This window comes from Kryptolebias marmoratus, linkage group LG14 (assembly GCF_001649575.2).
Source record: "Kryptolebias marmoratus isolate JLee-2015 linkage group LG14, ASM164957v2, whole genome shotgun sequence".
NCBI lineage: Eukaryota > Metazoa > Chordata > Actinopteri > Cyprinodontiformes > Rivulidae > Kryptolebias > Kryptolebias marmoratus.
This window is the reverse complement of record NC_051443.1, coordinates 19536724-19608812: the sequence shown is the minus strand read 5'-3', so window position 1 is coordinate 19608812 and position 72089 is coordinate 19536724. Positions and strand designations below refer to the sequence as shown.

General features: G+C 37.3%; 2 protein-coding genes across 10 annotated transcripts in view; both read right to left on the bottom strand.

Annotated features, from left to right (window-relative positions):
• Nucleotides 1–13276: 13276 nt before the first annotated feature.
• Nucleotides 13277–45159, bottom strand: si:dkey-1d7.3 (transmembrane protein 132D). The gene is made up of 10 exons (XM_017410441.3): nucleotides 44769–45159; nucleotides 40240–41167; nucleotides 34625–34771; nucleotides 29732–29903; nucleotides 25940–26083; nucleotides 22656–22864; nucleotides 19513–19693; nucleotides 18622–18735; nucleotides 18351–18542; nucleotides 13277–15602 (listed from the first exon to the last, which is right to left on the bottom strand). Exons 1-10 carry the CDS (start codon nucleotides 44857–44859, stop codon nucleotides 14121–14123), a joined length of 3660 nt encoding a protein of 1219 aa, XP_017265930.1. The 5' UTR covers nucleotides 44860–45159; the 3' UTR covers nucleotides 13277–14120.
• An 11276-nt stretch (nucleotides 45160–56435) lies between these two features.
• Nucleotides 56436–72089, bottom strand: part of LOC108232683 (RIMS-binding protein 2) — a 67321-nt gene continuing 51667 nt past the window's right edge. For 6 of the 9 annotated variants that reach the window (XM_025004709.2, XM_037979495.1, XM_037979501.1 and 3 more), the window contains 12 exons: nucleotides 71683–71834; nucleotides 69514–70269; nucleotides 69095–69250; nucleotides 68712–68861; nucleotides 66566–66659; nucleotides 66089–66217; nucleotides 64142–64311; nucleotides 63886–64054; nucleotides 63685–63785; nucleotides 63317–63388; nucleotides 61947–62111; nucleotides 56436–59137 (listed from right to left, as the gene is read on the bottom strand). In XM_025004709.2, coding sequence (XP_024860477.1) covers nucleotides 58916–59137; nucleotides 61947–62111; nucleotides 63317–63388; nucleotides 63685–63785; nucleotides 63886–64054; nucleotides 64142–64311; nucleotides 66089–66217; nucleotides 66566–66659; nucleotides 68712–68861; nucleotides 69095–69250; nucleotides 69514–70269; nucleotides 71683–71834 — 2336 coding nt within the window. In that variant the 3' untranslated portion in view covers nucleotides 56436–58915. The remainder of the gene's footprint in view (nucleotides 59138–61946; nucleotides 62112–63316; nucleotides 63389–63684; nucleotides 63786–63885; nucleotides 64055–64141; nucleotides 64312–66088; nucleotides 66218–66565; nucleotides 66660–68711; nucleotides 68862–69094; nucleotides 69251–69513; nucleotides 70270–71682; nucleotides 71835–72089) is intronic. The other 3 variants (XM_037979497.1, XM_037979499.1, XM_037979500.1) reach the window with 3 other exon arrangements.

The window sequence follows — 72089 nt, the reverse complement described above, 5'->3', positions numbered from 1 at the left end:
TGATTTTATCGCCATAATTTTCTGGGTTTGTGTGTGTGTGTGTGTGTGTCTGTGTTTTATCTGATCTTTCTCTCCTTTTATATGCTTGGCTAAAAGCAAACTAAGGGGAGTTTAGAGCCCTAGACGTGCTGGTGGGAGATCTCGGCAGGATGCTTAGCGGCTCAGATGGAGGATGATGCTCGCTTGATTCAGACCATGGGGCCTGCGTGCATGAAGGCAAACCCTGCAGAGACACAGGGGGGCTGCCTATTTGATTTCAGTTTGGGATTTTTCTTGATCGGAGGATTTTATTGTTTCCAACATAAAGCTTGTAGCTCCGAGGGCCTGTGCTGATTGTCTGGATGCATCTAGACTAAAAATGAAAACCAAAAGCAAACAACCAAAGCACATATTTGATTGACTTAAAATAAATATATTGGTGTAACATAAATACGTTAAGTTTTGGATTGTTAAAATATTGGTTCTTGTTAGTGGTATCTAAATCTGATATTTAATAAAATACCTTGTTGAAAAGCATAAAAAATACATTTAATAATTTACTACACATTCGTACTTTATTTGTTTGTTTGTTTTTTTTAATTTAGCATTTATATTGTTTCAGAGTACATCATTTCAGTCTGGTCAACATAATCTTTAAGGCCTGACTGTGATTTGTTCTTCACTTGGATAAAGGCTAGTTGAACGTATTTTAAATTATGTGTTGAATGAACCAATAAATCTTCTGCCAGGTTTTTATTAATGTCAGTTTTGCAGTCTTTAATTTGTTTTTATTAATTCTAGAATAATGGCACAAGTAACACAAAGTACTTATTTGAGCAAAATATATATATTTTTTTTTTTACTGAAATGTCTCAGAAAGGGAATCCATGTAAACCTTTAAAAAAAACATTAAAAATGACTGAATCACTCATTAAATTTAATCAAACTAATGAGCCCTTACAAATAATATTGCCTAAATTAAAATTGTGTGGATTTTTCCTCATATGTTTTATGTTCATTTGACTTTGTTTTTCCTTTTATTGTCTCTTTTTTACGTTCGGGAGAAGCAACTTTGAAGGGTGATTTACCATAGATGAGTCTCTCATGTGTTGCTGTGCAAAGACCTACTATAGGGAACAATTTTCTGTCTCATTACACAAATAAAAGAAAAACAAAGAAAACACAAACTTATTGCTCCAACTGCTGTGTTGCATTTTTCATGTTAAAAATGAGTCTGATCATGCCAAATTAGCTGAAGTATCCTGAAATATTTTGGTCTACTTGAGAAAGAAGTTTTGTTTTGAGACAGGTCAAGTTGACCTTTTCTCTGGTTAAGATGAGTGTTAGGAACTAAATGAAGTCAGGACATGAGTGAGAAACATGTCAATCATGCAAAGTCTGTGAATGCCCACACACTGCTGAGAAAGGCAAGAATAAGACAAAATAACAAAAAGAGTGTGGGTGTGCAGCAGGTGTATTGGGATTTATGTAACTACTGGAAAAGTAATGCAATCTAACAGAAAAGAGAGATTATTAGTCAAACTCCTGTGAGAAATGTGTCACAGCATGTCAGTTGTGTGTTAATGTTTTAATGGACTTTTCTTGGGATCATGTTTGGTCTACTTTGTTTTCACTTTTGTATATACTAGATGGTGAATACACGGTGAATGTTATTCAAGGTCTTATGTAAAAAACACTGAACTCTTTCTTAAGATAAAAGTGTAATTTCACTTCCATAATATGCTCATTTGATCAACATAAAACTCAAAAGGACCGAAACTGACAGTAATAGTATTCAACTAAAAAAAAAGTTGGATATTTTTCAATTGTATGATAGAATTTATTGTTAATTCTTAGTGGTAATTGCGAAAAAAATATTCAAAATCTACCATTCATTGTCTGTTAACACAGATTCACAGCAGATTCACAAACTAAACCATGATAAAAAAAAAAACACAGTGATCAAAAACAATAAGTTTAAAACAAGAGCGGTTGCTTCATTTAATTTGTTTTCTATTATAAATGGAGAGCTTGTAAATGTGAGGATGCTTAGATAACATAGGTGCAGACATTTAGAAAAGTTAAAAAAAGTATTTTTATTTTAATAGGGCTGTCAGCAGAATAGTAAAATCATTATTACACATAATCCAGTGTAATTTTATTCAAGAATGTGCAAAAACTACATTGATTTTTAACTTTCACGATGGACAGAAACTTTTGTAAGGATGTAAATGATGATTATCAGGATCAAGACTGGGCTGCAAGAGCAAAAAGACTAAAATATTTATCAACTACTTTACATACAGTTTATTAAAGCTTGCTAAGTACTTCCTTTAACAACGAATGGACACATTTTTGAATATTTTCTTTTCAGCAGATTTCAAAATAGGCTTCTAATGCCACCACTCCTTCAGTTGCCATTTGATTGACCACCAGAGTAATGTTTTCCCAGTCTAAGCCTGTTTTCTGTTGCACCTAACAAGCTTCCAAATTAGACCGCTGAGAAATCAGACACATTACTGACTTCTACATCCTTAACTCACCCTTTAGTGTGGTTGGGTGAGTGTGCGTGTGTGTGTTTGTGTGTACAAGAAGAACACAAGTGGTCAGTTATTCAGTTCAAGACAACAAAAGAGATAGAAGAATCCACACCAATGAGTAAAGGGTAAAATTAGTCTGACAAATTTATCGTCCACAGCCAAAATAAAGCTAAAACAACAGCAAACATTAGAAATTATTCAGGAGCAATTAAGCAACTATACAAGCCTGAGGCGAGCATTACAAACAACTTAACCGAGCAGTAAGCATTAGAGATGGAGACTCATGAATAAATGATTCTCAGATCTCCAATTTGACATCAAAAAGATACGGACCAAGCCCACCATCAAAGGCCCTTCATCTTTGCCAGTGAGTTGTCTGTGGAAAGGTAATAACTTTTTATATCTCGCTCTGCTCCTATGCCCCCCCTTTTCAGTCTCTTTTATTTTATTTTTCATGCAACACAATGTAATTACATCTCCCTGCTGCTGAAAGTTACACAAACACCCGACGCACAGACCTCCTCCTGTGGGTGTCAAGACATCAGACAGCAGTGGAAGTCGACCACCTGCTGGGTGCACCCCCGCGCATTGTTGCCTGATCAGCGAAAAACCAATCCCACGAATATTCAGACACAAACTAATGCTGACAAACAGTCTTGCGTCTTGAAATGACGTGTCATCTTTGTGATCTAGAAGCTGTCACGGGCAGCGCTCTCGTCTGCTCCACTGACAAGTTCACTGATGCAGATCTTACCAGATGGGATCCTTAGGTGAACAGCTTTTAAATAAACTCTTCATCTGAAGGGTTTTCTTTGGTATTTGTTTAATCAGAACCACCCTGTTTACAGATTTAGATAGGATTCTGATAGGATTTAATGTGAGGCAGCTTATTGGAAAAGTAAACTGTCCTTTTTTCACTTTAATTAGTGTTGGATTTCTGAAAATTTTTTCTTGACAAATTACTTTTTTAATGTGTAATTTATTCCATTGTACAATTGCTAGATTAGCATAGTCTTTTTTTGGGATTGTGTTCATATTAACCGTATGAATCTTTGAAATTTTGCTTGTTTTCCAACTTTAATCTCATCTGTTGCATCTCGTTTTCTTTGAAGATATTTTAAAAAAGACAAACACAAGATGCCTTTAAATTTTTTACACTCAAAAACACCTTGTTAAATGAACAAGAAATGTTGGGAAACAACTCACATAAATGTATGGTTTTGTCTTAAGTCGCAGCATTTAGGTACGTTATTGTTGTTATTTACAGCATATTAGGCAGGGCCATTCAACTTCAGTTGTAAGTGGCTCATAAATAAAAAACAGGGGATTGAGGGCCACAGACACTAATTATTTAAACTTTTTCATCAACCAGAACTTCATCAAGGACAGCAGGCATGCAGTCTCATACAGTTTCAGCCTAGAAAATGTCACATTTGTTTGGTTATTGTCCAAGCTACTGACTGAAATGCAATAATAATCCTTGTCTGGTGCAAAAGCCGCTCATGGCCACTAGACTCTGGCAAAAGAAAAAAAATGAGAGCAGCCCATATGCACTTTTCTTTCTGTGTTTTCATGTTGTATTCTTTAATTACAACAATGCTTTTGCTGCACAGTAAACATTGGTTTACTACTTGCTGATGTTGGGAGCACTTCTCAGTTAATTTGCTCCAGCATTGTCCATTTTTTGGGCTTTAAAAATACATCTTGAGACATGTAGTCTGTAGCAAATCATCTAATGCAAATTTTGCTGTTGTCTTCTTTCCAAAGTGCAGCCTTACCATCTTTTGCACAGGTAAAATGGACGGGTCAATCAGCCTACTGCTTACAGGCACATGTTTACACATCCCACCCCACCCCTCTCCATGTCATGGTTTACCAAAGATTATCTGTTTGACAGATGCAGACTTTGACTACCTTAATATTAGGCTTAAGGTATAAAAGCAGCCTAGCTCTAATATGTATTGCATACTTTTAGCATCATATACATACAAACTGATTTGAGTTTCTGCTATTTTTGTTGGGGCCCTTTTTTTTTTAAAGGGACATATCCAGCTCTTCATGAATAGGCTTGATATATGGGTTTGTTTGAAAATCTTTTAGGGCTGATTGATTTCTTTTATAACAGCTGAGTCAGATTCACATTGATCGGATCATCACTTGTCCTACACAAAATACCTAATATAAACTGAAATGCTAGCACTCACAGTGTTTTTGCCCCTAAGATCTCTACCACAACTTCAATAGTCTAAAATGAATCATAACTGCTGGTGTAAACATTCTACTTCTAAATTAATGCTGTCTTCAATAGAGCAGCCCTTTTTTCTCAACCTGGATAGAACAGGTTTAATGCCACAGCACAATATAATGACCTCCAGCTGGATGTGGTAAAAATAAGAGGCTGAGATAAAGCAGGAGATAAATAAAGATACAGAGAGGCATTAAACCAACAGATCAATGTTAGGAAACCATGCTTACTGGTTATACTTATACTTGAATAAAATTCAGTCATTTATTTAATACTGCAGCAAAACTATTCATTTCAGTTAATCAACCTGTAAAATAAGTGCAATCATTGTGAATCTATAGCCTTTGCAGTTTTACTCACAAAACCTTTAATAGTTCAGCACAAGCTTTCGCCAACTTAAGTTCTTTAAACCAATTATCATCTTCACTCAACTCAAACCTCAGACCACAAGGGCAGCATATATCCCTGTGGTATGGGTAAAAGCTGAGAAAATCTGAGCCTGTAGAATAAAATGTTGCATTTCTCGTGAAATTATTGTTACAGGGAAACAATTTGTCAGTGGATTTTAGAAAAAGGCATTTAATATGAAAAGCCAAAATGTCTGCCATGTAGAAGGTCTTTAGGGCGTTCTGGTTCACTGTCATGCTCAGCCTGCTTTCTGTGTCAAGCATTAAGTTCATAATTATCCTTACTCCCTGAAGTTAAGTGATAATATGAATATACCACTGACCCATTTGGAGTGAACTACAAACAGAAAAGTAATACTTGAAGTTTCTCTAAAATAAAAGACTTTTATCTTTTGTTGGATGACCATTTAAGAAGGTATCAAGGAAGATTCCTCCAGACATTACTGTTCCAGTAATTGTGATTTAACACTGAGAAATAAGGGTTTCATTTCTATACCCAAGGTTCTCAGAAAAATATCCAATAAGGTCCAGAAATAGGTCCTTCAGATAAATACTGTAAATTGTTGTGCAACTGTAAAAGTACAAAATCTGACTACTGAAGATACATAATTGTACTTTTAATAATATTAAGCAGTAGGATATGCATGTCTCTGCATACAGATGTTTGTGCTTTCTGGTGGGGCGGCAGTTTGCAAGAAGCTTTCAAATTTAAATCTAAATTTTGCTGGGCCTTTCTGAGGCAAGACTGCATGTTTTCAATGTTTCTCAGGTTTTTATTTTTATTGTTTGGCACACCAGTCTTCTCTCCACATTTCAAGAACTGCAGGAAAATAGATGATTCTAAGTTGTGTGAGCATGACTTGTTTGACTCAAGGCTGCCAAAACTGTTCTTTCAGAAGCACAGACAAGAGGATGAATAAACATGCCAACTAAGGCGAGCAGGGGTGCAGAGAGTGCATCAGTACCCCCCTGATGGTTGCCGGGGGGCATGCATATCTAAATGCACAGATGAATAATGACTCCAATTTTAGAGATATTGTCTGTCCAAATTATACAACATGTTTTAATGCCTACATTCAGATGAGACAGCATGCACTTAGTGTGTATTTCACAGCATAGATTTAATATTTGGGATGTTTAGGGTCATACAAATTGACAAAAGCTCACTCCCAACTGAAACATGTTCTTAAAGCTATGTGTCAACGTCAGGGGAGAAGAAGGCAAAACCCAGAGTGCAGGCTCATTTTAAAGAAAACTAATTTATTAAATAAAAACAAACAAAAACAAAAAGGCTGACGTGACAGCAAAAACTGGAACTAAGTACAAACATAAAATTGGCGAAGCTTGGATGATTAACCACGGACAACAGCCAACAAGCATGAACTAAAAGCAATGAACCAGCGGAGAGTGGAGGAGAAGACCGGACTTATAAAACACAGAGGATAATCAGTAAGTGGGCACAGGTGTGTGAAACTCATTACTGACAGGTGGAGATGGGTGTGACAGCAAACCGAGTGAAGACTGAGAATGAATGGAAAAACACTGGAGACAGAGGCAGTACAAAAAGGAAAACAAGATAACTAACAAAACCCAAGAAAGACACAAAGAAAAAACCCAAAACCTCACACTATGTGGCCAACTTATAGTGTATGTACTCTTATAAGGTACAGTTGAAACATCAAAACAGTGTGCTTTTAAAGAACCTTTACTATACCTTCATTTCTTAGAGTGAAAGCGAAAGCAGCAAAAATGGCAATTTTATCATCAGGCCAGTCAGTGCAACCTATGGCCGTCTTTGAACCAGTGGGTTTGAGCTTTGAAGTTCCGAGCATAAAACCTTTTGGCATTTTTATTGAGGGGGATGCTGTGAGTTTTGCCGCTAAACCTTCTCACATACTTTGCTGTAAATATCACCCATCCGGCTCTAGAAAAGTCTCATTAGTGGGACACACTACAGTTTATAGGAGGAGTTTAAAAAGAGATAATTTATCATCCCTTTATAAATAGATGTAGTGTCCAACAGAGCAGTAAAAGTTCTTAAACTTGTGTAGCATATCTAACTACATATCATACCAAAAAGGAAAAAATAGTCAAAACTTAAATGTAATTGTACTTCACAGTGAGTAAAACAACTATGTAAAACATCTGAAGTTTAACTGAAGCCGTCTGAACTTTTCGTCTCTTAAGTTCTGCAGAATTGTTTGCATGTTTTAACATCTTTAAATAATTAAATTCACAACTTTTCTGTATCAAAAGATAAAGTTGATAAATTTTCTAGCTACATTTCCCTTTAATGTATCATATTTGAATACATCTTCAGTCTTGTAGTTTCACCTTGTTTTTGACAAGCAAATCTTTCAAAGACAAAAGAAAATGAAGTATCAGCAAATAAAAAAGAAGAAAGAAAGAAGAGGGGAAACAAATATCAAAAGAAATCTGTAAAAAAAAATGGCAGATGAGAGGGAATGGAAGATAGAGAGAAAATAGCAGCACAGTCAGTCTTTGTCTAAAGGCAACAGGAAAGATGAATGCACCATGTGCATGAAGTGTGAAGAAACAAGTGGAAAATCAAGAGGAGGCAGAATCACAGGAGGGAATATAATAGTTGTCAAAGATTAAACGGTGTTAGGACTGTTTACTATGTTAAGGAATCAAAGACAAATTCTGCAATTTGAAAATGTTTTATTAACTAAATAAAAGCCTTACTTTAGGTTTTGTTTTTCATACCAACCCTGGGACTTTTAAGTTTTATTAATTTCTATCTGACAGTCAGGCTCTTTTCTCTTTACCTTTAGCCTACTGATGCATATGCAATCACAGCAAAACTCAAACTCACTTCATATGTGGAAATATATTTCACTACACAAAACTGTTTTTCAGATCTGAAATGAGGTGGAAACATAACTACGAGCGAGACTGGTGCCTGCAGCTATCTCACAGATGAATACAACAGTTTCATTACAAACACCTTTAATGTTTCCATGGTACGTCTGACTTGCCGTGCTCTCCCCTATGTTTTGTTTTGTGCTTTGTTTTTTTCACTTGAGGGTGAGAACACTATTATATCAGGCTGCAACTTTGCAGCAACTCACATAAAGGAAGAGACTGCAAATAGCTAATTTTTATTCCAAATGAAACAGCATTAAAAAGTCTTTCATGGATTTGCCAGGCTGAGTTCAGTTGTGTGCAACACATTAGCAGCGTTAGAAAAGAAGTTCAGATTGCAGAAGCAAAGTGCTGCAAGTGGAGGAAACCAGGTCTGTGATGAGCGAAAGGTGCAAGACATCTGTTTGATGCCAGGATTTCTATATCTTTCAAATCCCTCATTCCTAAAGACTTAGTAGTGTCATTTAAATCTAATATTGAGTTATTACGGTTTTATGAAATGCAAGTCTCACATGTCAAACTTTAGTTTCTATAAATTAGGTACTTATAATTATTTTTTTTAAATATAAATATAATGTCAAAGTGTAATTATTTTTAGTTATTTAGTACAAAAGCTTGAAACTTGTGCCATGAATGAGCTCAATATTACATGACTTTGCTTTGTCAAAACTAATTGCATTTAAGTTCATTGTCAGGATTTGGGGGTTATTGATATTCTTCATGTTTAAGGTTGGGTTTATTTGTGTCTTGTACTTTGTTATTTAGTTTCCTTAGTTCTGTTTTTGTTCCTTTTTTTTGGTTTCGTGTTATCATTCACTTCTCCTCAGTCAATCTCTTGTTTTCCTGCCTCATCCATCTTCACCTGATCCTAGTTGTAATCACTCACCTGTGCCCACTTCCCCTAATTACCCTCTGTTTTAAATCCTGGTCATTTCCTCCACTGCTGGTTCGTTGTCGCTTCATGTGCTGTCTGGTTTTCTTGTCTTGCCTCTCGAGTTTACTCATGTTTGGTTTTGCTGCCACGTCAGCCTTTGTTTTGTTCTTTTATTCTTAAAAAAATAAGTTTCCCTTAAGTTCTCGCCATGAGTCTGCACTCTGGGTTCACCTCCTTCTCCACCCAACCTGACATTCATACTATACAAACAAAAAGCTTTTGAGCCTCTTGTCGTTAATGTAACATTAGTTGGGATGAAGCACCTGCTAAAATAACACTACAATCGTCAAGCATAACCTGAATTTTTTTGTCTGCTTTCCTAACAAAAATTAGGACAAAATCAAGCAGTATATTTTAGATGACCAAGTTAATGCTGTCACTTGAACTACAGAAAAACTCCTGGCTTATTAGACTTTATCTTAATGTTGTACAAATTCACAAATGTCACAAAAACATGTGCTCACTCTCCTACATTTATAGACTCTAACAAAAAGAGGTCGGTCTTTTAATCTCATGACAATGGCTTGAAAAAATCTGGTTTGTGAAACTGTTTGGAATCACAAAGTTTAAGCCTGAGTTTACTAGAAATAAATTTTAAAAAATCATAGTTGAAGGATTATTTAAAATTGTACCGTTTTCAAAGGAACAGGTAGTTAGACGTTTTACCATCCTGTTTTTCTTTGTCTCAGTTTGCTTCTTGAGTCTTTTTTTTAACCTTGTCCCATTTTGCAGTTACACCATATTTGAGACTTGAATATTAACTTTCTGTTATATGTGTTGAATAAACTCCTCTGCTTAAATAAACAACAAAATGATCTATTTTGACCCAACTCATTTATCTGTTGTTTGCTTATAGCTTCATCTAGTCACAGTTCCTCTTTTGTACCTTCTTTCAATCCAACAAAGTCCTTTTCTACAATCTGTCTCATTAACAAAAAGAACTACTCTTTTCCCTTTAGTTCCCTTCTTTGTGAGACTGGTGACATTATCTGGCAATGCACACTGAGCGCTGACACTTTGCTGACAAGCACTGACAGCAATGAGTGTAGCGAGGAAGCACAAGGTACTCTGTCTTAATGAGCTGCCATACAGTTTGAGTTCTTCTCCACCTGTGATATGAGTTATCTCTCTCATGTCTTTATTCTTTCTAGGACGGATGCCTGCATGTGGATGTCATCTTTTGTCTAAAGTATCTTTGTCTTCCTTTTTGCTTTTGCTCTCTTTACAAAAAAAATCATCTAGTGCTTTTATATAGATTTAATCAGAACACAGATTATGTTTTGAATATCAGATACACTAATATCTTTTAAGATGGTTCCATTTTGGAACAGAATTTTCTCTCCACCTTGGTTAATATAATTTGAATGCATAGTTCAAAGTCAACTTAGTAGGGTGAAAACGGATCATGTCTAGGTTATTTTTTTATTTTTTTTCTCTCCTTCACTTGTGCAGCTTCGAAAATTTGCAAGATAGGATTATGAGCGTGTGTTGAAATTTGTTTAGCAAATAAATTCCAAACACCGCTGTTTTTGTGCCATTTGTTTGATTGGACTTGGCTTGTTTGAGATGTAAAACACTGTAAAATTTGCTGTAAATTTATGCAGCAGTGACCAAGTTTGGAGACCTGAATCCTGAATATTTTGCTGAAAATGTAACATTCATGCAATAACTTCATTATTTAAAACTATAGCATGCATTGTACCGTTTTGTTCACTTTTTTACTTAAAATATTTTATTTGTTGAATAATCTGCTTTTAAAAGGAAAAATAAAAAAAACTGTTATCTACTAATAGAGCAAATTTGAAAGGTGCAAAGTTCAAGGGTACTCAAGGTGATTCATATTTAAGCATGTGTGCCTATAATTGTATATTAACTTTTCTGTTCAGATTTTATTTTATTTTTATTTATTTGTTTATTTATTTTATGGAGTTCTGTAGCCTTATCTGTAGTCAGTATAGTGCCTGCACTAAACAGTAGTCTGAGTGATCTAAGTTTGGAGAATCAGTGAGACATTTTATGTGAAAAATTCAAGTTAACAGTCAGACAGGTCCAATTCGAAAGCAGAGTTTTCCATTCTAAAACAACTCAAACCTCAAGAGTAGTTTATGCAAATAGTACTTTATTTACCTTTTGCACTCTGTCACTTTTGCATCCGACAGTTATTTGAGGAGAAGTCCTTAGGTATTTAAACGGAAGCCTGTGCTGTTGATTAAAAGAATGTTCTCTGTGAAATGTGTGTTGAAAACAAAATTTGGGTGTACTCAAAAAGAGCTATTTAATGCAAACAAAATGCAGTGGAAAAATTAATAAAACAGTGTTTGCACGAACCAGTATAAAACTTTAAAGGTATGAGTTGTTTTAAATTGCAAAAAGTTCACTCTGGAACTGGCCCCAGTCTGCCTGTGGCTGTTAGTTTGACTCTTACATAAAAACTCCTCTGTCAATTACGCCAACTACTGCAGGTAAGTCAGACTGCTAATAACAACTCCCCAGAACCACTTAAAATTTTGAACCAACCCTTTTATAATTGTTTTTGTTTTATTTAATTCCAATAACAATTTACCTATGACTCATTCCCAAGTATGTATGAGGTTCGTCCGTATTCTTTAAACCAGAAAGCACAGAGGTTTTTGTAAATGTCTTCTTCTTCTTTATCCTGAACTGAGGGAAGTCAGCCAAAATGCTGATGATGTTTCAACAAGTTTTTACTGAGTGATGTTATGCATTCATTTAAATATGACCTCTAGTGACAAAACACAAACTAGTAACTATAGTTTATTATATTACATGAATGTAATAAAATAAAAACCTGTGTGTGTGTGTGTGTGTGTGTGTGGCGGAGGGAGGGGGGGATAGAATTTGTTTATCACCTTATATTCAATTGCTATGTTCTCATGAGTGAGCCCTTCCATTTGCACCTGCATTTTCCCTCTGCCACATGTCTATCTGGTGAAAACAGACTTCAGAAATAAGTGACCTTGTCTCTTCTGGCCCACATTATAAGGACTGTGCTGCTGAGACACTCCACTAATGCACACTAATCCTCCAACACAATGACCTCAATCCTTTAAATCTGTCAACAGGGAAGCTGATGCTCCAGATTAAAGATCCAGCTGCAATGATACCAAGGGACCCTGCTCCTTTCTTGTCTGAAAACTCACACATTATTTACAGTTTAAATTTTTTATCATATGCAAAGTATTCCAAGCAGCTGTCACTGGATTTAGGCACATTACTGTCAAATATAACCGGATTGTTTACCTGTAATTTTACTTTATAATTCAACACGCAAGGCGATCTGTTCTTATGACTGAAAATCTTCTCAAAGTGACAGACAGAATGTGGTAAAATGTTTTTTGTGATGGAGGCTAAAAGATTAATTTTATAACAAAAAGACATCAAACTGCTGCAGCATTTCAGTGGAAAACATGTTTTAGACATGTTTTAATATTGCATTGCTGCTTTACAATTGTACAGGATTCATTAAATCAGTCAGTATCTGAATTTTATTTCTAGAATTTCTTCTTGTACAGCAGTGTCACAGTGAAAGATTTTGTACAATAATGCTCCACGGAGACCGTTGTGAATCACTGCCTATAACCAGGAGTTTGTTTACCTTTTTCCTACCACTGCCAGAAAGATAAACTGACTCAAAAATAGGAAGTTTATAAATGGCTTGTAAAGATTTTGGGGAAAAGTTATTAAAATCAATTTTTATCAACATTCTGAATCATTGTGAAGCTGTTTGGAAAGAGTGACAACATGTACCTCCATGTCCGCAGCAGCAGATTCCCGTTGTGCAAGGCATCAGATAATCTGGGCTTCTTTAAGCTGCAGAAAGTGTTTATTTATCACAGCTCATAAAATGTATATAAAGCTGTGCTCACCTCAGAGAAAGTGAAAGAAAAATGAGCCACGACTTATCATATCCAAGGCTCAGTCTTTCATAAAGATACTTGTAATTCTTTAGAGACTGAATCAAGGAAAACCAAATGAATGGCACTTTCTGTCTATTGAGCTTTCTTTCACTCAATCAGAATTTTTTTTTCTGTGCAACAGCACAGAATATTGGCAGGCACATCAAATACAGTGCTCTCAAAATAGCACTTAGCAGAATGATGACATCAGCCTTAAATCACATTCAAGAGTGATTACATAAAATCAAACCTTGCTGATTCATAGCAAAGCTTTAGCCCTGTAATCCAAAAATTTCAGTATTTTTTTTTTCTTTCTGGGAGCATTTGAACTATTATAAAAATGAGTGATTAAAACTTAACTTCAATTATTACAGTTTATATTTCCTTTATTGATAAAAGCTCTTGGGAGATACACATCACATTTTAGTTGAAAAAGAAGAGAACATGGCTTCAGAAGGCATTTTTGTTTTTTTGCTTGAATATTTCACAGTTGAATGTGTAATGCACTATGTTAAGACATTACAAATTTTGTAAATTGTAGAAATTGTAGTAGCCTGCACCCCAGACTAACTTAGTTTCAACTGATCAGAAACACTGTCCATTTCAAACTCGGCACAGGCTGTAACAACATGATCTAAATAAGTATCTGGTGAAACTGTGTCAAGAGTTTGCTCAGAATACCATGATGAATGTTGTATCCTTTTAAAAGAAATTACAAAACCCTTGGGTATTTTAAGAAAAACTGAAAGTACTTAAATCCTTTTTATACTTTAATGATCTGACATCTAAAAAAAAAAAAATCTAGAACCATTACTACAGAAGCTAGAGACTTGTAAAAAAGTAAAAGGAAATGAAAATTAAATTAAATGTTTTCTTGTTTACATAGAAATGCATAATAAGTAAATAGCATAACATATTTTTATATTTACACAACAGATTTTGTATATCTTGATTATATAAATACAAGAATTCCCTCAAAATTAACAACATTTTAACTTTTTTTGTGCGTACACCAGTACAAACTGTGCCTACATATTTGCAATTAGCACACCCCTCTTTAAATAAAGAACAGTCTGTATATAATCTCATTAAACAAGTGATTTATCTTGTATCAAAAATTAAAGCCATACTTGTTTATTTTCTATAATGTTCTATGTCAGAATGTGCATCTTGTGTAGACCTCAATCTCATTACTTATGCAAACATCAAACTTCATTGGGCCTCCCCTACAGGTTTGACCACAGGCCATGGCATGTCAGGTAAAGGTATTTGCGGCTCAGCAGGGGTTTGTTGCTGCTGTGCTTGCTGATTGGCCCAGGTTAAGTCCACACCGTTCCTCTTCAGTGCAGACAAGTGTTTGACGTCCAGCGTGGTGAAGGTGGTGAACTGGACTTGATTTCTCTTGCTGGTGGGAGAATGCAAAGGCTCGCTGCGGTGAGGCCTTGCCAGCAAGGTGGCTGAACGGTTTGCCATGGGGTCAACTGCCTTCCCTTGAAATTGGAGTTGCTGGGAGCTGGTTCTGCTGCGGCCCAGAGTGGCAGTCCTCTCGGGGACTGGGGGGGCACTCACGGTGGGCAAAGAGCCACTGCAGTGGCCCATAGAATCGATGGAGTGATGGGACTCCAGAGGGCGGTGGGGTTCGCGTTTTAGCGTGGATGCTTGAACAGGGGCAACTGGAGCTGCTGGTGCAGGAGTGCTGTGATTGCCGTTCCCGAGCCACACCCAGTCATGTTTGTGATCCTTTGGGTCCATATTCGGTGCTGGGCCTGCCTGTATGGGGGTCTTCTGATTTCGAAAACATAGTTTATATGAAGCACAGTTGAGTAAAAATGCCAAAATGGCTATACAGGAGACCCCCACCAAAGCATACATGCCGATTTCCAAGTCTGACATGGCTCTGAAGGTCCTGATGAGGTCACTCTCAATTATTTTGGGCATTTTAGATTTAGGAAGCTCCTTCTTGGGTGTTTCTGCTTCAGGAATGTTGATATTCAAAGACGAATTAGAGTTATCAAGCATATTTCCATAAGTTTTCTTCATCCCTTCTCCTTTACTGTAGACACCCACTGTAGGTTTGGCTGTGTTCAGTTCTGTTTTCAGACCTGGTTTGTTCATAGTTGTAGGGGTGGCCATGTTAATGACACTAGAGGTAGTTCCTCCAGTTGCTTTAGTTGTTCCAGTCCACACAACATGTGTTTGTACATATTTGTTAGAAACAGTTGTTGAGGTGGTACGATCAGCCAGATTTAATTGTTTTTGAGGTATTGTGCCTCTGATCAGTCTTCTATCCAGCACTCTGTCAACATTTTGTGATGATGCTGTTGCTTTAGGATCATCTATCACTTCTGGTGTACTGCCACCTTCATTTTTATTTCTATTACCACCTCCTCCTCCCCCTGTGACAGCTCTGCTGCTCTGAAAGTTGGTCTTGAGAACTCCTGCACCCACCGCCAGTTTACTCTTTCTCTTAGACTTCTGGCATTCCTCACAGATCCTCAGCTCTACCCTCACTAGCCTCGCCCGGCCCTCACCTTCACCTTGCGCAACTGCAAACATGGACTGCGGGGTGCGGCGTATTGTGGCCACCCTTTCGTCTTGGGTGGAGACTGTGAGAGAGTAGACGCTGCGGTCAAACAGCTCCAGTGGAGCAACTGCCCCATCGCTGAACTGGACCCAGCAGTTTACCAACGCTTCCTGTGAGAAAAGAAGAGAAAAAATAAAAGAACAAGTATTGCAAAGTTTATCAGCTGAAAAGCAAGTCCGACAATATGGAGCAAATCAATTTTCCCATCTCTCCATCACTAAGAGCTTTAATTTCCTTGATTGTTAATAAAACTGCCTTTAATAATCTTTTCATTAAACACTGTGCAGAGCCAAACTTTCTTGTTGTGTTTTAAAGTGGTTTTGATTAATAGTCCCTCAGGCTTTCTGAAGGTCTTTCAAAGATTTTCCTGGGACTTTCTTTGCTTTTCCAATCTTGCTCTCCAGTCCTTGCACCTGACCATGACAGCATATTGTGCAGTGTGTGTAAAAATGAGAAAAGTGGACAAATGGAGGACGAAAGATGTGCCAGGTCTAAAACACTACCTACAAAAGATCAACAGTATCTGAAAGTCATGTCTTTAACAAATAAAAGGGAAACATCCAACAAAGACCTGACACAGCACTCAAGAGATCCAGTAAAATAGACATATCTACTGTATGTCTATTTTTCATCTAATAGCTCTTTAGGAATCATCTTGTTGGTACCAAAATACTAATTCAAATTCTGTCTTTGTGACGGGCTGCTAGTAATAACAAGTTTAAAGGTCCAATTTAAAACGGGGTTTTTGACAAGTTATCTGTTTTGTATCAGCATAACTCTTTTTCATTCATTGAGTTTATGAGCCTTTTTATGAGTGAATGATTCATAGGTCAGAGTCAAATGACTTAACAAAACAGGTTCCCCTAAAAATGATCAGGTACAAGAAATTGAAAATAACTGAAAGAACAGCTACAGTCCAAAGTAAAATTTTAAAAGACTTCAGAAAGTCAAAGGAAATATCGATTAAGACCAGTTTGGAGGATTACAATTAAAGCTGGACCCTTCCAAGTAAAATATAAAGAAATAAGGGATGATTCCAGGCTTTTGCACGGTACTGTATAAGTATAAAGTAATCTATCCATATCAGTGCTATTTCATTTAATTGCAGCTTATTAAACAGAAATAATACCACCTTTTAAAAAGTATAATAACTGTTTTTAAGCACAAAAAGGGATCAAGGGGCACATCAGGAACAGAATTAGCCAATCAAATCACATTAATTCACAATGACCCAATTCCAGTGGCTAATGTGAGCCATTGGGTCACCACAAGCCTAACCCATATTTTGAAATTGAATACACTATGATTTGTTGTAACAGAAACAACTGGCTGGTCATCTGCGCAGGCATGTTTTTTTTTTATTGACAGGGGCAGACCAGCAGTGAGAGTAAACTGGATGCAAAGTGAGCAGTCGTTCCAGCAGCTAACCGCTAGTTCAAGCAGGTCGCTAGTTTACACCTGGCAAGCTGCCAAAGCTAAATGTGTGAGTGAGCTTTTAAAATGATCATCTGTGCACTCTGTCTGCCTCATCTTGCTCTCTCACACAGCGTTGCAAATGTCAATGATGGTCCAGGCTGAGAACACATTTACATTCATTGAAGCAAAGAGAAAGCACTAATATTTCTACACTCTGCCGTCGTATAAATCTGTTCTGCAAGTGGTGATCAATTTTCAGTTCTTTTACATTTCTTGTGTTGCATGCATTGCTGCTGCTCTTTATACGAGATGACTGAACTCTTTCTTACTGATTTTGTGTTTTATTGTTATTTACTTTACTTCATTTTGTTCTTGAGGAACACCAAACCCTATAATGCTCTCAGTGTGACTGGAGTGTAAATGTGTGTATACAAAAAAAACACTGTGTTGTGTAAAAGAGACTATTTGAGTACTCAAAAACAATAAAAAAAGCACAATATAAAAGACTAGTCTAAATTGGTTTTTATGTTGAAAACCATAACAACATATTAGACAATAACTTTTAGTATATTGAATAATCTTTTCAAAAAACATTGCAGATGAATGTAAAATTTAGCAATGCAAGAACTAATAAGTTTATGGGCAGCCATCCAAAAGATAACATACATATGGAGTTAGTCTGTGGCATTCACTATAACATTTTTCTATTATGCAAACAGAACAAGAATTTTACATTTACATTTCAGGTGTGTGAAGATTAGAACATTATATGTTCTGTTACTTTATGAACTCAAAGGAGTGTTTCATGACAGATTTAACCTGTTAGAGGCATCTCTTAAGTAATATACTCTTTCCTTTTACTGGGGATATTTGCAACCTTTGAAAACCTCAAAAACAGAATATTAGACAAAACAAACAGAATCAAAACCATCCCCTGTTAAAGTTCATGTTTAAAATATGAAAGCACATTGACAAAATTATATTTGAAGTCTTTGCACATAAACTATATGAATACCAAAAACAGATAAAACTAATTGTGACTTATCACAAATAATATTTAATCCCAATCTGAAGCCTGTATGTATGTTTGTACTCTTAGATAAGTTTATTTACAAAGCTTTGTTTATGAGAAATATGATGACAAATTTTACCATTGCATCTAAGTTAAAAAAATAAACCAGAAACATTGTGCTTGTAGGAAACTGAATGCTGTTTAGCGTGTTTCCATCGAGCAAACATTACAGTATATACAGGCTGAGACATCTCATGAATATATTAACTACTTCATTGAACTCACAATAAACCATTAAATCTGACGTTTGAGTTAACGTGAAATTCAACATTCAACATATTTTACTAAAAATGTGGTTTGGCATGTAAATAAGAGCACTGTTGTGCCCCCCACTTTTTTGTCTTCTGTTTTCAGTTTCTCCTTTGCTTACCTGTTTGAGTTGTGTGACTGTTTCCCTTGTGGTTGTTGTGGCAACAATGGCTCTGTTGCTTCCTGGACTGAGTTGAAGAGACAGGGAGAGTCCAGAAACCAACTGCACCCCCAGTTCTGTCACACTCACTTTATCATCCTGCACCCTGATGCTCCTCTCGGCCAGGACTGATGATGTCAGAGGGGACAGCACCTGCAAACAAAACGTGGATATACATTTAGACACACACACACACACATGCACCCACACACACATGGCACTCATAATCCACCTGCACAGTTGTAGTCCCCACAGCTCGTCCTTGTAGGACCATCCCATCCTGCACTCTAACGACATTCGGATCTGCTGCTTGTAGAGAATAGCGCACAAGATTGGTAACATCCACCTATCAACAAAAAATGGTAAATTAAGAAAAAGATTTTGCAAAACCACATACTGAAATATTATCAAAGCACAATGCTGATAGTGTCCCTGTAAATAAAACTACATCAAATATTCAAATATTAATTACTAATTAAAAGGATAATTCAGATATTTCAAAATGAGGCTTCATGGATAGGTTTAGAACAATTACTATTTTGTACATTGCTCATGAAGGGCTCCAGTTTGGAAAAATACAGTTTAATTTTGACGAGAATGATGAGCTAAAGGCTAATCTGAGCAAGGCCAAGACAAAAGTGGTCTCCTACCATCCTAAAAATTTCATAACCATTCATGCAAAACACTTTTATAAACCTTTGTATTACCATCACTTTAAAATGGCACAACTTTACATAGAATTTTGGGCTTATTCACAAGCACAAAAAGCAGGAGCGAGCTGTAGCACTTCAGTTGTAGCCTGGGGTATTTAATACCATAACATTTCTGATGGAATTACCATGTAATGTGAATTTGATTATAGTGTAAAGATTTTTAAAGTAATGTTTGTGGAAGCCGTTATGAAATCTTTGACATTTGAGTTGTTTTAAGACAGCAATAATCCACTTTGGTCTTGGCCCTGCTTGTCAGAATTCAACTTTTTTTTCCAAACTATCTATTTAGAACAGAAGAACCCCATTTTAAAAAATCTAAATCATACCTTTAACGGAAATCTCAAACGGTCTAAAGCCAGCAGGTTGTAGTGGCATATTGGCTCAATTGGGAACACTTAAAATGTTTTTACCTGCCAATCAGAGCCTAGGAAATATTCAATAGGCTCCTCTCCACTCAGAGGGTCTGACGGCATCTCTGCATCAGGCTGGGCTACAAAAGATGTGAGCACCCTCACTGCAGAGAGCTGGTACTGCAACATGCAACCCCTGCCCTTCCTCATCTCCTCATCTTCCTCGCTGTCCCATGTAGTCCTGCCATACACAGGCAAAAAGACACAACTGATCTAATACTTACGGCTAAAGTTTCATTACAAAGACTGTTTTAATTTATGCATACACTCTTCATTGTTTTTGACTGCAGTTAATTTAGGGAATATTCCAGCCCATGACTAAAGTTTTTTACAGTTTAGAACAGAGCCAGATTAGCTTCCAGCATTTTCTAAAACCCAACCCAAAAACATGCAGCTTATTTGTGAACTTCTAAAATAAAAACAGTTAAAGCCCAGAAGCATTGTTATTGCTGCTATGTGGAAGCACAGCACATGTGGAGTGACCTTTTCTTCAAAATCAATTTAACTTAAATTAACCAAGATCCCACGGCTGAGTGGTTTGTTTGTGCGGGATGGAGGTTAAGCTGTGAACCTCTCAGCTATGATCATATAATTATCATACACACAGCTGGTCTGCCACACGGTGCACCTCAGGTGTGCTGTCGGGATGGTGGAAATGTTTTTAAGCTCCCGTCAAGACTTACAGTCCAAATAAACATCATTATTATATAGCCTAAGGTCCAAGCTTAACATGTGATGGGATTGCTGCTTGAATTAAATCAGTGTGACTCAACAACAAACATAAAAGTAACTCTTGGTTAAATCTTCTTGTCCAACTCTTAAATGTTATCGATTCGACACCACTTTTCACCTGCACACAGTAAACAATGCTAGTTTGAGTTCTATTTTTTTCGTTAGTTTTAAATTAAATTTTTATTTAAAATCACAACAATTATTAACAGAACTTCTGTTCAATTTTCCTTTGTACGTACAACAGCTAAGATTTCTATTTTTTAATGCAACTTTTACTCCACCTTGATGCATTTGCTTTACCTTTTTAAGGTTCCTAATCAGAGTACTATTCCTACGAGTATTAATTAGCTAAATAAACATTTATTTCAACCCACTTGAAAACCATTTGAGATAAACCTTTCTGGAAATGTGCTAATTAACATTTGGTTTACCTAACTGCCCATAATAATGTGAACAAGAGAGGCATGTACATGAATCTTTACACAGTTTTATGCAGGCTTTAAACCAAAATATGTTTGTTTCTGTAACACATTTGTTCACATGCAGTTTAACAACAAATATAAAATTCAGCACTCCTTGCCAAGCAAAATTACAGTTTAAATGTGAGATTTCTGACCTACTATCTGTTCGTAACTGGAGCTGGGTATTGAATTTGTGGGTCATTATCAATTAGTATTGAGTGGGGGGAAAGAATGGCCTTACTGTACATATTGATTGAAGCCCTACTAACCTTTATTTTCTAGGACAACTGTGCTGTCTTTGTTCTCGCCACTAATACATCAAACAGAGATGTGCGGTTATAGCTTACTACAAACAATCGTATCAAAAAGTCAAAAAGCCATTTTTCATTTCCTCTGGTTATGCTCAGGATTTATTGTCCTAATAAAAGTTCAACTTCAGCTACGAAGTGACCTCATCTCATGTTTTTGAGAAATCTGTCCTATGATGTAGAACTGATAGTTCAATTACTGACTGCGGGATGCCCGGTCCCTAAAAAAAGCAAAGCAACTTCAAACCGTAACACTTCCAGCTGTATTGCTCACGTCTTGCATGAGACTCTTCTCCTGAAACATGTTTACTTCTACTTGGACCAGACAGCTTTGATTAATCTGCCTTGAGCAGATTATTTCAAAAGACCTGGGCTTTGACTTTATGTTCACAGAGATACAAGACGTGACTTTGGGCTGGATAATCTTTCATTATATAAAGGACTGGACTCTTTTTTTATCCTAACAATCAACATGTATTTATGTATAATGTTAACTCTCATTTTAATTGGGCTGAACACATTTTTTTTAAAGTCACTTAAAAAAAAACTGTTCACTTATTCCAGTATAGTTAAAGTGCCAACCAGAGAAGGACTTGCATCATAACCCATCACGACCAAATTCAGAAACACACCAGTCTGTATAATGTGATAAAGTGTAACCACCACAGACTACAATGTTACAGATTATAAGTCCTACAAATGTTGTGGCAAAAATGTTTGACAGTCTGAAGGAAGGACAACTAAAGAAAATCTGGAAAATCAAAATTTCAAAATAGTGACTAAAAATTGACAAAAACAATGTTATTTTTATAGACAATTTATTCCACACTGACTCTAAGTCAGTGTTAACAAAACGCTGATTATTATAAAGAATAAATAGAATTCTTGTGCAGTTACTTTTAGCTTTTGATTCTGCTAAATACCTTAAATGACAAATAATAATGCTATTTGGTCAGCCTAATCGAGAAGTACAGTTGCTAACTTTTGGCAAAAGGTAGAAAATAGTACTAAAAAGGTAATCTGATGCTGTCATTAAATGGTGCACTGTTAGACACCAAGGAGCAGGATGCAGATTCGGTGTCAAAACTTGAGTTTTAATAATAGAACAGGCAGAAATCTATAGAGAACCTAACATGACAGGAAGATGAGTAGAAACAAACAGGAATCAGCAGGAGAATATGACAATGAACTGTAGAAAACAAGGAGTATATAGGTTGATGGGTAAGTGGGAAACAGGTGTGCTGATTACTAATGAAAGTTGGGTGGTGTGCAGGGAACTGGAACCAGGGACATCAGGAGGATCAGACTATAAAACCAGAAAAGCACACAGACTCAACTGAATAACCAAATAGCCTAGACTGCAAATGAAAATCAAAAACCCAAAGTGTACCATAAAACCAAACTAAAAACCCAAACTAAGACCAGGCATCCTTGCTGTTCAGTAAAGACTTCTGTTTCAGAACAAATAATAAAGCTTGAGGAGTTGACAAAACTCCATAGCTAAGACACATTTGAAGTGATTGTGTACAAATTTCTGCAGCTCAATCTTTTGTCTGATATCTTCTAGTGGTGTTCTTATTATTAAGGTACCTGAACCTGAGGGAACAACAAATGCGCATCCCCTGGTTACTGCAGACCTTACCTCCTGTTGCCAGTTGTAACCGGGACCCTCCAACCTTTAATCTGGCTCAGCTCGGTGTCAGCTACATCGATGGTCAAGGGCAGACGGGGCATCCATACGCTCATTTCCAGCTGTGCACTCAAGAAACCATAAGTAAAGTTGACCATCACCCTGAATTTGCCTTTTGTCTCTTTCCCATTTACGTAAATGTAGTTGCAGCGCTCAGACACCTGGAACGTCAGATGAAACAAAAGAAAAAGGCAGAATGCCTTAGTATCAAGCTAAAAAAAAGTGATAAAGGTTTACAGGATACAGTTGAGTAAAAAAAGAGGCCTGGAATGTTTTTTTAGATGTTTTTCTAGATGTAAAAATATTGGCATTTTTCCACTTGAAGGACTACACAAACTGAACGAGATTGTTTTTGTTTGGATGACTGATAAGCCGAGATGGAAGACGGAGGCATTGAGTGAAATGCCAGCAAAAAACAATACATGCAAATACACACTTTTGTGCATTTCACACTACTTCCAAAGGGTGGCCAGGGAATCTCAACATGCCTTGTGTTTATGTCATCTAAAGTCACAACCGTTACAGAATGTAAATTAGCCGTGCTTTTATGCCTGTTCCTACAGTGCTGTACAGGACGGAAGAGCCTTTCATTCCCCACCAGTAAGAGCAATGAGGTGAGACACAGCAGTTGGTGTGTTTTATTTCAGATTGGAGACCTATCTCTGCTGCTGCTTCACTTATCTTAACAAACCAGTGGCTCCACTGGGGTAATTGGAGAGCACTAGACTGGAGAATAGAGTTTAGCTTGGAAAAAGGATGGTAGAAAGGGAGAGGCAAAAAAATAAGGAAACGGAAGAGGGAGGAGTGTCTTCTAAAAATAGTCAAGTTGAATTCCTGTGGAAATATAGGCAGTGGCCGCTCACTATCTAAAGACCGTTTTCCTCAGTGGGCCAAACCAAACTTTCTGATGCCTTGGGCAGCTTTCCAATGCTGATCCAATGTATTTTATCCACAAAACATTTCTTCTAAGTAATAAAATTTGTTGAAAGAAAATCTTAGAATTTATCTGAAATTCTTTTTCTAAATTCAGTTATTATTTTAGCACTAAGACTCAATTACATTTTATATCACAGTTGCTCATGTTGCTGCTCTTTTTCTTTTAAATGATCAAACTAATGCAGATTTGATGTTTAATGATATGTTTTACAAAAAGACAATACAGATATACAGGAATTCATTCCTAACTCATTATACAAAAATAAAAGCTGTATAATAACTTCAAAACAGGGGCACTCAAACTAAAACTAGAATTTTAAGTCTTTTTTAAAGTGGAATATGTACCATAAACCAGTTTTTTAAAACAAAAAAATAGCAACCTGTGGTTGTGGGAAGCAAGAAAAACTTTAACACTAATACTTTAACAGAATAATAACAAGAACACATCTGTTAATTATCATTCCATATAAGATGCCTTGTTTCTAATTTAAAGCACTCCGAGGTGCATTGTTGCGATTTCCAGTTATACATATGTGTTCAGGTCTCTGTAAGGTCATCCTTGTGTGCATCTGTCAGTGTTTTAAACTTCACACGCTAACATACTCACAAACCCTGCTCTCAGATTTATGATCAATACAGATGCCCCCACTTCCTGTCGGAAATACATTCAAACTGCAGATGAATAGAAAATGTAATCGTCATAGATCGTAACAAAGCAGTTATACTGAAGTTACTCTTAAAATATGAACCTAAATGACATTGGTTATAACTCAAAAGTTATGGTTGAATTAACTACAAAAATTAAACCACCAGAGTAATATTGTGCAAGCTCCCTTGGTTTTGGCAAAAAACATGCATACCTGTTGGAGCATGGACACAAGAGTTTGACAAATTTCCAGTGGCAGAAAGTAGAAGTCTTGTAAGCTGTGAAGTGAGACCTAAAATATTAGATTTTCCTTTCTCAGGACATTCCACAAATACCAAGTAGGACAGATGTTTGGTAACTTCAACTTTGCTAAATTAACATCTGAAATGTTTGTTGTTTTTTAACTGTGCAACTTTTTTTATTTATTTCAAGCCTTCTATTAATAGATTTTTTATCTGATTTAATGAGGGGCAAATCGGAACAGTCTTCAGCTTTTTTTTCTACTTACTATTTTAGACAGTCAACTATAAATGAATTTCTGTATATTTTTGTATACTCCTTCCTTATATAAAGAAGTATTTGATATGAGGAAAAAGCGCTGCTCCATGAAGCACAAGCACAATTTCAGTCCTAAACTTTATTTTATCCATGCATACATAAAAAGTCTCATGTTACCCAAACCTAAGAGTGTGTGCACGCTAACAGCTTGTGAATGAATCCCTCATAAAAATTCAACTTGTGGCAGCTTGAGTATAAACAATAGATTCTGTGGTTTGAGCTTTGACTTTATCTGGTTATTTGCATTGCTCTAAAAGGGGTCACTGACCACAGGAAGCATGAGAGGGCATTCAGATGCACAATATTAACTGAATTAAGTCCCTCTACTGATAGATTGTGTTTGTAATCATTTTCTGTTTCTATTCAGCTTTATTCTCACTTTCCTAAACAACACACGTTTCTATGCTCACAACATAAATCCACCGCAAAAAGGGTCATTTTTCTGTGCTTACTTTATGAAATAAGAGGCTGAGGTCAGTATCAAATATGGTATTGCAGGGGTGGCCAACCCTAGTCCTTGAAGACCACTTTTCTTCATGTTTTATTTGTTTCCTTGCTCCAACACACCTGATTCAGTGGTTAAATTACCTCTTCATGTTCTACAGAAGCCTGTTAATCACCCATTGATTCAAATCAGCTGTGTTGGATTAGAGAAACAAGTAAAACATGCAGGATAGTGGCCCTCGAGGACCAGGGTTGGCCACCTCTGTCGTATTGAAACATGAAGCTTTTATCCACAATGATGTGAGACAAACACACAAACAAATACAAGATGTAACTCTTCTAAGTATTATGGTACAGTAATAGTGAATCTGTTAGAGACATACATTAAAATGAATCTATTTTTTTGTCATCACATGATCAGAATAACTAGAAAGAAATGCAGTGTAAATGCTGAGAGGTGAATGGCTGCTGAAATTTGCTAAAGAAGATGAAACTGCTTTGTTAAAGCTAAAAGCTAAAGCTCAAAAAAGGTATACTAATAAAACTGCATTTAACAAAAAACAACTGACTGCTGTTTTTTTACTGAATAAAAGATGTTTTTGCATCGTAAGTCATACCAGGTCCATTGTGTTCTGCAGTTTTCATGACTTACCTTGAGCACATCCTCCTCTGTAGACCTGCAGCTGGTGTAGTTTGTCACGTCGGTGACTGAGCCATTGGCCTCAACAGCAAGAGTTTTCACCAGAACAGAAACCATTTTACCCGTCAGCACAGCTGTATTCAGAATATCTGTAGTCTGGGGAGAAAGACAAGCACATTAAGAGCTAGTTAGTAGTGATAAGTGCACTACATTTTCACAGTTTCACTTCCTGTTGCTCAACTCCATTGATAAAGTACATTTGTTTCTGTTTATTGTTATTTTTCTAGCAAGACTAAGACATCATTGACTAAAATTTGTATTATTTAGAGTAAATCCTTCATATTTGGATTTGTGCACCTTTGCATTCCCCAAAGGTGTCCTTTCTGAGTCTTTTTATTTTCTAAACAAGTGTTGATCTCCAGTTTGTATGGAATCCCAAGTCCTGGGTCCTCACATGGGCCAATAAGACTTAAATCTTTTTTTAAAGGAGCTCAGCACAAATGAATGAGCAAAAAAATTCACAGATAGACTTTCAAGTTGCAACACTGCATAAATTCTTGTTACATTTTTTTGACGCTTGGTGTGTTTTAAATAACTTTGTTCATGCATCTCCTTGCATAAAAACATAGTCAACAGCAAGAAACAAAAATATATACAGTACTTTTTTTACTGTGTTTTTAGAAACAAATAAACAAATCAGGCCACTAAGTTATTGTATTCTTCTTGGTTTAGACAGTGGTGAGTGTTTAAGGAAAATGCATGAAGCAAAATCTATTCATATTCCACAAACAGACTTTGTCACAGTGTGAACAAAACCAGCATAATCTAAATCTGCATTTTATCCAATTTAGATGGCAGAGGGCTACAGACATTCCCAGCTGTTGTGAGGCAAGATGAATGGTTCACTTCTGACAGGAAAATCAGTTCACCACAGAGCTAAAACTGTGATGTCCATAAACAGGTCTTCAATAAACACTAAAGTGTTTAAAGGTGCTGGAAAAAAAATACAAGAAATCCTCACAAACACAAGAAAACCATGGAAACCCCTCATACAAGAGCCCCCTTTGTCTGATATTTGAACCAGATGTGACATTGTGAACCACTCCAGCTATGTAAAGATTAAACTGGAGAATTGGAAGTGTGCAAGTGCTGAAGCTGACAGATCAGGCTAAAAATAAAATAAAAAGACTGTTTTTAAAACAATTATATTTATTAGACTATTGAATGATTCAGAACTACACAAGAAAAAGAGAGAATAATAACTAAATGTGATTTTGTTCTTAACTACACAAACACATCATAAAAAGCCCCAAAAACCCAACATAGGAAGACAATAATTATAATAATTGCCTGTAATGTTTTTGCCCTTTTTAATACCACTGAAGAAAGATAAAAACACTAATTAAAATGCTAATTACTGAATGAACAATGAGCATTTCTTTGAGGTGTAAAATCAAGACACCAAGATGCATAAGAGAGTCAAAGAGTTCCGCTTCAGTAAATCTGATCTGCACAATATCTGTTCCTTTAAGTAATTTCCAACAAACAGAATAATATGCAGCTTTTTAAAAAGTAAAACAAATAATAAACAAACATAATTTCAAAACTAAGACCAGTTTTAATATAGTATCTTGTAGTTTTTAAATAAATGCATAAGCTACAGTGTGAACATTTAGGCTTAAAGACAAGGAAAAGTAAAAGGTCAAAGAGAAAGTAGACCTTTGACATATATAGCTTGACTATAATAATAACCAGCATGAAACACTTGCTATCATCACTATCATCATCTGTGCATGTGCAGGGATGACAGGCGGAGAGGAGGTGTTAGCAAGACTTACACAGATTTAAAAAACTGATTTAGTAAAATCCCATTGATACAACACTCACACACAGGGTGGACAGATGTGCTGAAACTAGAAATAATACTTCTGTAAGGATGCACAGTATCACCTTCAAGGAGCTTTTTATGTTTCAAATATTCCAGCTTATTTTCTTTTGAACTGACTTTCCAAAATCTGAGCAGCAGCAGCTTCTGTAAATTCTCTTTTAGGGTTTCCTTGTTTGCAGTATGTCTTAAAATTTTATTTAAGGTAGCGAGAATAAGTGTTTAAAAATATTTTTCAGCAATCTGAGCTCTTTTTTTCTCTTTTTTTCCTTCATCCGTTTTCCTGCTGATGCTAAATCACCAGTCGGTGCTCGGCAGATGTTTCCTGGCAGCGCCACATTCTGAGCTCGGTCGGCCTGACAGCTGCTGACCGCAATTCCAAAAGGACATGTTCTAGTTCAGACAGCAATACTGACCTGAACATAAGCCAGCGGATCAGGGAGGAGCAGGAAATCAGAAAGCAATCGCAGTGCTTCTGTGGTGATGCCAGAACCACGCTGGGAGAGCTTCACATCCAATGTTTTTGCAAGCTCTGCAATAATCTGGTAACCTCAAGTAGTTGGGTTTCTTGTTTTTTTGTGTGATTGATTTGCAGTAAGCCAAATGTATTATTATCATAAATACTTGTTCAATTAATAAGCTCAACTGGTTACAATCTGCAGATAAGACAGACAAATGCTAAAATAGATTTTTTAAAAAGTCACAAAAAATGTAAGACAGCCTGTTGCTGGCAGGCATTTTACTTCCTTTAATAAGAGTGGCATGCTTGTAAATTACATGAGTTCCCCTTTCTTTTATAGTGGTCGCAGTGACCCATAAATGGCTGTAAAATGTGTTGGGTTTTTTTGGTATGTGAATGGCTACAGAAAAGAAAAGCATTTTCCACGTGTTAATCCTGAAAGTGACTGAGATGAAACAAATTTCCTCCCAGATGATCCTTTGATTTATGTCGACTATTGTACCATGAAATAGACTTGGGAGTCTCTCGCTGTGAACAGGCACAAATCCACCTTGTAGTGTCTAAAGGTGTTGACTCAAATAATCTGGACACACAGGCAAAAGGAAAGAAAATTAGTCCAATCATGAGCATAATTGTTTGTGTCGTATACTGAGATTATAAAGAGCCTGTAATTAACCTGAGACAGAAGGAAATTTAAATATATATATATATAAATTGAGTATTTCTCGAACAAATGTAAATCATTCGTTCAGTGGTTGAGATGTTTTGCTAAAGCTACAGATAATTGAACACACAGAGACACTGGCAAAATCAATAATGTTTTCACTTTCTGCAGCAGTTGAAAAAACAGAAAAGTTTGGTGACAAATATATTTGACTAAATACAAGGTTTTTTTTACATTTTTAGAAATTGTGCTCACTAAACTTTTTTATTTTTTGATATGCTCGTGACATAAAATTAATGTAACTTAAATTTTCATTATTATTTGAAAAAAATTAGTTTACATGTTAAAGGGTGACAGACTTTGTACAATTTTAGATGCTGAAAATAATAAAATCATATATCAGTGAATGTTATTTACTTCTGAAAATGAGGCCTTTTTATCAACGCCCAAGGCTGATCTGTTGTTTGACAGCTCAGATGCAAACCCATGGTGATATCATCTCATATTGAGCTTTTCAATTCTAAGAAACCTAAACCACCAGTGCTGAATGTTTCTACAAACCTCTTTCACCAAGCAGAGCAACCCAAGTTAATCCGAATGTGCTCCCAAAAGATTGTATTAATTTAAAGACTGTAATCCTCCCTCTGAAAGGAGTTTCCTTTTCATCTGGAGCATCAAAACTCTTCCTCGGATGCATCCTCAGTTGTATTTCTTTGACTCTGACTGACATATATTGATCTGTAAAAAGTCTTGCACTCCAGCTGTGCGCTGAGCTGATGCAAGTATTGTTCTCACCATCACCAGAGGTGCCAGTCCCATGTAGTCTCTGCGGGTGGTGTAGATCCGCATTAAGCCAACATCCTTGACATTCCCTGGAAGCTCCAGACGCCACGAGATGGCCTGACTCTCAATCTGCTTGGAAACATCCTTTGGCACAAAATCAAGTTGCAAAATCTCCAGAGGACCCCTGTTTGGAAATAAATTGTAAAATATATATATATATGTTTAAACAACCGAAAGTTTTGTTGAGCTGTTTTATAATTAATGCATGCCTTTCTGATGTTACTGTCTCAGTTCAAAACTTATACTCTGTTTTTCAATGTGTAAAAAATAAAGTAGAAACGCTAAATAATAAATAATAAAAATGAAATGGACAAAAAAAAATGACTCTGAAATCTGTGGGAAAACCACCTGTGGAGTTTTCACACAAAGACACGGGAGGTCTCCCTTCTATCAACAGAGAAATCAGGTGTGAAGCGTGTGAAGGGAAGATAAGGTGAGCTGACAGAGGCTTCAGCCAAGAAATCTGGTCAAAGGATTGTCAAAGAAATGCTATTTGATGTTATTTGATGGTGAAAAGAGTGCAGACACACCTGCCTGTAAGAACAGATCAAAAGCAAAGTGGAGCTCTATGTAAATGAAGCTGAGATACTTTGAAGTGGACTAAAACTTTGCATAGAGCAAAACAATGAAACAGCCACATAGCTGGAATGCACACTTATAAAGAATATTTTTTTAGCAAAAACAACAGATATGACCATTTGGTAATTGCAGTTTTAAGGTTTTATGATTGGGGCATGATAAGCACATGTCAAACTGAGATAAATACAACTTAAGATGAACAATGCCAATGACATTATGGCCACATCAATAACCAATATGGAGTCAAAGAGAAGTTTAATGTTTTTAAAATAATGCTGTTTCAATAGGATTGATAAGAAAAAAGAAACTAAAAAAAAAGTATTAAACTATCTATAAACAGACTGCAGTCTCATCCAACTGAAATATGTAAAATCATATCCAAACACAGCAATAAAAAAACACCAGTGGAAAGTTCAAGTAGTAGCTTTGTCATCTGACAACACAGATTACCTAATTCAGCTGAGAAGTACAAAAATAAAATTAATTCACATTTTGAATAGAAAAGTAGTGAGGTTAAAAAAGGCTTTTACCAAGAATACTGGGAGTTTTGTTCTGTTTGGCACCTTCGTTATAAGTGACCCATCAAAATGTCAATTAATCAGGGACAATGTCTGTTTAATCATTTGATAATTACAGTCCTGCTCACCATTATTGGCACCCATGAAGTTTAAGTACATATAATGGAATATTTACTGAAGGAAATTCATCAAGTGAAACAACATTTTATTGCTGATAGCTTGATGCAAAACAGCAAATGATCAAAAACATTTAAAAAGATAAACATTATGAGGAAAACAAAGAAAAACATAATTTTTACCATGCCAATGGTATTAGCACCCTTTGCTGCAAATCAATATGAAAATCCAATTTGGCTCACCTGTTGCAAATCACACATGAAGATCACTTGTGATGGACTGCCTCCACACATGTGACATGAATTAACCAATGAATGATCATGAAGATATTCACTCAGCTATGCAAATCATGAAGGGGTGCCAATAATGGTGAGCAGGACTGTATGTGAGCTTTTATTTTGAAGGCAGGTCTTTACCTTACTGTTTCCTGAAAAGAAAAAGAATGGAAGCGAGGTAATTTACCAGCAAGAACAATCAATTTAAGGGTTGGGTAAAAGGCTTGGTGGAAAAACTTGTTCATTATTTAATGGAAAATTGGTCAAGTTTAGGGGAAACTATGGTTTGGGTAGCCCAGCTCTACCAAAAAATAAATGAATAAAAACGTAAACCAAAGTTTAATAATGATCAAATTTTGGGTGGGAAAACATTATCATGTCATAAATAATCCCAGAAATAAGTTGATCGGACAAGTGGTAATGAAGATAAGATGCCTTCTTCATAAGAGCTTTCCTGTTCACCAAAACACATGACTAACCCAAAACACATTCACTTACAAAATCTTCTGAACAATGTTACTGGATTGCTTTTCATAGGAGGCAAATACAGCTGTTCTACCTCATTTGGCAACACTGAAAACAACAGAAGTTCCCTTCAGTGTTTGTGATTTTGTCAAATTTACCTAAGAATGTGTCACTTTTCAACTTCTCTACCTTATCTAGGATTAATGTCTGCTGTAGACAGATAGAATAAATGTCAAGTTGAAAAAACAAGCCTTTCAAACACCTGCTTCAGTATTAGACTTGTCTACCACTCTTCCCCTACAAATGAAGGACTCAGAGTAAACCTAAATGGATTGAAATGATTCCCACTAAAAATAAAGCTTGTGGGAGACAGAGTGAGACAAAGGAACACATGTGGGGTTAATACACCTGTTTCCTGGGACTGCATCTATTATCACTTCAAAACACAGCAGTGGGAGTGTGAATGTATGTGCATGTTTGTGCAGGAGTCGTCTCTTAATTCTGCGTATGTGAGTCCTGTGTAAAGCTCAGCATGAGAGATATAACTTAGAATATCTCTGCTTCCTAATCTGCATTTCTGAACGTGCGAGCACTTAAGCCCAGATAACGTGGCCGTGATTATGGATGACTGCGGATATGTGGGTCTGATGGACGGCATGTGGGAGGAATGTTGCTGGGCAGAGGTGGCTGCTGGTGTTTCCTGCTAGCATCAGCATCAGGCATTACTGATGTGATCAGGCTTTTTAAATCAGGTAAAACTGGAAGAAAAGGTGAACGGAAATAAATATTTATTGACTAAAACAAAAGGAAGCAATGTACACAAGTGATGGAGCAAACCTTTAACAAATTGTTTATCTTCTTTCTCTTTTTCTTTATTTACTCATTTGGTTTCTCATTGTTTAAAACACTGTATGTATGCTGTGCTTGTCTATAATAATTTATGTGGGACAGATAACATTACCCAAAATTAATTTGCTACCAGATGAAAATCCCCTGAGAGAGGATTAAAAGGTTGTTCTAGATTGGATCAGAGAATGGGACGCTCTGCTGTAACTCAGGAGAGACGCTAGGCTGAGATTGGTTATTACATGCTTACATGCTCCAGAGATTACCATCAATTAGCAACACTGACTGGATTATTATTATTATCTATTGTGGCCCTGACTCAGGCACTAGGTTGGTGGTTTGATTTCCAACTCAGAGGGCTACACTGAGTCCTGAATGACACGCTGAAAAAGCTGACACTGAGTTGTTGAAGCTAAAAGAAGCAAAAAATTAGCTAAAAACTAAAAGAAACAAAATACTGGCTAAAAACAGCAAAAGGCCCAGCTCAAAGAGGCAAAGGCTGGATAACACTAAAATTACTAGAACGGTAGCTAAAAACTAAAAGTAGCACAAGATGAGAGAAATGGAGTAAGAATATAAAGCAGATTTCAAAAAGAATGCTTTAGATGGAACTGATGAGTTCTCGATAAAACAATAAAAAAAATTGTAAACAAAGTTAAATGTTTTGAAAAGTTTAACAATTACAGAAACCAAATGTCATAGCATCCATCCCTTGAATGAGCTGAACATTTTGGTATATGAATGACTAAAAGAGCACAAAGTATGCAGAAGTAGTTGGACTGCAAAAAATGTACGGAAAAATAACAAAAGTGTGAATGTTGAATCTGTATTAATTTGGAAGACTAAGCAGCTTATAAAAGAACTGCAGTCTGAGCGAAGAGGCCTCAGCTTGTCTCTTAGTCGCTTTAAACAAACTCAGACATTTCCTTGCGACTTGAGGGTCAAATCCTTAAAGTAAATTTGAAGTGAAATATTAAAGCATGCTGGAATGAACTAAATACAAGCATAAAGTAGGTTTGAGGAGTGTTGTGGTTTCCAGTTGAAGTTCAAAGACATGGCTGTTAGGTTAAGGTGTGGCTGTGAATGGTTGCATGTGTCTCTGAGACTATTGACCTGTTCAGAACGTAGCCCATCACTCACCAAATGGCAGCTCTCTCTGACCCTGAACAGGACAAAATGACTATTTAAAATGGATGGATGAATTTAATTTCCTTATTTAAAAGTCAACCCTAATAGTCCCATGTGGCTGTCCATTTATTTTACAAAATTTGTGTATCAGTGTATGTACTGTATGAAATGTTGAGCCATTTGCAAGTTTGCAAGACCGTTTAAATTATTTTTACAAACAACACTATCTGGTGGGTCAGTTTACACTGCAGTTGTGGACCTTGGAACCTACGTTTGTGGACTTTTTTTTTGCATGGCTTTGTTTTTTGTTTTGCGTGCCATGTTCTTATTTCTATAGTTTCATGGTGTACACATGGTGTGTATTCCAGTCATGTTAGTTTCATTAGTATTCAGGCTACAGAAATTTTTTTTATCATAAATGTAAAACTCTTTCAAACCAGGTCTTAAAGTTGAAACTCAAAAATTGTGTAGAGACGGTCAATTAGCTTTTTAACAAAGGATATTCATTCATCCATTCATTTAAAGAACAGAATTCTCAGTGCAGCAGTACATCCTTTGATACAGAATAAAGCATGATTGTGAGCTTTTGACAGTCTAGTTTGTGAACCTAAGAACACAAGGCCATAGATTTTTATATAATCTCTGAAAAAGAAAAATCTAATTTTCAATGCACTTTCCCCTTCAAAGCAAATGTGACATTGAAAAAAGTATTTTTTTCTTGAATGTTACCTGATCACTTCCCTTTGCAAGCATAGCAGGTAGTCCTGACATCTTACATAAACAAGGCCAAATGAGACAACAAGGACTATTAAAAGATGGAAAATGCTGTTGTTATGTTGAGGAAACAGGATTGAAATGAGCTGGTGAAAACACTATTACAGTTCATGTAATACACACAATATATGCAGTGGACTGACCTTTTCTGAGTGATGGACGCCTTCCTGTTGCAGACAACAGAGACGGTGTTGGGAGTCGCTCCTCTGCCGGGCTCCACCACCACATCCCACAGTGATGGGTCACTGGGCCGAGCTGCACTGAAGGACAGGCCCGTTTTCACAGCAGCCCTGCAGTAAAAACAAAATTAAATCGAAGCGTCCATCAAGATGCTTTTATATGTACTTTTATTATAACGCAAATACAGATGTTCGTGTAAAAACAATAGTTGAGAACTGGATAATGTTTTCTACACCATATTGTGTTTATTTGCTTTAAACAAACAAACAAAAAAATTCTCTCATTACATGTGTCTTCTGCATTATTTTAGTGCTTAGCTTTTCATGTTTGTCTAACAAGGGGGGGTCAAACATAGACGAATGTGTCACAGGCTGCTCACCCACTGAGAATCAGCAGGGGTGTTTAATTCCCATTAGCCCTCAGGGACAACTGGGAATCAGTTAATCAGATCTCTGATTCAAACACAAACACAGCACTGATGGGAGAGATAGAATGCTAATTATAAATAATGTGATTGGAACAGACAGTCCTGCAAATCCAACACTCACCCAGGGTTTAAACTGCCACACCAAGAGTAGTTACATATCAGTGGACCGATCATAGAGCAGTTATTGAGACATAAGTGTGAATAAAGTGAAACAAGCACAACAAACGATTTCTCACCCTTAGCTAAAGTGAAGTGACTGATTTATATTTACACACAGAAACGTATAACTACAGAATGTAAGCTTTCTGTGTTTTACACACAGAACAGATTCTTTATGAAAAATTAAAGTCAAAGAGATGCTACAGGGACTGTAGCCCAAAACTGAGGAACATCACTGGTCTCTGTAGAAGTGAAACAAGATTTGGAGAGTCTTGTCATGTAGATTACATGTCTGATGGCAGGTCAAACTGCCCTTTCCACTAACGCAGCTCTCTGGTTCTAACAAAGGCTGTTTCAGGTTGACTCCAAAGGTTAATCAGTTGGAGATGTACATCCAATAACTGTTTTCTGAAAGTTTCATTAAATTTTGTTCAGTGGTTCATGAGATATTTTAGTAACTAATGAACTACTATACAAACATTTTTTTTGCCTTGACAATCTCCAGTCAGTTAGTTGACAAGATTTTCTTGAAGCAATTTTTTTTTTGACAAATTACCACCAGTTGTTGTATTTAAACTAATTGTGAGTTTCTATTCAACAACAGGCAATAGAACAAACACTTATTATTGAAAATAGCAATGGACTTTGTCAAAATGCCATTAAATCTTCAGTCTAAGTCTTGCTTTTTCCTCATATTTATCAAATAAAAAAACTTCTAACGTCACCAAATTACTCAAAAGGTAAAGATATTTTACTGCTTTAAACAACCTGCTTTGTTCATTTCAGTCAGTAAATTAGCCACCAGAGAGCTGAAGTTTAATAAGATTGACAGATGGAAACATTCACAAATCTTTTCATAATAGAATAAGGGCTAGAAGCAGTTTGTTTGCCATTCCATTCAGCACACATATCCATTTATGCGCAGTTAGAAATACGGAAGCACAACTAGAATAGTTAAAAACCAATGAGGCTGAGGTAAAACTTTCACACACAGATTTATATTGCAGCGTTTGTTTTTGATACTAACTGATAACCTGACAATTCCACTAATGCCAGATGAAAATCAATTTCTGGATTTAAATCGAACTGCCAGAGGCAAAATCTCCACCTTGCAGCCTAAAAAAAATTGATGAAATTTGAAACAATAAAGCTGAAAACAGTTTCAAACCCAACAGACCAGAATACAAATCAGCATCTTGTTTAACATCCGTTCAGATAAATCTTTCTAAAACAAATATTTGTCCAAAGTCTTGCAGTTCTTTTTTTTAATACAAAAGATATTATTTCTTTCTGCTTGTATAGATAAGTGTCATAGTGACAGAAGCACCTGATGACCCCTTCCCGGGGGGTCAAACCACTCCACCAGCCTCATATTGAGTGTCATGACGCAGTGACTCAATCTTCCTGGTTCAACGAGCTTCTGGTCCACAAAGCATACACGAGCCTTCCCGCAGTGAAACCTCATTCCAGCCTTTTCTTTCCATGCTCCTTGTCACTGTCAGACCTTTTGACGACAGGTGGGGAGCCGAATATACACCGACCTTTCAATTGAGCAACTCTTCAGTGTTTTACCAAAACCCATTCAGTTTGAAAGTTCCCAGGTTTTCATACAGGAAACTCTAAGTTATACTCAGTAAATTTTGTGGTCACAAGTTTCTTTAACAATTAGGTAGGGTGGCCTTAAAATCGCACACACACAGATGAACAGACCTAATCCTGGCAGTGAGCCCAGATCATCTCTGCCGTATAGGTTTAACCTCTTGATTCATTTTCAATCAGGGCCACAGATTATCTGGCCTAGTCCTGCTGGAGTGGACTCAATCTTGGGCCAAAAAGTGAAGTAAAGCAGGGATTTTTCGCAGGAGGAATCAATCACTTTGCCAAGCTCCTCAGAGCTTGCCTTCACTTGGACTTAACTGCATGGACTCGGTCACCTCATCTTGTCCAATTCCATTCTGGACGCAGAAATACAGAGTCGAAAATACTGACCTACAGTAACTGGAAGATTTTCAGTGGTGCAGTTGGTAAATAAGACTTTGGGGAATTTCAGGTAAAGAGATCACAAATCCTTACAAAGAGTCAAAGAACAGCAGATGGTAAAGGGTCAGCGTCTCTCAACCAAATCGTATTTCGCGCAACAATGCAAACAGAGCTAAAATCAGGTCACTTGATTTCTGCTTTTGTGTTTGTGTGACAAAGAGTTTGTGGATAATATCAGTGCAATATTTAAGAAAAGCACTTGAAATCCTTTAACCCATAGGTTAAACTATATGCCCTTTGAACAATACACACATCCCAACAATTTTATCTAATGGCCTGCATCCCACAGGAGATTACAGGGTGCTCGCTACGCATGCAACATGATATCACTATGTTTCCCTGTAATCGCTGGATTACAGAGAAAATTGTTGTGCTTTGAAAACAAATCAATTAGGCAGAGTATAGACTACCAAAACAAACTGCACTAAAAGGACCGTGCAAATCAGTTGAAACACTATAAGATATAAGAAAAAATAAGTACTAGTGTTTAAAGAGCTTTCCAAAACGGCTAAGTCTTTTACAAATAAAGATGTGCAGGCCATTACTATTTCTTAAAATGTACTTATGTATTTAAATAGAAACAACTGCAAAAGACTGTAAATTGGTCAATTTGGGGATTGAAAATTGAAAATAGACATAGAAAGTTGCAAAAAACAATGACAAGGTCAAAAGTCTAAATTAAAGTATAAGAGCTTTTTGTCACAACCTCCTCAACAAACAATTTATTTTTATCCCATTATGATAACTTGTATTCTTCACATCTTTCCGAACATTTTAACATTTATTCAAGTAAATTATTTTCAGGGCAATTTGTTTTTGTTTGTTTTTTGTACACCTTTTATTGGAGTGATCATTGTAGATTTTTGTGGGAAACAAAAGTATAAAATTATGTACAACATAATCATTTTTATGTGACACAGAGTCTGAGGATTATTATCGAAACAGCCTTATTTCATCAAAGTAGAGGTTTAGGTTTTGTCAAGCTGGCAAACATGAGAAAGCCCAGCTAACTTGTTTTATTGCGCTCCCTTCTAATGCAACATGCAACCTTATTTTAAAACCTCTGTTGGAACCAATGGAATATTTGAAATGTAATATTAAAAGTATATTTTATGTTTTCTCTGTTTAAATTTTAATGTATTTGTACTATTGTCCATCAATATTAAAGTTAAAATGAAAAACAAATGATGCTATTTTGTTTTTAATTACATTTTACTCCATGTTAAAAAATTTGGGGGAAAAAAAGGTTATTCATCTTATTGATATGAGACATTATAATAAAGAAGAGTTGAACCCACCCAACAATGTGCACTGAAGCAGCAGCACAGAGAAACTCTGCAAATGGTTTGAAGTCTGTTTCATCATGGCAGGGCTGCTTTTATATTAAGTTCAGTTTTACTCAGAGGAGTTAAGAAGATTAGTTATTTGTTTTCCTGCTCCATTAAACAGATGCAATATTTATGAAGTCAAATAACCACAAAACCTTGTTGAAATGTTAGTGGGATGTTGAGATATGAAAACCAGTGAATCATTTGCCAATTATTTTCCTGTTTATGGAACAGTGCTCCCCATAACTCCCCCCACTAACAGTGATGCTGGGGAAGGCACAATGTGTTGGAAATTTATGCAGCCGGTAACTGGCAGACAACACAAGTCACTCTGGCGTTCATGCATTTTACAGCATGGCCTTGATGATGAGTCCCATCAGTGTTTAAGAGCCTTAAGTAATCGTTTAAATGCATGGAGCTTATCCTTCATGAATATGCTCAAAATATACCATACACCTTGAATACTGAGTGTGGTTACGTGTACTGTAAATGTTTCCGAAACAATTGATTTTTATGTAATTCCTTCTAAGTTCTAATCTCAATTCTGTTGGCTACAGAGACCAGTGATTACTGGGATTTCTTTGAATGATACTTAAAGCCCGACACTTCTAGGTAACCTTTAGCTGGCCACATCTCCCGCATATTTGCCATTTTTATTTAACTTAGGTATATGTAAAGATATGCATACAGCCTTTAGTGTAAAACAATTCAAGTTGATTTCCTTGTGTTAGCTTTTTGCCCTGGCCCCTAATTTGGAAATGCAAGAAGTACAACTTATCAATTATTCCAGTATAAAATGGGGCACTTCTTCAAGAAGCCAACAAACCATCAGTTATCCTGAATATGTTTATATGTGAGTGGTCATGATGTCAATATAACCAACGCATGTATACTAATTGTACAAGAGACATCAGCAGATGGCATTATTTTTAGAGACTGCTGAAAAAGAGCAGAATGCATCAAAACTGACATAGTGGTTGTTTTGACAGTAATATGATTTTTACAACAAAAAATCGACTTGAGTTTCTTTGCGAGTACAGTTCATTGTTTGAAGTGTGCTCCTGGAAAATTTCAGTTTAAAGGACTAAATAGCTCTCCCTTTTACGTCACAAAATACAATGAATGAAAATGAATTTATATCTCAAATCAATATTATCTTGAATAATAAAGGGACATTGTTTGAATAAAAATGTGTGATGTTAAACATTATTAGAGAGCAGACAAAGTGAAAAAAACCATCGGTCAGTGAAGAAAAGTCATTACCTGTTATGGAAATAAGAAGGTAAACATCTTAAAAACTAAGTTTGAATACCAAATATGACATGCCACTGGTTATTTAAGAGTTAAACAGTCAACAATTTTCACCAAGAGTGGCACCCAGGCAGCCAATTCATCACCTCTAAGTCTATACTGTTTTCACGGACCCGGTTCTTTTTTATTACACACATTTTCACATAGCAGGAGCAATGCGGTGCTCAGTGTTTTGCCAGTTTGGGAAGCCAGAGATTTAAAAACTGCCCTTGCAGTTGGTATCCATTTACATTTCTTTAAACTATAAAGTAAATATGATTGCAACATTCTTTTAAAAGGAAACTGTCAAAGAAAAGTACAGAAGATCGCTCACCTAAGTGTGAAATTTTCCAGAGTAGATGCACTTGGCAGGAAGACATAGAAGGTTGCCACATCTGTGGTCTTCAGGGGCTTGGAAGAAGTTTGGATCATCACAGCACCTCCCAGTCTCAGTCGAAAAAATGTAGGACTGCCTGATGGAGTTTTGATAAGAGTGACACTTCCAATCCTTCTCATAGGTGTTCCAGATCCCCCAGAGTCTCTCCCACGTCCCACTCCTACTCGCTGCAGACTATCTTGTGGAGTGCACTGGCCAGTCTGGTCCCTTCTGCTCTGAAAGTAGACTTCCACAAGATTCCCTTGAAGTCCCTTAATTCCTTCTGTTCTTTCAGCTTCTTTACTAGAGCTTCCAGACCTGCTGGCTGAGCTGAACCAAGACGGTTCTAGCTTTAGTTGTGCCACACAGAATCCCCCTGGAGACACCAGGCAAGCCCCACGGACTTCCCTCGTTTCCCAGAAAGCATAAGCGGTCACACAGTGAGATCTATCCTTGGCCTGATCACCATAATTTTTCTTCTCATTATCTTCTTTTGAGCCTAATGTGTCTTGGCTCAAAGTGATATTACTTTCTGTAGGCATATGGAAGAGGATCTTGACAACAGGGGACGAGGAACGAACTTGGCGGATCAAAATGACCGGTAGAATTCTGCGTCCACTGAGGAGCAGGTCAGGAGGGATGGTGGTATCTACGGCTAGGGGGCCATATGATGCCTTGATAGCTGGTTGGAGAATCCCAGCACCCTGACTGGTGATGAGAAAAGTCTTAGCCTGAACTTTCAGACTGGAGTTCCCTGATGGCTGCGGACTGCTCTGTCTCAGAAACACATGGTCTGCGTTGAAGATCTGAAAGTTGACAGCTGGATAAACAGGGGATGGGGGAGAAAATATCTCTTTTTCCTCAGCAGGTTTCTGGTTCTCAACAACTGAAACAGAAGAATTGACAGAAAAATAAATAAATCAGGCAGACACATTTACATTATATTGCTATTTTAACTAAAATTTTAGCATTTGGTGTCAAAGTTCCTATTACAACTGACATGGACATTTACTCACAAATTTAGTCTGTGACAACAAATGCAAACTTTTAATGAAGATGGCAGAAAGAGGAAGAGCTAAGAGTGGCTCAAAGCTGAAGAGACAAATCATCTAAAAGGGCTTGGGTTTGATGCCAAATGGACTGAGTAAAAATTAATATGCAGATTGAACCAACAGAAACCACAAAAAATGAGACTCAGACCTCTTCCTCTTGAAAACAAGTTTAGGAGACACAAACTAGTTTGTTTTTTTTTTTGTTTTTTTTTGGGGGGGGGGTTAGTTCCAGAATAAAAAAATACCTGAAACACCACCCTTGTGTTTATGTCTAGACAGCCAAAACGCATCCTTTTGAAAACAATAATGTCATAGACCCTCCTCCTGCCTCACATACAACCCCAAGCATGACTGTTGTCACAATAATGACTGATTAGATGCATTTTGTTGCTGATGCTAGTTCCTCAGCCCCAGCAAAACCTGTCTACCTGAGATGAGCAGATAAAACTGAAGAACAATAACATTACTGTGAATAGAGTAGAGCAAAAAAATCCCTCATTATTGCACCAAATTTAAAAAAAAAGGCTGTAAAGCAGCCTTTATGTCTGAGTATTTAGACACGACTCCCAGTCCACCATCACTGTCTTTTTGTGGTTTAATGTGACACAGGGTCCGTCGTCAGACCTTCTTGTTGTGTTTACAGTTCTTGTCCAACATGTAAGTTAATGCGGCTGCTCCACATCTTGATTCCTGTTTTTCATGTATTTTCGGGGCAGTGTCACAGCACCACATACTGGCATAGTTACTACAACATTTTGGGGTGGTTTTTTGCATTTTCATATGAAAGAAACCTTTGGTAGAGACAATACCATGTTTGCAAGAATATTTTTAGAAATGACAAATAAAAAGATCATTTTGGAAAAACTGTGTCCGTGTGGAAAAGACCTTTTAATGGTTTCTTTCCTATAATGACAAAAAAATAAGAAAAGAACAGACACTGGGGTTTAGGACCAAACATAAAACCTTTTTATTCCTTTTTCCCAAATCTGAGGGGAAATTTCCTATTCCCACTGCCTTTGACAGTGACAGTACTCATTATAGGTGAAGTAGGACAAAGACCATGCAATGTATATTTTATAACTATTAAGTATAATATTCATAAATGGCAAAAATCTACAGATTGTTCTTGTAAAATGTTCAAGCAGATAAATGACTCAATCACAAATGTTTACTACTGCTAAGTGGCTTGCAGATTGTACACATTGTATATTTTCCTCCCCTTAAAGCATAGTAATTGTATGCAAAAATATTTATGTCAAATTCTGTGGCACTAAGTATTTGTTCCTATACTGAATGTCTACTATGTGCTCTTGACATAAGACCATGTAATGCAATAAAAGCAGTACCAAATGCAAGATCTACAGTAAGTGCTGAAAAGCTGCTCTTTTACAATCCACATAATGACTTTGCTCCAGTCCAGTGTTAGATGTGACAGAATCCACTTCCCGCTGCCAAAGACAATTAAGTAATTTTACAATTTTTCAAGCAGAAATGCGGCAGGACTTGTGTGTGAAAGATTTGTACTTATTTTAAAAGCTGGCAAAACCTTGGCTAAAGCAAAATCTCTGATTCCCAAAAGGTTTAAGAATTTAAATCGGTTTTTTTTCCTGATATTCAAACACATTTAATTTCATGAGTTCATTTACATATAAATAGGATTTCCCCTTTGAGTGAAAAGAAAAATCTGAACATATGTTAAACTTAGTGTGGAAAAGGTAGTAGTCAGAGGTAATATATATATATATATATATATATATATATATATTGTTGCTGATTCCTGCGATTGGACTGATGATTGAATAAATTACAGAAAAATCTTAAAATTGATATTGGCTAAATTTCACAATTTTTACATGACAGATTTAAAGCAATCTTAAAGTAAAACAAAACAAAGTTCGATACAAATTATTTTTCTCCCAAGTAATGTGAATTTAGATGTACTGAATAAAGCTCAGACTGTGATCAGTATTTGTTTATTTTTATTTACTTTTATTTAGACGGGTTGCCTCATATTCAAGAGAGACCTGTAACACAGACACAGAACAATTTGTAGATTAGGTTGTACATTAACACATCTTTCAAAATTAATTAATTGATTTATATTATGTTTGCTGCATTGATAATACATAAGTTGTTTGATGGTTTATCTAAAACTTTTGTAAAGGCATCAAGGAATGTTAGGCCTTTAATTCATAATTTTGTTTTTTATGAAATAACTGGTTTCTTCTACCTAAAAAACATAAAAAGCTTCTCTATCTGAAAAGTTCTTTGCAATAAACTGCTGTTTTAATTTAAGCATTTGATAAGTGCTTTTTGACGCCAGATGTTTGTGCTGTCTAGTTTACTGTAATTGCCGTCTGGATTATCATTATTCTACTCTGAAAGGCACGAGAGAGATGTCTGAGTGCACCAGCTTGTAAATCCAGCTGTTTAAATTTGTCATCATAATTTATAACATACAGAATGCTGAAGGTCAAAGCAATTCCCTGAATGAAGAGAACAAGGATGAAAACAGTCTGAAATATTTATTTTTCCCTCTGATCTGACAAATTGATTACAGTACTGATGAACGGTGCTGTCCATCAATGTAATGATCTAATATTAGGTTTTTAATTATCAACTTTTTTGGATGTCAAATAAATGAAAAATACAACGCAAGACGCGGGAGGCAGCACATCTGTGGCTGTTCTGGAAAGTGAGGCTGTTAAGTTGGTCATCAAGAACAGAAGACATCAAGAGTCAAACCCTATTACTTAGACATGCATCCGAGACACAGCTGAGTCCTGCAGTAGCAGAAACTCAGCACATGCATGATGGAAAATATGCACACAGATCTCTTGCATAGATAGAATCCCAGCCAATCTGAATTAGTGGTTTCTTGCATGTTAGTGGTATCACACACAGACAGCCTGGCCTCGTAGTTCCCAATGCAGGTTATCTTTAAACAACCAGAGAAACAGCTGTGCAACCTCAGCCTTAGGCCTCTTTAATCCCACAGATGAAGCCTGGAGAGCCTGCTGTCGCTTTCATTTAGACAGAGGGATAACAAAAATGGGATGAGGCTATGGGTTATAACCACAAAACCAGACAAAACAGACATTTTCAACCTGATAGCCTCATGAACTGATAAATAAAGACAAAAATCTGGGATTTTCTGCAAAACTGCTCAAATCTTCTGTAAATACTTCTTTTTTTAAGGCTTGCATCAGTTGCATAAACTTTTAGTAAACTTATCGTCTTATAAAATGAAGGGAAAAAAAACAGGAAATAATGTTTCTATTTTAATCTACTATATACAGTTCTCTTGCAGCTGAAGCCTAGAGGCTACTGCCAACCCAGTTATCCAGGTCTGCTTCTGTAAAAATCACAAATCTTTTTAAACCAGACAAGAAATAAAACAAAGAGTTTATCTTCCATCAAATGCAGAAGGCTCACCTTTAACAGCTGTAAAAACTGTCACAAGTGGAAACAGCGAGCGAAGTGGAAAGTTGAGCATCATTTTGATAAAGTTGCTGCTTCTGATCATGCACTCTGTTCTGAGTGCGCACCGAGCTCTGGCGATTGAGCGCGCGCACACAGCTGCAGACAAATCATTACACCGCCTGCTGTCCAGTTAAGTTTACTTCCTCTGATAGCAGAGGATGAAGTGAGAAAAAGAAAATCCTTGTTCACTTTTATATCCACTTAAATACCGTCCTTCACGTGGGGGAAAAAAACAAAAAAAGTTTTAAATGTGGCGTCTCCTTCTTCCAAAAGATGAGCGAAGTCTTTTTCTAAACCCCTTTGGGAGTGCAGCTGATGGGTGACACGACAGGACAGCATCAGACACGACTCTTCCCATGATGGGAAATCAGTAAACATGTGCAGTCAGTCAGATTAAGCTGACCCACGTGGGTCTAATCGCCAGTATAAGAGGGGTAGAGGGGGAGCCTTGGCCAAATGAAATGCGCACAAGGTCACAGATCAGTGGGTTTCCATGACTGCAGATTTATTAAATAAAGACTGTCTATTTTTTACTTTCTGAAAAAATATATTTTCTGTGTATCTTCCCACCAAATAATCAGTCAGGCTTTATTTGTAGAGCACTTTTTTAAGAGACTAACGATGTTTTACAAAGTTATAAAGACATTTTCTTTTCTTTTAACTATGCAGAAATTAACATTAATTATCATAATGAACTCAAAATTGAAACTGGATCAGAATTAACTGGAAAACTTTTTTTTTTATCACAAAAGACAGAAGCAAAATAAAATTAAACAGATACAATAAACATAAAAGTTAAAAGCCTAGCATTCTTTAAAGAAATGCACATCTCCCACTGCCTTTCATGCTAGAGTTTTAGATTTAAATAATCTTACAGTATAAGTTGTAGTCATGTTTGTTCAAAGAAAGTCATATTCAGAGTTTGCTTAGTGAATGACTCTGTTTTCTACCAAAACAAATTTTAGCTTAGTATCTGTAAACTAGGTAAGTTATATCTGTTTTGTTGAAAGAAGACAATTAGCTGTGCTGGCCATCTTAAATAGATTTGACTCTAAATGCTATTCAGTTGTAGATGTACACCCAGTGATTACTTTTTGAATGTTTCATTGGAATCTGTCAAGTGGTTCATTACATATTTTGTTAACAGACAAATGGGGTTGACTCAAACATTTGATGTTTACGCAATAAGTAGCACACCACATTTTAGCACAATATCAGTAAAACTGACTGAATTACAGCTGTTTTCTGTGTTTGCTGAGGTCAGTTAGCTGTGGTGGCCATCTTGAATTGGTTTGGCTCCAAACATTAATCAGTTATAGATGTACATGAAATACTTTTTTCCTGAAAGCGTTGTTAAAATGTGTCCATTGGGTTATGAGGCATTTCGCTAATGCTGCTGACAGACAAACAGGCAAAAACATGATTACCTTCTGCTTCGGCAGCCGGCAATAAAAGTTAACCTGCCAGAAAGTCGTCATACACTCTTAATTAAGGTGCATTTAATTCCAGTTTGTGTTCAAAGCCTGAATAGATAAAACATGATGGCTTATTGATTGTCTTGGGGTAATTTATTTGTAAAAATGGGGAATTTGCATGAGAACATTTGCATGGGAACAACTTGTTTAATAAGATTGGTCAGACATTTCCTCACCTCTCCGCTCCCCAGCATCCCCCTAAATACTCGTTCTTTGAACAAACAGCTCCCATAATATGACAATTAAACCCAGTTCACCCTGTGTCTGTTTCATTACAGGGTGGCACGAGTGCCAAGATGGCATCATCAAGGATGCAGGCATCACCAGTGAGTAAACAGTTTCCCACTTGACTGCAGAGGCTAATTGGAATAAATATGTGACCAAAGTGAGACATTAAGGGATCTCTAAATGCTCGTAAAGTTTTGAAGAACTTACACACTGCATTGTTAAGCTGGATTTGATTGTAGAAACTGCAATGGCACTTACCATGCCAGTGTGTGTTACATGGACTGCATTTTTAAGCCGTTGAATTTTAATTTGGGTAGTTTGTCTGCAATTTTTGGCTTCGAGTCACAATTAAAGCTGACAGTGGCAACGGCCACTGACAGCTGACTCTGGGAACGTCTCCAGATCTCAGTTGTTGTTCCAGATTTGCAACCTGCTGCTGTGGTGCTATTAGAGATGATGGAGAGACTCGGTTTGTGTGGCTCCAGCAGTGGATGTAAAAAGCTGCTGCCAGTTGGCTTAAAGGTTTTTGGAGGTCATTTGATGTGGAGCAACATGGGTCAAGAGCCCAAATCCTGTGAATATTTATGAAATTAAATAGAAAGCTGTGACTCACGGAGCAGTTAAAACAGATTAATAAATTACCTCGATGACTGCTGGTGAAAGCCAAAGCCAAGTCAAAGATTCAGGAAACGCACTGTAAAGACTCTGATTGTGAATTTACATTCATGTACTCACAGCGGCATTGCCAGGTCGAAGCAGAGGGCAGCGTATTACTGGAAATTAATTAAAAGTAAATTACTATTTTACTGTAAATTTTCAGCTTGTTGCTGGCAGCTGTTTTGTCACTATCTTACTGTACTTCTTTTAAGTATGTAAACTTACTTTCATTTTACAGTATGTACTCTGTATTTTAGGTTTATTAAAAAATGCAAATGTAATGCCACTAATCATAATTTAGGATGCCATTAAACTGACTTTTTAATGAGCTGCAGCATATCATGTTTGACATAAACTGAGAGGCATAGTAAACTGTGAGCAGTCTCCCAAGTCCTACTTACACTGTTCTGGATATCTTCTGAATATCTTTTAAATGGATTTTTTTTTTTTTTATGAAAGAAAAAAAGGGGTTAAAAACATTTGTGTTAGTTTGAACAGGGCCCGAGTCTATTACAACCCTAACACAGGGAGACAAGCAAACGTGCACATCTACAACCAAATTATTATCACAAATTAGCCTGGCTTGCATAGATTTTGACCGAAGAAGAAAAATGGGGAAATTTAAGACATGCACAGAAGAAAAATAAAAACAGTAAAGAGCAGCAACTTTGAGACTTTCCGGTCTCATACTCCCACCCTCTGCCACCCATAATCAAACCTGAATAAAAGAAGAGAAAAATCAAAAGTTCTTTGAGTATTCTTTAAGTGCTGTAAAAACTATATAACCTCTAAATTCGGATCTGAAATTATTAGCTCTCTCTACAAGTGTCAGTGTTATTGTTTTGTTCTGTCAACAAGACCTTTGCAAAATATAACTGATTTTAAACCAAAAAAGACAAAACATCAGTCTGTAAAATATGCTAATTTGAAATTAGCACCTCTGAACTGTGACTGGTTGCATCACATTTGACCTGATGAACCTTTTACCTGGAGGTTGGCATCCCCATGAACTATGACCAGCCTGGGTCTCCTCTGCATCCACTGAAGTCACCCTGTGATTAGTGGCTCTATTAACCTTTCCTGACAGTAATCCAGGTCAGTGATGAATCGTGAACTACAGCAATGTTCCATCTTAATAATTCCTTAATACCTTTTATTACTCCCCATCAGCTGGACGGTGATAAATTAATTTCTATCAATTCATCAAACAAAGATCAGCTCCGTATTATCTTGTGGAGAGTGCTGCATCCAAATGCCTGGGATAATGTGGATGGATTAATGACAGAGTGGCTCAAGAGCACCCAAGTCAATTTAAGTCATAAGTATTTAAGAAGCACTCTGAGTGTAGATTATTCCAAACTCCCTGTGCATTCTTTAATCTCAAGGGAGTGCTGGAGGGTAGTCTCTGAACATAAAGCTGTCGTTACACCTATATAATAAGACTTAACACCACAGTCGCCCAGAGAGAGGCCAATCTTTTGAAACACTTGTCTGTGGACATCTTTCACTTCAAGGATTCTCAGCTAAAGATCACCAAGGCGAGAACTGCGACACAGTTTCTTCCCTTCACACTCTTCCAAAGATGATGAATGAATGCTCTTTTCGGATCACGGCTGAGCATAAGATTTTGGTCCCAGTGGGAAACCTCTAGAAAGAGAGAGGGAGAAAAAAAAAATCCTACTTACAACCAGCAGCCTTCCCTCAGAGCGCTGTGTTGAATAGGTCAGATGTTTGGCTCTGACCGCCTGCTGGGAGACGCATCAATGTTGGAGGAGAAGGATGCATAAAACGGTTCAGTCTCATGAAGCTTCTTTAAAGAAAAAGAGAAACCGTGAAAATTCAGTTTTACAAAACCTATTTACAACCATCATACAGGTATAAGACCTTAACTTAATGCAACGCTGGTTATGAAATTCATACAACAGGAGTACAGCACATTTTATTTCTGACATTTTAGGCCAGCAAAGAAATTAGTAAGGCTGGAGAGCTCACAGAGAAGGCAGCTCCCCCATGATGCCAGACTCGCTTTGACGTTACATGCAGCAGATTTTATGTGGTTAGTACTTTGTAATCAGTCTTGGTGCAAACTGGTTTGATAAACGCATACACAAGGCTTGTAATCTTAAACTGGTAGGTCAACCTTTTTTGCTTTGTTTTTTAAATGGGGTTGTGTGGACTAATTTGAAGTATTCAGTATCTTACCTGCATAAGACAACAGTCAAAGTTTTTTCAATTTGGAAAGTCCAGAAAGAGTTCTCATGGAGGAGTCAATCTAACCACTGCTCAGAACAGGACCTGTTTGAAAGCAATTTCAAACATTTTAAAGTGGTTTAAAGGAATCCTTTGTTACATTTTTTAAAACATTATTTTAGCAGTAGTTTACATTGACAATTTTGGTTATTAACACTAAAGACTGGTTGTGTTTAAAAAAAAAAACAAAAAAACAGTTGACTATTTGTTGCTTCACACCTTGTATGACACACAGGTTGCATGTAAGACTTTGTTAAGCATATCCAGTTTTCTTAACTACTGCTTCTGATGTAAAAATAACGGAGTGTAAAAATTCATTTTGTAGTGTTTCATTGCAATTTTTAGGGCCTGAGTTGTTTTGACAAGCAGAAATTCACTCATATAGTTGTACTTCCTTGCATGAGTCACAGACATGCATGGTACTGTGGTCTGACTTTTGAACATGTTCAAAATTTGTGCAACAACTTTTCTTAGAAACCTTCTCAGTGGACATCTCCAACTCGTCTCAAGAGCACTACAGTAGAGCTGTATTTTGACATCTGCACGGGAGCTCTCCTCTGGCTGAAAACATGTGAGGCAAATGCCCAGGTTTAAAAGCTGACGTAAATAATAATTATTGAAAAACTGATTCAAATCTGTTTGTCTTGATTTCAAAAGTGTTCTCCAGCTGATTGAATCATAAATGTGGGGGCAGCTCCCCAGGTGGGTACAAACTGCCAGCAAATGTGGTATGATGTGCACGGAGATGGACAACAAAATAATGTGCACAGCCAAGAATGCAGTTTATCAAGTCCTGCATATGTTAATAGGCTGTGATTTTCTTGCTGGTCATTTGGTTGTAAACACAAAATATTCACATATTTTCTTGCAATTTTCCAACAATTTTTTGTCACCAACTAGTCACCAACAGTTTCAACCCAGTGAGATACCACCTGTAGGACCAAGATGAAAGGAAGAGTAGAAGCAACCTGCTGTTGTTACACATATGAGCCACTAAGGGAAGTAGTGACAGAGCCAAAGTCTGGAATCTTCCACTTCAACACCATTGAGTTATGACCCACACCTCCTATTGTTCTTTGTTACTGGCTTCATTTATATAAGCATGCACTGTCACGAGATGTGTCCGGCTGAATTTGTAATTTATGACCAACTAGAGGCAGCTTAACGAAAGGGCTTATTTCTGAGTCAAAATTGCAGAACTGTTTTGCAAAAGAGCTAGATGTTGCCTGACTGCTTAGTATGTATGTATATGTTTGAGTTAAATAGTGGTTCAAGGATAAAATCTTACCAGAAAATCTTCTCTTTTTATGATTTTTTAACTCTAATTTATGTTTTAACTGCATGTAGCCTAGTGTAATTAGATAAAGATATGAATTATAAAGGGTCTTCCAGTTGTGTTAAATGCATTTCATTTGCAGCACATGCATGTGATTAATTAACCTTAAGGGAAAAAAAGAGGAATTAATAAGGGGCATATTGTTTTTCCCCAGGCATCTCTACATTGGGTAATTAAACCATATGCATCCACAGACAAGCATAAAGCACATCCATAAAAAAAGAAAGTTTGCAAAGTTTTGGAATTCTGTTCAAGCAACGATACTTCAAAAGAAATCTCTAAATCCCCACATGACAAAAGGTCTCTAAGTATATCAAAGTCAAATTATAATATTTTACCTGGAAGATCCCCGCTGTGATTTTTGGTTTTATGAGGGTCAAATGGACAAAGTGTGTTTAACTGGCACTTTGAGGTTTTGTGAAAGGCCAGCAGGAGACGGATGTCTCCTTATGCCCCCCTCTGGTGACGTGGTAGGCAGGAAGAAAGCAAGTGATAGAGAGGTTACAACTGGCAAGAATTTTAAACATCCACCGGCCCACAGGGACACCCAAGACTTACAGCTCAATATAGATCTGTTGGATAGTGAGGAAAAATAAGGACGAGCTGAGGAGAAAGAGAAGAGGAGGAGGTGGATGTGGAGGAGAGGAAGGGGAGGGGAGGAGGGAGGGTGTCGGGGACACAGAGGAGAGGACAGACAGAAAAAGGCAAATATATTGAAGGCAACAAAACAAAGATTCAATGTTTTTCCAATTCCATTCTTCTTTACCTCCCTGGGAACAAAATGAGTGTTTCAGCATAACCCTGCTGAGAGATTGAAGTATTTACTCTTCCAGTCTTTGAGGCTGTTTGAATCAACATTCAAATTGAGCAAACAGCAAAAACAAATACGCACTGTATGTGGAGGAGAATATTAAAAAAAGGGGAAGAGTCTGGAGGATTTTTTTTTAAATCCAGACCTTTGGATTTTTCTTTTAAAACACGGTGTTCCTATCTGTGACATCTAATTAAATACACAGTGCAGCTTATAGACCTGTAGGTTTGTCAATGCATGTGGGATTTAGCTCATTGTGAAACTACAGTTTACATTCTGTCGAACAAGAAAACCACTGCTGCCCTCCAGAGGATCAAGGTAAAACAGCAAGACAACTGTTACAGGTCAGACATGCATGGCACACAGTCTGTGACTAATATTGAAAAACAAAATGGGTTACTTCCTGATTGTTTTAACCATGGATTTCTTAACTTTTTTTTTCCAACTCAAATTCACAAACAGAGAGGTTTGTCTTAGTCAAGAAGTTAAAGGGGTGACCCCAAAACAAACTTAAAGAATAAAGATGATGCATTTGTTTTCTTACACACAAACTGAAACAAATAAACCACTTTCTTAACCATAGATCAAAATCAAAGCAAATGAGAACCAACAATGTTTCTGCCTAAAGGTGAAGGCGGACTATAATGTTTTTGAACGTGTCTCTGTCTGTTGGCAAAAAGACACAAAAAGTAATCAGTGGATGTACATCTACAACTAATTCATCTTTGGAGTCAATCCAATTCAAGGTGGCTGCCACAGCTAATCAGATATTACAGATATTAGTAGTAGTAACTCAGAGTCACTGATAACATGTACTGAGTGATATCAGGTGAGATTCCACTTAATGTTATTTTCAAGGTTTGATAAAAACAGCTACAACTCTGTCATTTTTCAACATAAGATGATCTCAACTTAAAACCACATGCATTCCTTAACAGCATTTTTATTACTTTTGTTTTTTAAATAAACTCTTATTTCTTTCTTGACAGAAACAGACTATCCTTCTATACAAAAAAGAAACACCCCCAAAGGCAGCTTGCAGCCATTGGATTCATGCATTTATTCATTTTCTTTACTCGCGTTGTCCTGTTCAGGGTCACCGAGGGACTGAAGGCTATTCCAGTTGTCACATGGGTGAGAAGTGTGGGACACCCTGGAGAAATCATTAGTTCATCGCTGGGCCAACACAGCCCACTCGACACAAAAACTAATGGACACACACTTATTCCAACAGTCAGTTTAGATCACCTATTAACCCAACATGTATGTGTTTGGACTGTGGAAGGAATAAGGGGTGCACCAAGGAAAACCTGTGCATACAAGGAAAGAACTGAGACACTTCACATAAAAAGATCTGCAAACCATAACAACTGTCAACAAGTGACAGTACTATATTATTGTTATTATTGATGTGGTGACCTTTAGGCTAAAAATTCTGTATTTTAACCCATACCTGACTAAATTGTTTATGTAGTGCAAATTCTTGTGACCTGGTTCACGTATTTCTGGTTCCAAGCTGGGGGGGAGGGAACGAAATTGGCTCAGTCAAACTTTTCTGAACTTGAAATGTCAGAAGAGTCCAAATGAGAGTTAAGGTTATACATAAATCTCAGCAAAGTGCTTTGCCAAAGCAGCTCAGGAAGCTCCTCTCAGCTCAGGGTGTACATCTGAGCACACACGTTATGAATGTGTTTTGCTTCTGCAGTGTTTGCACTTAAAATTTTGAGCACTGACACCTATATCTCAAGAGCCTTAAATCAGCTTGACTCTTCAAAGTCTACAGTACTCAGAACCAAAACTGGTGCTAAATATTTATTTTATAGCACATCTCAATAGGTTTTAAGATGGGCAGAGATGTCCCTTCAGAACTGAGAGCTTTTTGAACGGTGCAGTCAGCTTGTGTGAAATCAACATTGCCATCAATCCCTTGTCACTGATGAAAATAAAATGCAAGTTATTAGTTTTTGATGGTGTCAGTTTTAAAGTCAAACTTGTAAACAAGCATATGTAAACTAAATTTGAACTTGTGCATTTTTTAAAGGTACTCATTTCAAATCAAAACAAAAGAAAAAGGTTATCCTCAACTTTATCAATTGGTGCACTTGGAAAGAGTTTACTCCAGTAGTTTTCCAGATAGTCTATGGAATGCAATTCTGAATTGTGGGTGCACACTCTGTAAAGACAGAACTCAGCTGAAACTGGAGAAAACCACATTGAAGCTTGAAGTCACATGATTTGCCTACATTTGGCTGGCTGTAGTCTGTGTAGACAAACAAAAATGGCCATTAGTTTAACTTTTGACCTATTTTAAGTCACTTCAACTGTTTCCATAGTAAACGGCTAATAAATAATTTAATAAATATGTCTAAAGTTTACATATAACTTTTTTATATACATATAACTTTTTTATCCTGATTACAACCTCTCTAGACTGGGTATGGTTAGTGACAAATGTGCAGTTTGCCACAGTGTCCTGACTTTACACTAAAACTTCTCATGTTGTTTTGGGGTTCACCTAAAAGAGTGTATAAATGTTCTGAATATGTTGCTAACACAAATATTACACAAGAATGCAACTATTTTGCACACTTGAAACCCTTCTGCTTATAATAAGAACCATTAACAATCGATTAAGTCCCTCCGTTTATTTGTATAAAACTGGATGAACATAGTGCTTTGCTGAATGTTATGAGTAGCCTTGTTTATTATCTGCTACTCAGAGTGAGTGTTCTGCACTTGTTCACCTTAATGATGTTCTCTGATATTGACCCTGAAGAACTCATCACTGAAAATGTTTTAAAAGAGGACATATCTGCATGGATATAAAATCACCTGGACACGTTGTTTCATGCTCTTCTACTCCTTTCATGTTTTAAGTCTCACTAAGTCATGTGGTATTGTAACAAAGATACATTACCCATAATACAATCAGAATAATCATTGGTCAAGCTCATCAGGACCTGATTGGAACAAAAGGATCAACATTTAGGATCAAAATTACACATTTTGGGTGTAATTTAGGTGAGCAAAGGTAAACAAAACTGGTGATAATGTCATAGACAGAAATTGCGTAATTTATTTGCTAATAAATATCATAAAGACCAATGAGATGATGGTAGACTTCAGAAGGACATCACCAAGGCATGAACATCAGTGAAAATAATACATGAGTTTTGGAAAGCTGGAAGTACTTGGATGTGTACCTGAGCAACAGACCAGCCTGGAGGACCAACACTGAGTCCATTTACGAGGAGGGAATGAACAGACTCAGACCATTCTTTTTCAGCAGCAAAATATTGAAGACCTTTTATATGTAATGGTAAGGGCCAACACACACTGGTGTGGGCTGGGGCCAGAGTCAGGGATGCCAGCAGGGTCAATAAACTCTTTCATAAAGCTGGATAAATCATTGGTGTGAACCTCAGGATGATTAAGTCAGAAAGGGATGGGAGGTCATTGAACAAACGGCTATTTTTCACCACTTTATGACATTTTACAGAGACAGCAGACCTCATTCTCCAGCTGGTTCATTTACCCTCTGCTGTCATGAAGAATGCTGGAGTAAATAAGTCCTGTCTTTTACAACAATTCTCTGCACCAGCTCATCTCTGTACCAGGTGAAAACTCGATCTAACCTAATCTATCTAATCTATCAATTTTAGGAAAAAATGGAAACAAAGAAATGTCTGATCAGAGACCAGTAAAAAGAGCGCGCTACATAAGATTGTAAGTAAGTAATGCTTTAGAAGTGGTTTATTTGTTCTTTTGCTGTTTTTTATATATCCAGGGATGAAATGAAGCCAGAAGGTCAGGGCTGCATAGCTTTCTGGTGTGAGGATAGAGAGCAGGTCAGCAATTGAAGACCTTAGGTTGTAGGTTGTTTGGATTTGCCACCAGGGGTGTAGAGTAAGGGTGAAGGAGGCCAGAAAGTTACTGAGGGAGCATTGCCATGGATTGATTTGCAGGGGAGAATGAGAATTTTGCAATAGATATAACGCCTAATTTAAAGCCACTGGAGTTGAGTAAGGGTTGGAGAGAGATGCTGCCAAGGTCAGGTGTGAGTGAGAACTCTGACAGCATATCTTTTAACAAACCAGTCTTTCCAGGCCTTTATCAAATACCTCTCAAAGAAGACTGCATTGCAGTAGTCCAGACTGGAGGTTGTGAAATTATGTATGAAGGTCCCAGAGTTGGAAAGGATGACCAGAGTCTAAAGATGTCTTTGAGATGGAAATAAGCTAAATTTGTAATAGATTTAACATATGATTCATAGAAGAAAGCAGAGTCCAGAATATTGCCAGGGTTGGAAACATCTGAGGATGGGCAGATGGAACACACTTCTTTTTGCAAAAGGAGATCTCAAACCATAGTCATACCTTTGGAGCCACAACCTAAAGCTCCGGTTTGCTTCTGTTGAGTGTAAATAGATTTGTCACTATCCAGACATTGTTGTCACACAGGTAGTTCACAAGTGGAGGGAGTTGAGTAGAGGGCTTATGATTTATGTACATCTGTGTGTCATTGGTGTATAAACTGAATTAAAGACCTTCCTGGAAGATAATTTGACCAAGGGAGAGCATGTAGATGTTAAAGGGGAGTAGTCCAAGAAAGAGCCTTGAGGTACTACTTGGTTGATTATTGTTGAAGAGAAACAAGCATTGCCAATGATGACAAACTACTTCCTATTAGATAGGTAGGGCTGAAGCCAGGAGAGAGCTCTACAAATGATGGGTGGTTGAGAAGGATGACATGAGCTAGAGAATCAAAACCTGCAGAAAGATTGAGAAGATTGACAGATCTGTCTGTCTTTAATAAGTACTGCAGAGTTTCACAAAGCATGTTGAAATGAAAATAAAAAGCAGTAACTTTCTGAAAAATATCAAATTTAATTTGGTTATAAAAGTTGTATTTTTTCACATGTACACTCACACATACTTAGTTATCATAAATACCATCTAATAATTTTATAATTTCTTCTTTTAAACCATGATTCACAAAGCAAGCACATACGGTGGACCGACACATGTGATTTCAAAGGACACTATGGAGAATGCTTGCAGTCTTTTATACAGGGAGAGGACATACATATCAGTGCAATTAAAAAAGGCTGTCGTAAAATCAAGTAGAAACATTTTATAAATTATCTACAAATGGATCAAAGTACAAAAGAGCTACAGTGTTTAGAGACATAACACTCATTCAGAGGTGAATATTTTGGTTTTGTGAACACCTTGTTTCAGAATCTAGACAGATTGGTCAAGAAACTTTACATGAACAGCTTTAGAACATAAAGAAACAAAAAGTAAACCTGTTGTCAGCTATACTTTTCTCACATTCGGTTTTGGCCACCCTCTATCATCATTAGCAATATTAATAAAGGATGAGGCAAACCCTGCAGTACACAACTTACTGCACGCAAATGACTGAAAAAAACTGGATGTAATGAACATTTGAAACTAAGAAGAAAGTCCAGAACTTTTCAAATGATTAAAGCTACAAGTCATACCTTTCTCCCAGGTAATAGTTTAGTTTTTGAGCCCTTCTATAACTCTCTGTGACACAAAATTGTTGCCTTTTTTTTAGAAAGTCAAATAGTTTAGAACAGTTTTGAAAAATCCTGTCAAAGAGACGAAAGTTAGCTGTGTTTGTGTTTTGCTGTCTTCACAAATGAAGGTAGACGTGAGAAAATTTCATTAGTTGTCATGTTTTTCTCATTTCGGGGAGTTTGATGTCAATTTCATGGGCATATGATGCTTGCTATCTACCAATTTATCTTGTTGCTACACTATCGAGAAGTTGATGTTTTTCCTCGCTGAATTTTAAAACGAGATGATGTTATGTTAATGAGAGAAACCAAATGTAAATTTACTTGAGCAATTTCTTTTAAATTGTCTAGCTAAAAAAATCCGAACTCACAAAAAAATCTGGTTAATCAGAGGGTTGAGCCGATCAATTTCTTTATCCCAATCTGCTTATTTCAAAGTATTAAATTATTCAAGATCATAGGAATGACGGTGAAAATCAGTTTTGTGACACATTCCTCAATGATAATCATGTATAAGCTGTTTAACATGTAAAACTTGTAATACTATAGTCCTTATGTACTTTAAGTGCAAGTAGAACATAAATCCAAGCAAAACAAAACTCAAGTTAAACGAGTTAATGTTTCTCTATAGATGCTTTTTGACAAAATCAGAGAACAATTCATGCTTCAATATTTTGATTTGTAGTTTTCATTAGTCTTCATTATGTCCCACAAACTTTATATCTGCGTGAGACAACCAAACTACACAGTGCAGTCAATGAAAGTAGCAGCACATCACCATATATCACAAGACCAATAACAAGATCGCCTCTCCTTCGGAAACAAAAAAAGTGTACAAGAGATATGAAAGTGCAAAACATAGATGCATCACATACACACAGGCACACAAAGTACGACCTTAGCCAGTTTCCAGACAAACAAAAGTTGTGCAATCAGTTGATAGGCGCAATTTTTTTGTCTTGAACTAGGCGTTTCATGACAGTTTTACAGCAAAGACACAAACATTACTGCTCTAATTTATCTCCTAAAAATGTCAAAGCACAGGCGACCAGTTATGAGACAAAAACCTGTTGTAAGTCAGTCTTGTAATCAAATGAGGAATGTCGTGCTCATTATGTTTTCATAAAGGCCACTGAGACAGCTGAGCTCGCCCGGTGTTTTAATGCCCTGATTCCGATTTGCTCCAACTTTTCTGACATTCTGACGTCACAGAAACATGTCTCCGTTCTGAAAACCAGCAAGTGAAAAGCTGTCCCTTCTTCCGACTTATGCTACTATCTCTCGGAAATATTGCACTGAAAAAAAGATTCTAGTTAGCAGCCAGCATTGCTTCACAGAATGCTTCATAACAGTGTTACCTAGTTGAGATTTTCTTTGGAGAGGATGGTGCCTCCATAAAACTCGATGCTCTTTCGCTAAGAAAAGCCTTGTTTTCTAGCTTCAAATAACCATAAAGTTTATTTTACCTAATAATAAAGAAAAGAAGAAATTAATGTCATGAAAATCCTAGTTTTTTTTTTCTTTACCCATTTTTTAAATTTAAAAGACATCACGTTAAAATGTGTTTGTGTCTGCATGTGACTTTACACTTGATTTTGGCACTGCACTGTACAAAATTCATGTGGTTTGTACCCATTACTGACATTTGTATCACTTCTCAGGCTCAAACAGTCCAGGAGATAAATGTCCACTCTGTCATGTGCTGTTAGATCAGAGTTGATTGTATGGATGCTATATACAGAGGCCCACAGGTAGAAGTTTTATACATTAATGTTTCATTTATTATCTTTTTTATTATTATTTAACTGGGGAGAGTCTCTTAAGCAGTTTCTTTCCCTTAGAAAGTATTCCTTTCTTCTTCTTGAGATCTTGAGGGTCCCTGGGGTCCAGTGGGACATGGGGACCCCTCGGTGGGCTGAGAGGTCTCATAGTTCCTGGAAGCAGGGGGCGAACGATCGGGGATGGGGCCCGGACGGGTGTGCTGATGTTGTTGGCCGTGCCAGTGGTTTCTGCGGTAACCTGAGGAGATAAGTCACGGGGAGGTGCGAAGGCAGGGGGCAGCATATTACAAATGAAGCATTTCTTTACCTCCTATCTAAGATGCTCAGTGAAGGCATCGTCCCAGCTGTTCTTCAACAGATTAAACTAAAACACTGAGGAATGTTTGCTTTCAGAAGCCTGACTGGATTGTTTCACTAAAAACGTTGGGTAAATGCTGGATAAAAGCAGAATGTGAGGATTTTCAAATTTTCCTGTTGAAAATAGTTTAACAAATCATATAAAATGCTAAAATGGAATTGGGAATTGGGAACAGTCGTAGATTACCTCTGTGTTAAGCCACCACACCTTTGCTAAAATAAGCAATACAATTCAAAACTGTCATCTCACATTTGTAAATGACTCCCCCAGCATGTGATCTAACACACCACCATTAGTATGTTGATAACAAGGCAGACAGTCCCTCTTATCTTTACACAATAACTGGAAACATAACGTTTGAACAGTAGAAATAATTATTTAAAAACACATTCAATCACAACTTTAAGGTGATACTTTGAATATGATTGTTCTTTTAGAGACATTTGTAAAGAAAAAAAAGGGAAAAAATGAATGGAAAATTTGGGCTCAAAACATTACTTTGACATTTTAATTAAACTTTCAAAGGGAATTATTTCTACTGTGTGGATTTTAGAGTTTCCCATTCTCAATTTTCAATCATCAGACTAAAAAACAGTTTTTACATACCACCCTACACATCCTACCCACCCTTCATTTGTACGTTAATCACAAGTATGTGTTCTTCTTCACAGAGCTGTACATACTTACTCCCAAAGAAAATCAGGATTGGTTTGTTACATTCATCTTTTACATAAACGTATTTCTGGAAGCTGATTATCGTGTCCTTAATGACTATATGTTCTATAGAGAATCTTTTACATAAAATTCAAAAGTTATTTGCAAACAGCAGCAGCAGCAGCTATCTGTAGCACCTCTGGTGCAGCTTGAATTTCACAATATTTCTGTAAGAATATCTGTGTAATGCAAAATTGACATAAGTGTTAAGAGTTATAAAATGCCATTTGTATGAACAGCTATAAAAGTTTTGAAGTTAATTTTGCTTTAATATGCCACCTACCTACTTTGGTCCTACCTCCCTTGAACGAACCATTAGCTTCTTAATCCAGTGAGAAATAGACTGAAGCTGTTTGAAAAGCTATCTACAACAGGTAAGATATTAATTGCTCATAACATGTCACAGAACCTCACTGTAAAAAAAAACAGAACTGTTGCTTTAAGAAACAATTTACATGTTTAACTCTTTCATCACTGCATGTTGATCAGGACTATCATCTACTCTTTTTTTAAAAAACTGCACTAACAGTTAGAAATAAAGTTAATGTATGTTTTGACACACAAATAGTACAGAAGAAGAAGAAAAGTCACAAAAGAGGAAGCCGTCAAATGTTGAACACAACATCAGAACACCACAGAGGCAAAAGACTCCACCATCAGTAGGCCAGAAGGGAACACAGAGCAGAGTTGGATACATTACAACATCCAGGGACACAACTGTAGATTCCAGGCTTCCCTTCTAATGCAGCAGCTTGCATTTCAAGGTTTCTAATTATTGTAAGAATTTTAGTCAAATTTCGGATTAGACTTATCAGATACTATGTCAAATATGCTTTAATCTAGCGTATCAATAACACCTAAGGCAAAATGTTCTTTATATCAAAAAATTTGTTATATTACAAACAATAATATCATAACATGTTTTGCAAAAATCAAAGAGATGATGGATCCGACTGATCTGAGTCATAATTATACCGTGTAAGCCCCAAGCTGTGTGCATTAGAGTTGCGAGTCTGTCATCTCAAGTTGCCAACTTACTGTACAAGGCAGACAGAGCCACTTATGGTGTGAAATGAACAATCTTCCTCTGTTTGTTTTGTATTGTATTGCCAAGCGGGTGAGGAAAAACAGAAAAGAAATCAGATGTGGCAGCACTGTCACTGTCTGGAAAACCCACACCACTAAGACAACCGAAAAAAAACAACAACAACAACACCGACACACATGAACACAGAGCGCAAACACGAATGGGTTTAATATCCAATTTTTGTTTTTTATTGTTTCATTAGAACAATACAGAATGGATGTCTCGATGCTGCGGTTAGTTTTGTCTCTTGATTTCAGAGCAAACAAGGCAAATCCACCATCAACAGGGCTGAAAAATAGATTTGATGTGTGGGCTAGAGAAACAAAGCCTCTTTAAGGAAATACACAAGTTGAGCCAAGAAAGTTATAAAATGTATCAAGTTTGAAAAAGACATGCCTTTCTTTGTTTTAAACTTCAAATTTTCTTCCTAAATAATTTCTCTCAGGGAGATTGGGTAGCAATTGTCATGTGATAATAAAGCATTTTTTATCATTAGAATTATACACAATAACCACAATTTGATTTTGTGTTTCAGTGCAAAGAGGTACCAAATTGTTTAGTGTAAGGAATGAGTTTTACAAGTCCTCTTTAACCATGCATGGACCACCTGCAGAGTTCCCACAGTCTGTCCGCTCTCTGTCCACAGGCTTTGCTTCTTCCTTTCTCTGAGATTAAGAAAGGTGTAACCACTGGGTTTTGTCCCCTTTCCAAAGGGGTGAGGGGAGGTTGTTAGTCTGTATAGAGTCACCACTGTCACCACATGGACAAACACACACAATGAACAGCACAGAGACTGCAGGTGGAGGAAGCGAGAGACGGAAATCAAGAGAGAGGACGGAGGATGGATGAACACAGGGCCTAGCGCTGAGAGCGGCGATGATGGTGTACCCGTTTTCCCTCTGATATGGCGGCAGCAGAGTTGGCAGGGGGCCGGTTGGCAGGCTCTTCCTGGGGGTAGTGGGACGGGGTGTCGGTCAGATACACTTCCACGTCATCAGGCACTTCTTCCAGGAAGTTGGAGGGAACCAGACCGCGATGGCCGTTGAGCTCGCCCTGTGGACAGAAACGTGGGAAAGTAGAAAACAGGAGCCTGGCGAACAAATACAATGTGTTCAAGCCCATATTTTAGTGATGGAAAAATGCTCCATGTGTTCATTACTCCCAATTTGGGAATTGCATGACCGATGCCAATATTTAGAAATCAGGGCAGTCGATGGGCAAATAACGAAGCAGATATGCTCAGTTGTTTGAATCCAATAAATACAGTATAACAGTTTAATATTCATACCCATTACAACCTACTTGATAGTTTTAAGTGTTTTAGACATAGAGCTTGATGCAAATTAGTACTTTTTTTTCCTTTGCTATTGAGGATTCACTATGAATGCAGTTCAAAGACTAAAGTTATTTATATTTTCTCTCTAAAAGTAATATTTTCTATCTTGCCAATTAAAAATATAAGGCTCTAAGAAGAATAACAATAAACCACTACTGCCCTAACAAAAGGGCATAGTGTCGAATGGAAAACCGTATGTTTAATCCAATTCATTCAGCTGATTCTGCCCATTTTTACAAACCTGCATCAGCCAGCCAATCAGTTGAGTTGGTTTACCTTTACCTCAAACATATTTAGGGTCAAAACAAAAGTAGCAGGAGATAGTTTACACCATAAAATATATCCGGCTGATGTTTAAAAGAACCTAGTACAAATGGTGTGGGCTTGCATTTTTTTTTTGTAGTACTCATGTAACATTACCCTCTAAAGTTTCAGAAATGTATTAACTTGTGTTGTTACTGTCGATCAACACATTAAAGCAATTCATTTTCATTTCAGAAAGAAATTTGAAGAGATATTGTGGTGCAGTGGTTTAGTAGGTTAAAGAATAAATGAAGAGAGGGAACTGTGACCTTTAGAACAAAACTGTTTTACAAACACAATCTCCTACTTCCTAATACTATTCGTTTAGAGTATATATTCTCACTATAGGTCTGCAAAGTCTGTTCAATCAGTAGAGTTTATTGTTTCAAAGGATATGCTTTGTTATTTATTTCAGAAAAAATTATCAAAAAGTTTGTTCTACCTTGAATAGGAAAAAAAAACAGCTGATTCTGTCAGAAAACATAAACAGTTTGGATGAATGTAAAACACAAATCTTGTTTGCTATCTTAAAATTGAAAAAATAATAATAAAAAAAAGCTCTTCTAGGCTTTTAAAAATGTCTCAGAATGACTTTAAAATATGGACAAACATCACTTACATAATAAAATCCATCTTCATCGATGTCTCCAAACACAGCAATGATGTCACCGGCACAGAACGTCAGCTCAGCCTATCAGGAAACAACATTACAAAATGCAGTATGCAAAGAATCTCACCAGATTTGATTTGATTTGTTTTGGGTTATTTGAGTTGAAATAGTTCAGTGCAGTCAGTGCTCGACAAGAATTAGAGTATTTATTATCTTGGATGTCAAATCGTGTATTAATTTGGAGAAGTTTACCCAACACATCTCATTATTTAAAAATGCAATGTGAAGGTTGGCATTCTGAAAATATTTCAGTGTGAGGTGGATCATAGTATCTACAGTTAATGTAAGTTTGTGTTGTCTGTCACCATTGGCGATACCTCAACGTCAACATTAGGGGAGCTCTCTCTGGGGTCGTAGTCGTACAGGGCCACCATCCTCCTCGATGCCTGATCTCGACGGAGACCTCTTCGATTCTGCTCTGCAGGTGATAAAACAGAACACTGTTTTTTAAAGAAAGAATACCGTCAAAGGATTTTATTTGATGTTCCTGAATTATTGCAGTGGGGGGGGNGGGGTACCTATTTTGTCCACCGGGGTGCTGAGTGGCAGAAAGCCCTGTTTGATGAGGTGATCCATGGTCTCCTCATCGTCTGCTCGTATCTCTGACACCATGTTACAGGGTATCAGCCCCATCCTGCCTTTCACCTCTCCTCTGTAAAACCCATCCGTGTCCTTATCGCCGTAAATCTGGCCGTTATGAGAATGAAAGAGCAACGTTTAAAGCTCCTGTTGGTGGCAATAACTTGAACACAGTGACAATTTGAAAGTCCTCACCTTAATGATTTGCCCCTCTTTGAACGGAAGCTCCTCATCAGCTGCGTCGGGATTGGGGGACATGGACAGAGGATCGTAGTCGAAGAGGGCCACAAAGATCCGAAAGTGCTCCTCGGGTTCTGACTCGTCATAGTATGTGGGAGAGCGGCGGTCCCGATTCCTGTAGCCATCTTAAAAACAAAACGCAAGAAGACAAACACATATGACCCCATCCCAACAATTTTCTCATAACAGTCTAACAAATTAGACCAAAAAGCGAGAGACAGGCATGTTGGTAAATATTTTACTTTATAATAACAGTGCAAAGATCTTGTGTTTGTGATGTTTGGTCACTGATGGACCAGATTTCACTGCACTAAGTAACAAAACTTGTCTTTATTGTTGTTCACATTGTTTCCAACTTGTGTGAAAAGCATCTTTGTCAAGTATCCGAGCCATGCCTCAGTCAAAGGAAGTCTATTTTATTAAATCTGTGACTTTATAATTTGTATTGATCTGATCATGCATTGCATGATTGATTTAATTCTCTTATTTTGCCATATTTGTTTCTGTCAACATGCAGGATGAAATCTGCGACCAGTGAACTATCAAACGAGGTTCTTGTGGCACACACACATGCATTCATGAATACACACACACATACAGGCTGCATGTATTTTTAAACAGTTTTCCTTTCTTTTTGGTTTAGATGTTCTGAGGAACAACACATGGGTGCAACACATTAAAAAAAAATCATGAACATGACACAACATAAGGAACAAGACTCTGACATGCAAAAAAAAAAATCTAAAATATTAACCTAACGCTGGTCCTGAAGCAATAATATAACTGTCACATTCAAAACCATATTAGCCAGAAACCTTGTAGGAAGTGGTGTAAAAGCCTGCTGTACTATCGAGCCAAAATACAACTAAAAGGGATATTTTGAGGTCGGGTTTTGTAGAAACGTTGTGAACAAATAATATCTAACTTGTTCTAGATAGATCTTTAAACAACCTTAGTTTGGAAAAACAGATTTTAATTCTGACCTGTCTGACAAGTTAATGGCTTTAATCCTTTATAAATCATTTATGAATGAATACTATTGTGGCAGAAATATGATATTCTTGACAAAAGCGCCCCAAGTTGCACCAGAAGTGCTACAGCTAGCCGCTGTTTGCACTTGTAAATAAGCATAGGGTTTTAGATAAATGTGAAATTGATGGTAGTGATACGGTTTATAAAAGAGCGCTTATATAAACCCCAGTGACATTTTTAAGATTGGAGTTGTTTCAAGATGGCAGCAATCCACCTTTGCTTAGCTCTGCTCAGACTAGCCATTAGTTCATCAGTCCAGTAGTCAGAATTAAAATATGTTGCTCCAAAATGTGAAAGTTCAAAGCACTATTTACAATAGGTAAGACATTATTGTTCAAAACTTTTGCAGAGAGCCCAAATGATCTAAAATATTACTGTGTATTACTGTACATGGAGGAAGAAAAAACTGTGAGGAATTACTTCATTTGCCAGAGATAACATCTCAAACTGATATTTTAAACATCTAAATAAAAAAATACAAGAAGCCCCTCCACCAAACACTGTGGTCATCCTTTAATTCAACAATATCTATTCAGATGCTTATGAATGATTGATCCTGTATGCAGTATGTGTGGTTGCATCTCCAAAGCAAGAGTGTGCATGACATTCCCCAAAGAGTAAATCAATCACTTATCATTGCAACTGTTTAAATTTGTTTTTTTGCGGACCCCAGGTCTTGCCCGTGCGCCCACCATTCCACTGCAGTGCAGTCATGCGCTTTGACTGTAAGCATAATAGTAACTAGTATTATTTGAAACAAACAAACAAGCAGTTGCACGTGTCCACAGCTAGTTGTTGCCATTTGCCAGGTGCCGGTGGCCTTCTCTGCTGCCATGCTGGGGTGACAAAAATTGCTCTGCACGCACATACCATGGGGAGACCTGGTGCCGCCCATGTGCCTGCGGGACGACCACTTCCTGTGCCGAGCTACTCTGCCATAGTTAACTTCCTCGGTCACGGAGGAGAGGTTCCCCTCACTGTTATTCTCAGATGTTACTTCTATGAGAAACACCAGTTAGAAGGTGACAAAACAAAACAAAGCTCAACTTTCCTGCTGTCTCAAAATGTTAGCCAAAGATTTGCTTCTGCTCCTAAAAGTTATAAAAAAAGACATGTACAAATATGTCCAACTACAAAGATAAATCTATTCATTTGTGACAGAGTGGTACAGTGCACAGCAGTTTAAAAGAAAAAAAAAAGGTGCGCCACAGTCTCTGCCATGTCAAAATCTGCATTCAAAATAAAATTATCACGACGTAAGAACATTTTAACAGACCGTCACAGAAAACATACAAATCACAAAATACACCTCGTTTTTCTTATTTTTAGCCACGCGGTTCTACTGACCAATAGAGGGGACCATTAGAGGTCGCCTCTTAAGATGGGAATGAGTTCGTCTCCCACCATCCCGATCATGGCGACCTCCAGCAGGACTGTTTGACTGAAATACACACAAAGAAAACATTTACAAATATTGAGCATTCGTTGTTTGCTCACATACAGTGTGTATACCTGTGTAAAATATATTTTTAAAAAAACACACACACATAACTGAACAAACTTTATATCAACAAACTCATGCAGAACTCACAGGCAGGCACTAAAATGTAGACACATAGACTCACATTGAAACACATACAAGCCAATGGAAGATACTGCAGTTTTAAAATGAAGCTGTTACTCGTCGTATGGTCCTGAATTCAGTTTTGTCAGACATGTAAAACATTAGGCAAACACATTAGAGAGTTTAGACTATGGTCCTTTATGCCTCTTACAGATAGATAGTTGCAAGTTTAAAACTTAGTTAGCATTTTTTTAAAGTATTTAGACTGGATGAATTGATTGTCACGTAAATGTTAGTTCATTGCTCATGAAGAATCAAATTCATGCAACTAAACAGGTCACTAAAATATTCTGTGGCTCTTTGTCATTTCTAAGGCTGTCGTGACCTTACAGAAACTACATAGAAGGGCAAGCTGAAACCCATGAATCAGTAGAAACTGGAATGGTAAGTCTGGTCATTTTTGTAGTGATGTTTCATCAAATAGTTAGTTCCTTATCAACTGTGGCATTAGTTATAGAGCATGTAGTATGAAGAAAAGGGCAGAACTCTTCATCCAGGCTAGGCTAATGAATAGCCAATGACAAGCCTGTTTTTATATACATTCACAGCGTCTCTGCACTATCAGCAAACATACATTCCCAGAGTAACACAGGGGTTTATTAGCTAATGTAGGTTCTTTCACAATGGTATGAAAGAGTTGTTTTATAAGCCTAAAACAACAATTTTTTTAAAAAACAGGTCCTTGTTTGGTTAGCCATTGATGTTGCAACTGATAACTGTTAAGATACCAACTATTGATAACTTGTTATAAAACATCACTTCAAAAATGACAATTATCCATTTAAATTTTAACCTTTTTTTTTTCACTAAAGCAATTCAGTGCTACACCAGGGCTGGCGGTAGTGCTGGTTACTAACTACTAAGCATTTCTTTACTCAGACTCAGCAACAAGTAAGTGTTTTGGGGGGTTTTTTTTGCTATAGATTATTTTTTGTTTTAGAACTGGAGCTTTGACGGTTGAAACTGAAAAAGCAAGCTCTGGCTTTGAACTGATACTGGAAGCGCTTTCATGGAAAACTCTTCAAAGGAGCTTCTCAAAAGCACTAACTGCTTGCTGTGTGGAAGCCTCATAAGTTTCTGAGTCTATCACTTTCTCTGCTCCTGACTATGGCAGTAAAATATTTAGAATCAGCCTGATTCTTTCAACATGACTACATTTATACTGCACTTTTCTAATCTCCTTGACCACTCAAAGCTCCTTTACACTACAAGCTTCATTCACACATCAGCCAGAAGACCGGAGGCAGTGCGGGGTTAGGTTTCTTGCCCAGGGACACTTTGACATGTAGATGTGGAAGGTAGAATCAAACCGCCAACCTTCTGCTTGGCAAATGTTCTTTCTTCTGAGCTACAAACATTCCGAAATCTGTTTCAAATTTATATTTACACCTTGCAAGGCCGCTGGATTTTTTGTGAAGTTTGCAAGACCAAATTCACAGTGAGATTCTATCTTTTCGTGCTCCAAGCTGTCCGTTTGCAGCCAGACCACAAGTGTGGAGGCCAAATAGCATACCAAGGTGTTAGCTACAGCCAGGTTTACAGTGTGATAACAGTAAACAAAGGTGGCTTTAATCTTCTATTGGTTCTGTGCAAAACATTTGCTCATCTGATTGGAAAGGCAATCACCTGCTAAGTGTTTTTGAAAGTGTTTGCCATGTTCCAAATCACTTCTACAGAGAACTCCCCAGATGGTTCTGAGAAACAAACCATCTCAGCTGCATAAAACTCAGCACACAAACCAACAACACAAATTAAATGCAAGTTAAGGCAACAGTCTTGTTTAAAGCGTCTGTGCCCGTGCACTTCACTAAATGATATTAAACATGGGAGGTTGATTCTCGGATTTCAGAAAAGTGCAAACAACTGCACCTTGGGAGTGTTGTGCGAGTTGCGACGCCGTCCCCCCTCTTCCAGCTGCATCTCAGAGTACAGCTCCTCCTCATCCTCTTCCATGATGTCAGACAGGTCAGAGCCCCGGCTGCTCTCGCTGTGATACTCTTCATTGTGACTATAGTGAGGCTTTTGGTTGTTACAAAGACACAAACACACAGACGCAGTTGTTTAAGTCCACAAACATACCAAAGCACATATGGATGGGCAAACACACACACACAAAGACGTGTGAAGGAGTGAGAACATGCAGCCACTCAAAAATATACATGCACACACGCACGCACACACCCTGACACGGTTTAAACACGCTGGTGTTCACAAGAAGGACAAGGATTCATCACGGTTCGCTCTGTTCTTACCGGCCTCCCCAGCTCTGAGCCTCTCAGAAACTCATCCACTGAAGGTCCTCTCCGACGGCCATGTGCAAACCCTTCCTCATCTTCCTCTTCCTCATCTGAGGGATGCTGGTGAAATGAATGACCCTGCTCTCCATATCTGCCCTGCCTCCTGTCTCCCTGAAAACATGATGGAAAAATAAGGGACGTGAGTTAATATTGCAATATTAACTCTCAGTTCAGTGCGTTTTATTTTAACAACAATTACAAAAGGTAAATATTTTTTTTATTGTATGTATTTGGTCACAACATGACCTTAACTTTAACCTTTTATTTACTTTAAATTTTGATTGGATCAGTCTAAGTAAAACAATAATGTGTAATTTCAGTTTTATTAAGCATTAAGAGTTCCAATGTTGTCGTTTAGTTTTCTTTTTCCAGACCTTGCCACTTTCTGCTGCTACTCTTTGTGCTGCTTCTCGGGCAATGGCTTTGGCCACGGTGTCTGGAATGAGCGTGCCCTGGGGCTGAGGAAGAATCCTCTGAGGGGAGGGTGAGCGCAGATTGGTAGGGGGAGGGGGCTCGAGCGTGTGGCCTGGCATGGGCACAGGAGGCTGTGACGTAGATCGCGCTGGGTCCCAACCGTGCTGGTGGCCCGGTGGGAGGGCTCTTCCATGGTGAGCTGCGTGCTCTTTGGCATCCAGGTCTCTGGCACTTACTGGTCTCTGAGGTATAGGATGGGGCTGGGGGTGGGGCAGCAGAGGCAGTCGGTGCTGGGGCCTGGGACCCTGGTGGGGCGGGCAAGGTTGAAGATGTAAGGGTTGGGGTTGGGGGTGTGGGTGTGGGAGTCTACCTGGATGGGGCAGTCTTGGATGGGCTTGAGGATGTTGGGGATGGGGAGGGAGTGGCTGAGGATGGGGCGGAGCAGGAAGTTGGGGCGTAGGGTGAGGAGACTGGAGGTGAGGTTGAGGGTGAGGGAGAGGGTGTGGAGGGGGTCCTGCGTGAGGGTGCATTGGCGCTGGCAGGGGAATTGAAGGTAGAGGCACAAGAAGGTTGTTTGGAATGACGGCGACTTGAGAGTCCTGGGATTCTCCCTGGACTGACAGTGTCCTAACGATGACCTCTCTGGCCTCCAGGCATTGAATCCTCGTCAGATCAATAGTGACGTAGTCTGCCATTGGGACCAACACCTCAGCTATCTAGATTAAAAAAAAACATGTTATTGTTATCAAAGCATGCAGTAAAAAGATACGATATATGTTTTAATTGCCACGTTTTAAAGCCCAACATCCCTATCAAAGGCTGCGAAACACTAACCCTGAATTGGCACAATTTTTTGCACAATACATGCTTTTTCCAACTTAACTTTAAAACATATCAGCTCAGCACATCACCCTAAAGATTCTGCTGTTTGGCTGCAAAAGGAAAAAGAACTGAATCCATACATCAATGCCAGTATTGCTACAAAACAGAATAATCCTTAGTGTTGGCACATTGCATGGCTAATGTGGATACTATTTTGCTTCATGCTGGAAGTACATCTTTACACACACTAAATGGGGTGTTCCACATTAAACCAAAGTTATTTTATCACGTTTTAAACAGACAAGTTGTTCAGTCAGCTTTTTAATGGCAGAGGAATAAATGAGAACGAGCTAAAATGAAGCATTTCTAAAAGTAATTCAGACAAAAAGTAATTGTCTGAAATCCTGTAGTTCTCTTCTCTCTATGAACCATTACATGAGCATTTTTGCTAGTTAGTATTTATCTAACACAGCAGGCACTATAATCTGTACATCAAGAAAATCAGTTTTAAGTAAAATATTTATGAATCTTTTCCTGCAGTGTCCACATGCTCAGGACAATTGTTCAGGTCCAGTTATGTAATGACTCCAAAAGGGAAAAAAAAAACCATCTGAGAAAATAATCATGAGGTGTCTTTGCTTTACAAATTAACCTTTATTTGTTTTCTAATATTTTCTTTTTAATTTATTTTGTATGGACAACTACACTGCTGGGCTGATTTAAATATTAGCAGTTGCAGAAGTGGTTACACTTCAAGCAGTGTTTCACTATCAGAAAACTGAAAATTATAAAAACAAAACAAACAAAGCTCAGATACTCAAAAGGCCTGTTTAGCACCGAGGAGCAGGTAAATTAACGCCTAAAAGCTTTCAGCCAGCAGAGGGCAGCTCTGAAGCATAATTCGACTGCAGAGTTGGAGGTGATTTAAGTGTTTTGATTTACGTTAGCAGTCACTAGAGGGGGTGAGAGACCTTTCATGTCCCAGAATGAGAGCCGTGCACTAAACACTAACCACGAGCAGGTGGCACCACTGTGTGTACCAATGGCACAGATGACATAATGTTAAAGACAAAGGCTAAAAGCATCCCAGCTGTGATGTATATTATTGCTGCTTTAGGTGGATTAAATGTGATTAAACATTTGTTATAATGTCACCGGTTTTATTATTGTATCTGTGAGCTGCATGTTTCCCTCTAAATCTTCAGTAATGCCTTGAAACTAAGATTAGCTCCTCATCATCATTTTCTACACTGTCCTTCAACCAAACAAACTAAAGGATAAAGTATTACTAAGACATGCTTACTCACCCTTTGTCCTTTAGTGCAGACTGCGTAGCCGATGACATTTGCCCCATTCGAAGTGCCTGTGGGAGAGAGAACGGGGGGCTTCCAGCGGACCTGCAGGACCCCTGGAGCCTGCCCGCAGAGCACCTGAACATCGTGGGGAGGCAGCGGTGGGCCTGGAAGGTGACAAATCATGTGTTAAGATTTTCAAAAAAATAGTCTGACAATAGTTTGCTGTTTAAAATCCCTGACATAAACATGATGATAAAAATTGTGAAGCATTCCTTTAATGCACAAACAAGTATACACACATGCACAAAAACAAAGATATAAATGAGGAAGTGAGGAAAGGGAGGGGCTACTGTACAAGCTGATGCATTTAGCAATTTGCAATTTAAATTTAAATTTGTGCAATATTACATAACAGCTTA

Excerpts from the sequence above, each read along its gene's own strand:
- si:dkey-1d7.3 (XM_017410441.3), bottom strand. The coding sequence starts at position 44,859 with ATGATCAGAAGCAGCAACTTTATCAAAATGATGCTCAACTTTCCACTT. Across the intron at positions 18,736-19,512 it reads TCCTAGGCTCTGATTGGCAG|GTGGATGTTACCAATCTTGT; the intron begins GTAAAAACATTT and ends TTTTGTTGATAG. Across the intron at positions 18,543-18,621 it reads TGGGGACTACAACTGTGCAG|GTGCTGTCCCCTCTGACATC; the intron begins GTGGATTATGAG and ends TTTTGTTTGCAG.